Source organism: Ranitomeya imitator, chromosome 7 (genome assembly GCF_032444005.1).
Source record: "Ranitomeya imitator isolate aRanImi1 chromosome 7, aRanImi1.pri, whole genome shotgun sequence".
NCBI lineage: Eukaryota > Metazoa > Chordata > Amphibia > Anura > Dendrobatidae > Ranitomeya > Ranitomeya imitator.
The window spans coordinates 13,791,758-13,863,846 of record NC_091288.1 but is presented as its reverse complement, the minus strand read 5'-3'; the positions used below and the strand labels follow the sequence as shown (position 1 = coordinate 13,863,846).

The following is a 72,089-nucleotide window of genomic DNA, read 5'->3' as shown; positions in this document are numbered from 1 at the left end:
ACTTTTTGTATTGAAGAACTGAAATAAATTCACTTTTGGATGATATTCTAATTTTGTGAGAAGCACTTGTAAGAGAAAAATGTTTTACAATAGGATTATTCTCTTGTGTATCCTCTGGGAAGTGATACACGGTGCGGCCTTTCTGTTTGCCTGGCGTGGTGCTGGTGTTATTTAATCAGCTGCCTGGCACTCCTCCATGCCCGCACTAATTTAGGAGCGTAAGTTGGAAGGTTTAGAGCTGTTGACAGCAGGGTTCCCTGCATCGCTTTTGGCAGAATTATCCACTGGTCACGGCTGCAATCTGTGCATTGTATCAATACTGCTCTGCTTCTTATATGCTGCAGCACTTACTAAGGAAAAATCATGCTGCATGTAAAGCGTACCTGTACTTTCAGGCAGCTGTTCAGAATAAGCTATCCTGTTGGCCCTCTCCAGGTTCTCTCTCTACTTTTCAATTGTCTCTGTGCTACTGTGTGTAGACTAGCTGCAATAATGTCTATCATACACAGCAAAAAGAAGCATGAGTGTTTCCTGCTCTCCGTTCTCCATGTAGCACATGTTCAGAATCAGCAGTAGCAGCATAGACAACATTATATAGAAGTACAGAGCAGTGTAGCTGTGAATCCTGCACTGGGAGGAGCCATAACACAAACCAGCAAGCAGCAGCATGAAGGATATTATACAGCAATACTGAACAGTATAGCTGTGAATCCAGCACTGGAAGGAGCCATAATACAAATCAGCAAGCAGCAGCATGGAAAATATTATACAGCAATGCTGAGCAGTGTAGCTGTGAATCCAGCACTGAAAGGAGCCATAATACAAATCAGCAAGCAGCAGCATGGAAAATATTATACAGTAATACTGAGCATTGTTGCTGTGAATCCAGCACTGGATTTAGCTATAACACTATGTAGCAAGCAGCAGCATGGATGATATTATACAGCATTGTTGAACAGTGTAGCTGTGAATCCAGCTATGGGATGAGCTATAACACTAGCAAGCAGCAGCATGAAAAATATTATACAGTTGTACTGATTAGTGTAGCTGTGAATCCAGCACTGGAGTGAGCTATAACACTAACAAGCAAGCAACAGCAGTATGGAGGATATTCTACAGTAATACTGTGCAGTATAGCTGTGAATTTCAGCACTGGATTGAGCTACAACACTAACTAGCAAGCAGCTAGTACTGAGCAGTTCATCTGTGAATCCAGCACCATAGTGATTTAAAGCACCTACTAGAAAGCAGCAGCATGATTGGTTTTGGTGCTTCTTTCTGTTCTTCCCTCCTCCTTTCTTCAAAGATTTCAATAGGTAGCAGATTGTGGGTCCTCGTGGGCAGAGTCCTCTCTCCTCCTCCACTCGTTTTGTCCAAGATTATTGTACTAGTTTATTTTTTTATGTATACCCCTTTTCACATGTAAAGCGTCATAAAAAAAGGAAGAAAGTAGAAAGAAAGAAGAAGAATTAGCAGCAATCTTTGTCCCCCCTCCTGTGACCTGGCGGTCCATCATTTCTTGACCAAGTCAGACAAGTAGAAGTGGCTCATAAGTGAAGAAAGAAGCAGATGCCTATGTCAAGATGTTTTTTATAAGTTGTCTAAAAAGCCTTTGTACTTTTTTTATATTATGTGAAGTTTGTTGTAACACCCGTGACCAGTTAATGGGATCGTGTCACCGAACTTCACCTCCACCGCAGCAGAGTCATCCAGAAATAGGCACAGATTCACCCCTAAACCTTTATCTCATGAATATCCTAAAGACAAGAGCTCCGTGTCTGGTTACTACAGTTCCATGCACTTCAGTACAGGGGGGCTGAGGAGCCATAGGGGTGCGGCGATAGCAGGGGGCGACTTGGATGTGTGCACCATGGGGTGAGACCATGGGTTAGCCCGCCCCGGCCATCTTTCCTGGTGTGGGCCATCTCAGCTTCTGCACCTGTTTTCCGGCATTTTCTCCATTGCGTCTCCCATAAGCCCCCTCTATCCACAGGTTGAAAGCTGCCCCCTCCCACTACAACCATTATTAGTGTTTGTGGAAAGTCCCAGCTGCTGTGATCCCCCGGCACGGTCAGCGAGAGAATCATCGGTCTCCCAGCCTGTGATAACACGCCGGACCCCAGCGCACTACAATTACCCTCTCCTCGCACATTCATCTCCGTCCACTACACATTCTCCACCTCCATTTACTTGCTGTCAATGAATAGATACATTTTTGTCTGCATCAAGAGCTGTGGCGTAAAGATCGCGGTCACAGAGGGTGCGACCGACCCCCAACCAAGGACGCACAGTCAGCTGAAATGTATTGTGGAGCAGAGACCCACTGACTCCCTGCACCGCAATACAGAGTGCCAGCCAATCAGAGGCCAGCACCCGATGTCAGTGCAGCGCCCCAGGGTCCTGGTCATTGCAGTAATGTCATTTCCCTCTAGGGGGAGAGACATTACGTTTGAAGGCAATAAAGGAGATCTCTTTACCAGGTATCACAAACACACAACACATTTCATACTCCAGTCCACCAGGGGGAGCTATGCTCCTATTTATTAGGGCACTCTTCACAATTAGGTAAAACTGGTGGTCTGGAAAGGAAATGAGGCAGAAGCTGGCTGAGCTCCGCCCAGGTAGCTGGTCCCTGACAGGGGTGGGATCCTGTCAGAGGCCTGGACACAAGGTCATGGAGCTGCGCCTGCCCCACGTGCGGCAGCATCCTAAGAAAGAAACACGAACAGCGAACTGTATTGTGTAGAGTGAGAAGAAGTCATAGCAAGAGGAGAGGAAACCAGAAGGAGTTCTGTCCTGCACAGGCTGCCTCATTCTGAGGTGCAGGATCCGGTAGCCGGAACACCGAGGGAGCAACAGTCCTTTAAGCCTTGCTCCAGAGACCGGCAGGACAGCTAATTTCAAGTTACTGATCCGCCCTATACCCAGGAGGCACGGTGGCAACTTGTGGGGGCTGGGGCGTGCTAGAGTCCCTTTAAAAAGCCTCAGGCCACCAGTCATACGGGTTTGTCCTATCCATCTGGGGGACAGAGAGAGAGACACAACATCTAGAACATCTATAACAGTTGTGAGGACCTTACGAGAGGCTCAGCAGGGAGGTACTACAACACCCAGGCGCTAGAGGAAGGCTACTGATTTCCACCTGGATAAGGGGACTCTGGATTTGCCTCCAAACCGGCCGCACTCTGTCTGCCCTGTGATCTGTGCTCTGGACTGTGGACGCTGAAGCCTTCAGTAAAAGGTAAAGAGACTGCAACCTTGTGTCCTCGTTCTTCTCTGCGCCTCTCACCATCCACCATCTACACACCGGGAAGCCCTGGGGATATACTTCGCCTGTGGGAAGGTATACTATCTAGCTGCCCTAACATCACCCCAGCGTCGGTCACCCTGACCGAATACCACAGGTGGCATCACGAACATTTCCCCTTTAAAGACCTTTCCCTTTTATTAACGGACCTCCCGAGGGCCACGGACCGGGTCAGCTACCGTGACATCCCACTTGAGAACCACCGGTACCGAGTTCCCCTAGCCCTTGGGGGCGCTCCACCAGCGTTCAAGTCACTTTCTGTCGTTTGCGTGCTGAAGTCAGCTGCCATCTTCTGCGCCGGCCACAGAGGATGCCGCACGTTCTGGGAATGTGGGACGATAAGAATTATTATTATTATTTTTTTAGATTTGTTGGCCCAGAACAAGGACATTATAACTGAAAAAGGCCCAAGATTGGGGACATTATACCAGGAAGGGAACCAGGATGGGGGACATTATATCAGGAAGGGGTCCAGGATGCTGACATTATGCCAGGAAGAGGTCCAGGATGGAGAGATTACACCAGGAAGGGAACCAAGATGGAGCCATTATACCAGGATTGGAGATTACTACTGGAAGGGGCCCAGGATGGAGACATTATACCAGGAAGGAATCCAGGATGGAGACATTATATTAGGAAAGGGAGATATTATACCAGGATTGGGGATATTATATTAGGAAGGGGCCCATGATGGAGACATTATACTGGGAAGGGGGATATTATATTGGGAAGGGGGATATTATATTGGGAAGGGGCCCATGATGGAGACATTAAACCAGGATTGGGGACATTATACCGGGAAGGGGCACAGGATGGAAACATTACACTAGGAAAGGGAATCAAGATGGAGAAATTTAGTTCTAGGTTTCCAGCTTCTGAATTTAAACCATAATGTTCTTATTCACTGACAGCAAGAAGAGATCTTGAAGTGTGTGAGCAGATGTCGATTTGCATATTTTAAGAAAAAAAGAAGCATTAAATCTGTAGTCAACGAAAATAAAACAAATTATTGTCTGATACGGGGATGAGGCCATAAATGGAGACTATGGTGCGAATCCCCACAAGTTGTGGCCACATACACAGTGATTTGGAGTCCACGTGCTTCACCTGAACGTGCCCCTTCCAGAAGTAATGTCCCTCATCCTGGTGAAATGTCTCCGCAGGTAATAGTGCATGCCCTGCGCTATATAGTTACATATAAGAAGGACCTGAGGACTAATGTGTTTATTTAAGGAGGAAATGCTCATCAGGTGATGGTGACCTCATCTGCAAGTTAAAACAAATGCAATAATCCTTGTGCGAGGACCCAGCGGCATATACGACTTCCAGGAGGAGAATCTGAACTGGGAAGTGTCCAAAACATACAATTAAACACTTTACCTTACACTTAATAACCGTGTAGGACATAATACCGCCTTAATTATCCCGTACACACAGAAGCTGCTGCAACCTGATGGTTGTACAACAGTCCAGAGACACAATGATAACAGCTGTGATCGACCAGGACAGATATTTTGTATCATGACCTTCTGGTTATAACATATATAATGCTGCAGTGTGTCCTACAACGCTAGTGCTGCTGCTGCACCTCTTCCCGTGACTTCTAATGGAGCATATGGCCCGAATCTGACCATTGGTTTTAGCTCAGCCGTCTCCTAATATTCACTGTTGTTCTGTTTTCTATGCTTTATACTGCAGCTCTGCTCCAATAACCTTCTGCTTTGTCCCTCACTATGCTTTACACTGAAGCACTGCTCAGATAGTGTCACTCGCTATGCTTTATACTGCAGCTCTGCTCCAATAACCTTCTGCTTTGTCCCTCACTATGCTTTACACTGAAGCACTGCTCAGATAGTGTCACTCGCTATGCTTTATACTGCAGCTCTGCTCCAATAGCCTTCTGCTTTGTCCCTCACTATGCTTTACACTGAAGCACTGCTCAGATAGTGTCACTCGCTATGCTTTATACTGCAGCTCTGCTCCAATAACCTTCTGCTATGACCCTCACTATACTTTACACTGATGCACTGCTCAGATAGTGTCACTCGCTATGCTTTATACTGCAGCTCTGCTCCAATAAACTTCTGCTTTGTTCCTCACTATACTTTACGCTGAAGCACTGCTCAGATAGTGTCATTCGCTATGCTTTATACTGCAGCTCTGCTCCAATAACCTTCTGCTTTGTTCCTCACTATACTTTTCGCTGAAGCACTGCTCAGATAGTGTCACTCGCTATGCTTTATACTGCAGCTCTGCTCCAATAAACTTCTGCTTTGTCCCTCACTATACTTTACGCTGAAGCACTGCTCAGATAGTGTCACTCGCTATGCTTTATACTGCAGCTCTGCTCCAATAACCTTCTGCTTTGTTCCTCACTATACTTTACACGGAAGCACTGCTCAGATAGTGTCACTTTCTATGCTTTATACTGCAGCTCTGCTCCAATAAACTTCTGCTTTGTCCCTCACTATACTTTACACTGAAGCACTGCTCAGATAGTGTCAGTCGCTATGCTTTATACTGCAGCTCTGCTCCAATGACCTTCTGCTTTGTCCCTCACTATACTTTACGCTGAAGCACTGCTCAGATAGTGTCAATCGCTATGCTTTATACTGCAGCTCTGCTCCAATAACCTTCTGCTTTGTCCCTCACTATGCTTTATACTGAAGCACTGCTCAGATAGTGTCAATCGCTATGCTTTATACTGCAGCTCTGCTCCAATAACCTTCTGCTTTGTCCCTCACTATACTTTACGCTGAAGCACTGCTCAGATAGTGTCACTCGCTATGTTTTCCACTGGAGCTTTGCTCCAATAAAGGCCTGCTATGAGGAATGACTTTGGCTTAGGGCGCAGTCATACAGCCGTATAAATCGGACAGGGGTCGAATAGCCGTGCGTGGACTGGCCGGTGGCTCTCCGGACCCGAGCAGGACAGTTCATGGATTTCTATGAGACTTTCACGCTTGGGTCGGGAGAGCCGCCGGCCAGTCCGTGCACTGCGTTCCGATTATCCGGTCATCTGACTGCGTCCTTAGCTGCAGGCAGTGTCTGAACCAGTCTGCAATCCACGCTCCGTCTCCATGGTCAGGATAATGGGCCAATTCTGCTGCGGTGTCCCCACTATGCTTTACACTGCAGCTCTGCTCCTGCTGATTGGCTGCTGGGTTTTAGCAGATGCTCACAACAGTCCGAGAAATCATAGCCCTGTTCAGACTGTCCTGACTATTGCTGGAGGCGATTTGGCACTGTGACGTCAAGGCTCCCAATTATTGTTTTATAACATTATTTGTATTATTTCACCATGTAAAATGTACAACGAGTAGAAAATGGCAACAAATAAGACAAATCAATGTCACTGATGTCTGAAAGTATTTGGTCCGTAGGGACTTTACGGCCCCTATAGGCTCCAGACCACAGATTAGGGGGGACGAGCCCACCAAAGAGGTCGGTTGCTTCAGTAACCCCCATAGAGCGCTGCACTTGCAGAAACCCTCACCCCCATTTTTCTCATAATTAGGGGTCTGACCCTCATCAGTTAAAATGGTTTATCCACAGGAAATGTCTGAGATGGAAAATCCCTTAAAAAAAAAAAAAAGTGAAGTCATGGGGAACCTGCACTTTAAATCCTTCGGGAATGGAGTTCTTCTGTGCGGCACTCCTTGGATGTTGGGATGAAGGCTTCGCCTACATGTTGGCCCTAACACCCCGGGGAGGAAGCGCAAAGTCTCCCTTTGTACGTCTGATGGTAGGAGCTTGAGTCAGAGCGCTCTGCAAACACTGACACACACGGCTCTGCGCCGCTGCTTGTCCAGGACGATGTTCAGACAGGTGGCATGAGACGAGAACACGACAGGTTTCGCTCACATCGCTGGGATGGGTTCGTCCTACACAGCGCGGCGCTGCCAAGACTCCAACAATAGAGAAATCCGATACAAAGTGTCCTGGCGGAGATAGCGGCACCGCTCCATAGGACGATAGCGGCTCTGTGCACACAACACCGCGGGCCACATCACTGACACATCCATAGCCAGATGGTTTGGTGTAAAGGAATCTGCCTGTGAAACCCCCCGAATCCCCGCTCCCTATTATATCACCGTTCATCAGGGAACTAAACCCGACACATGGAGCCGAAATGTTACAGGATAGAAGAACTCCTAATCCCCCAGTGTTACTACACCTTTATTTACAAAGAAGATGTCAGCCGGATAATATGTACAGTATTCTCCCCCAGCCGAGGCAGGCGCCCCAACGAACGTTACATATAGGGTTCACTAACATTTCTATACTGTGTACATACATGACATCACTAATCCTCCACTAAAGCTGCATTACATCCTGTACGGTATACTCCAGTGCTGCACTCACTATTCTGCTGGTGCAGTCACTGTGTACATACATTACATCACTGATCCTGAGTTACCTCCTGTATTATCCTCCAGAGCTGCACTCACTATTCTTCTGGTGCAGTCACTGTGTACATACATTACATTACTGATCCTGAGTTACATCCTGTATTATACTCCAGAGCTGCATTCACTATTCTGCTGGTGCAGTCACTGTGTACATACATTACATTACTGATCCTGAGTTACCTCCTGTATTATACCCCAGAGCTGCACTCACTATTCTGCTGGTGCAGTCACTGTGTACATACATTACATTACTGATCCTGAGTTACATCCTGTATTATACTCCAGAGCTGCGCTCACTATTCTGCTGGTGCAGTCACTGTGTACATACATTACATTACTGATCCTGAGTTACATCCTGTATTATACTCCAGAGCTGCACTCACTATTCTGCTGATGCAGTCACTGTGTACATACATTACATTACTGATCCTGAGTTACATCCTGTATTATACCCCAGAGCTGCACTCACTATTCTGCTGGTGCAGTCACTGTGCACATACATTACATTACTAATCCTGAGTTACATCCTGTATTATACTCCAGAGCTGCACTCACTATTCTGCTGGTGCAGTCACTGTGTACATACATTACATTACTAATCCTGAGTTACATCCTGTATTATACTCCAGAGCTGCACTCACTATTCTGCTGGTGCAGTCACTGTGTACATACATTACATTACTAATCCTGAGCTACTTCAGGTTTCTTGGTGGTGTGTGAACATGATCATACAGACTTGTTCACTGTGCAAGTAGCCCATGTGTTCCTGTTTCCATAATTGTTCTCTTGTGTCTACAAGACTGGGGAGTTCCACCACTCCTCTTGGGCTATCTGCATAAAAGCGGTTCTACCCTGTATGCACACATGGATTTTTCCTCTCTGAACCCTGTTCACACAGGTTATATACAGATGATCAGGTTTTTAAATACATCAGATAGGGATTGCATACATTAGTTAGGACTGCTCTGATAAGGGTATACCGTGAAGATTGGTAGAGCAGCTTAGTATACATTTTTTGCAAAAAACGTATCAACCAAATACCCTGTTTTTTACATCTTTTACTAGCACTTGCGGATTACTGCAACATTTTTTCAAACTGAGTGTTTTTGGTTTTACTATTCTCTTTTGTGTCTTCAGGTTTCTTGGTGGTGTGTGAACATGATCATACAGACTTGTTCACTGTGCAAGTAGCCCATGTGTTCCTGTTTCCATAATTGTTCTCTTGTGTCTACAAGACTGGGGAGTTCCACCACTCCTCTTGGGCTATCTGCACAAAAGCGGTTCTACCCTGTATGCACACATGGATTTTTCCTCTCTGAACCCTGTTCACACAGGTTATATACAGATGATCAGGTTTTTAAATACATCAGATAGGGATTGCATACATTAGTTAGGACTGCTCTGATAAGGGTATACCGTGAAGATTGGTAGAGCAGCTTAGTATACATTTTTTGCAAAAAACGTATCAACCAAATACCCTGTTTTTTACATCTTTTACTAGCACTTGCGGATTACTGCAACATTTTTTCAAACTGAGTGTTTTTGGTTTTACTATTCTCTTTTGTGTCTTCAGGTTTCTTGGTGGTGTGTGAACATGATCATACAGACTTGTTCACTGTGCAAGTAGCCCATGTGTTCCTGTTTCCATAATTGTTCTCTTGTGTCTACAAGACTGGGGAGTTCCACCACTCCTCTTGGGCTATCTGCACAAAAGCGGTTCTACCCTGTATGCACACATGGATTTTTCCTCTCTGAACCCTGTTCACACAGGTTATATACAGATGATCAGGTTTTTAAATACATCAGATAGGGATTGCATACACTAGTTAGGACTGCTCTGATAAGGGTATACCGTGAAGATTGGTAGAGCAGCTTAGTATACATTTTTTGCAAAAAACGTATCAACCAAATACCCTGTTTTTTACATCTTTTACTAGCACTTGCGGATTACTGCAACATTTTTTCAAACTGAGTGTTTTTGGTTTTACTATTCTCTTTTGTGTCTTCAGGTTTCTTGGTGGTGTGTGAACATGATCATACAGACTTGTTCACTGTGCAAGTAGCCCATGTGTTCCTGTTTCCATAATTGTTCTCTTGTGTCTACAAGACTGGGGAGTTCCATCACTCCTCTTGGGCTATCTGCACAAAAGCTGTTCTACCCTGTATGCACACATGGATTTTTCCTCTCTGAACCCTGTTCACACAGGTTATATACAGATGATCAGGTTTTTAAATACATCAGATAGGGATTGCATACATTAGTTAGGACTGCTCTGATAAGGGTATACCGTGAAGATTGGTAGAGCAGCTTAGTATACATTTTTTGCAAAAAACGTATCAACCAAATACCCTGTTTTTTACATCTTTTACTAGCACTTGCGGATTACTGCAACATTTTTTCAAACTGAGTGTTTTTGGTTTTACTATTCTCTTTTGTGTCTTCAGGTTTCTTGGTGGTGTGTGAACATGATCATACAGACTTGTTCACTGTGCAAGTAGCCCATGTGTTCCTGTTTCCATAATTGTTCTCTTGTGTCTACAAGACTGGGGAGTTCCACCACTCCTCTTGGGCTATCTGCACAAAAGCGGTTCTACCCTGTATGCACACATGGATTTTTCCTCTCTGAACCCTGTTCACACAGGTTATATACAGATGATCAGGTTTTTAAATACATCAGATAGGGATTGCATACATTAGTTAGGACTGCTCTGATAAGGGTATACCGTGAAGATTGGTAGAGCAGCTTAGTATACATTTTTTGCAAAAAACGTATCAACCAAATACCCTGTTTTTTACATCTTTTACTAGCACTTGCGGATTACTGCAACATTTTTTCAAACTGAGTGTTTTTGGTTTTACTATTCTCTTTTGTGTCTTCAGGTTTCTTGGTGGTGTGTGAACATGATCATACAGACTTGTTCACTGTGCAAGTAGCCCATGTGTTCCTGTTTCCATAATTGTTCTCTTGTGTCTACAAGACTGGGGAGTTCCACCACTCCTCTTGGGCTATCTGCACAAAAGCGGTTCTACCCTGTATGCACACATGGATTTTTCCTCTCTGAACCCTGTTCACACAGGTTATATACAGATGATCAGGTTTTTAAATACATCAGATAGGGATTGCATACATTAGTTAGGACTGCTCTGATAAGGGTATACCGTGAAGATTGGTAGAGCAGCTTAGTATACATTTTTTGCAAAAAACGTATCAACCAAATACCCTGTTTTTTACATCTTTTAAAAGCACTTGCGGATTACTGCAACATTTTTTCAAACTGAGTGTTTTTGGTTTTACTATTCTCTTTTGTGTCTTCAGGTTTCTTGGTGGTGTGTGAACATGATCATACAGACTTGTTCACTGTGCAAGTAGCCCATGTGTTCCTGTTTCCATAATTGTTCTCTTGTGTCTACAAGACTGGGGAGTTCCACCACTCCTCTTGGGCTATCTGCACAAAAGCGGTTCTACCCTGTATGCACACATGGATTTTTCCTCTCTGAACCCTGTTCACACAGGTTATATACAGATGATCAGGTTTTTAAATACATCAGATAGGGATTGCATACATTAGTTAGGACTGCTCTGATAAGGGTATACCGTGAAGATTGGTAGAGCAGCTTAGTATACATTTTTTGCAAAAAACGTATCAACCAAATACCCTGTTTTTTACATCTTTTACTAGCACTTGCGGATTACTGCAACATTTTTTCAAACTGAGTGTTTTTGGTTTTACTATTCTCTTTTGTGTCTTCAGGTTTCTTGGTGGTGTGTGAACATGATCATACAGACTTGTTCACTGTGCAAGTAGCCCATGTGTTCCTGTTTCCATAATTGTTCTCTTGTGTCTACAAGACTGGGGAGTTCCACCACTCCTCTTGGGCTATCTGCACAAAAGCGGTTCTACCCTGTATGCACACATGGATTTTTCCTCTCTGAACCCTGTTCACACAGGTTATATACAGATGATCAGGTTTTTAAATACATCAGATAGGGATTGCATACATTAGTTAGGACTGCTCTGATAAGGGTATACCGTGAAGATTGGTAGAGCAGCTTAGTATACATTTTTTGCAAAAAACGTATCAACCAAATACCCTGTTTTTTACATCTTTTACTAGCACTTGCGGATTACTGCAACATTTTTTCAAACTGAGTGTTTTTGGTTTTACTATTCTCTTTTGTGTCTTCAGGTTTCTTGGTGGTGTGTGAACATGATCATACAGACTTGTTCACTGTGCAAGTAGCCCATGTGTTCCTGTTTCCATAATTGTTCTCTTGTGTCTACAAGACTGGGGAGTTCCATCACTCCTCTTGGGCTATCTGCACAAAAGCTGTTCTACCCTGTATGCACACATGGATTTTTCCTCTCTGAACCCTGTTCACACAGGTTATATACAGATGATCAGGTTTTTAAATACATCAGATAGGGATTGCATACATTAGTTAGGACTGCTCTGATAAGGGTATACCGTGAAGATTGGTAGAGCAGCTTAGTATACATTTTTTGCAAAAAACGTATCAACCAAATACCCTGTTTTTTACATCTTTTACTAGCACTTGCGGATTACTGCAACATTTTTTCAAACTGAGTGTTTTTGGTTTTACTATTCTCTTTTGTGTCTTCAGGTTTCTTGGTGGTGTGTGAACATGATCATACAGACTTGTTCACTGTGCAAGTAGCCCATGTGTTCCTGTTTCCATAATTGTTCTCTTGTGTCTACAAGACTGGGGAGTTCCACCACTCCTCTTGGGCTATCTGCACAAAAGCGGTTCTACCCTGTATGCACACATGGATTTTTCCTCTCTGAACCCTGTTCACACAGGTTATATACAGATGATCAGGTTTTTAAATACATCAGATAGGGATTGCATACATTAGTTAGGACTGCTCTGATAAGGGTATACCGTGAAGATTGGTAGAGCAGCTTAGTATACATTTTTTGCAAAAAACGTATCAACCAAATACCCTGTTTTTTACATCTTTTACTAGCACTTGCGGATTACTGCAACATTTTTTCAAACTGAGTGTTTTTGGTTTTACTATTCTCTTTTGTGTCTTCAGGTTTCTTGGTGGTGTGTGAACATGATCATACAGACTTGTTCACTGTGCAAGTAGCCCATGTGTTCCTGTTTCCATAATTGTTCTCTTGTGTCTACAAGACTGGGGAGTTCCACCACTCCTCTTGGGCTATCTGCACAAAAGCGGTTCTACCCTGTATGCACACATGGATTTTTCCTCTCTGAACCCTGTTCACACAGGTTATATACAGATGATCAGGTTTTTAAATACATCAGATAGGGATTGCATACATTAGTTAGGACTGCTCTGATAAGGGTATACTCCAGAGCTGCACTCGCTATTCTGCTGGTGCAGTCACTGTGTACATACATTACATTACTGATCCTGAGTTACATCCTGTATTATACTCCAGAGCTGCACTCGCTATTCTGCTGGTGCAGTCACTGGCTACACACATTACATTCCTGATTCTGTATTACTCCAGAGCTCCTGATGAGGACATCTTCCCTACTGAATGGAGCAGAGGAGGTCAGCCATACGCACCTCCACTCCACTCATTTTCTCTTGGACTACTGGAGAAAGGTGGGTCCTGTCCTCCACTATTTAGGTCAGTCCCACAGACATTGACTGTTCATTTTGGGCTCTGCAGAGCCTCGTTTTTGGTATTGCTGAGCTCCTTAGCGGTTGGATGCTAAGTGACCATTACGTTATCCCCAACCCTATATATATGGGATAAATCACAGCCTTGGAATAATCCCCTTAAAGTGCCGATGTCAGCAGGATTGTGCTCAGTGACTACAGACAGTGTCAGGTCGGCGCTGTTATACTGATTACATTGATACCTGGTGATGAAATCCGTCTTGTGGTTGTTGTGTAATCAGTAATTGTAATTTTCAGTTAATGAGATTCTGGTGCTCAGGGGCGGGGCACTGGGCAGCCTGTGGGCGGGGCTTTATGTGGTGCTTTGCTTACATATTAACATAGTAACATAGTAACATAGTTAGTAAGGCCGAAAAAAGACATTTGTCCATCCAGTTCAGCCTATATTCCATTATAATAAATACCCAGATCTACGTCCTTCTACAGAACCTAATAATTGTATGATACAATATTGTGCTGCTCCAGGAAGACATCCAGGCCTCTCTTGAACCCCTCGACTGAGTTCGCCATCACCACCTCCTCAGGCAAGCAATTCCAGATTCTCACTGCCCTAACAGTAAAGAATCCTCTTCTATGTTGGTGGAAAAACCTTCTCTCCTCCAGACGCAAAGAATGCCCCCTTGTGCCCGTCACCTTCCTTGGTATAAACAGATCCTCAGCGAGATATTTGTATTGTCCCCTTATATACTTATACATGGTTATTAGATCGCCCCTCAGTCGTCTTTTTTCTAGACTAAATAATCCTAATTTCGCTAATCTATCTGGGTATTGTAGTTCTCCCATCCCCTTTATTAATTTTGTTGCCCTCCTTTGTACTCTCTCTAGTTCCATTATATCCTTCCTGAGCACCGGTGCCCAAAACTGGACACAGTACTCCATGTGCGGTCTAACTAGGGATTTGTACAGAGGCAGTATAATGCTCTCATCATGTGTATCCAGACCTCTTTTAATGCACCCCATGATCCTGTTTGCCTTGGCAGCTGCTGCCTGGCACTGGCTGCTCCAGGTAAGTTTATCATTAACTAGGATCCCCAAGTCCTTCTCCCTGTCAGATTTACCCAGTGGTTTCCCGTTCAGTGTGTAATGGTGATATTGATTCCTTCTTCCCATGTGTATAACCTTACATTTATCATTGTTAAACCTCATCTGCCACCTTTCAGCCCAAGTTTCCAACTTATCCAGATCCATCTGTAGCAGAATACTATCTTCTCTTGTATTAACTGCTTTACATAGTTTTGTATGATCTGCAAATATCGATATTTTACTGTGTAAACCTTCTACCAGATCATTAATGAATATGTTGAAGAGAACAGGTCCCAATACTGACCCCTGCGGTACCCCACTGGTCACAGCGACCCAGTTAGAGACTATACCATTTATAACCACCCTCTGCTTTCTATCACTAAGCCAGTTACTAACCCATTTACACACATTTTCCCCCAGACCAAGCATTCTCATTTTGTGTACCAACCTCTTGTGCGGCACGGTATCAAACGCTTTGGAAAAATCGAGATATACCACGTCCAATGACTCACCGTGGTCCAGCCTATAGCTTACCTCTTCATAAAAACTGATTAGATTGGTTTGACAGGAGCGATTTCTCATAAACCCATGCTGATATGGAGTTAAACAGTTATTCTCATTGAGATAATCCACTGATCTCTCACAGACCCGCCCCCTATTTTACATACTGCATATACAAGGGCGGTGCAATAGTCATGAACACATCAGACTATATGAAGGAAGCAAACAGACAACTTATGGACACACACTACTACAAAAAATTGGAGTCGGATCCTACACAGGATTATTACACGGAACTAAACAATTGGTATCTTGTCTGCCCGACGAATCCATAAGAACCAATGACCTGATACCAGAACGTCCAAGAACAGGGACATTCTACATGCTCCCAAAATCCACAAATCTGGAAACCCAGGAAGACCAATTATCTCATGTGTGGGCACCTTACTGAGCAGGTATCTGGATGGGTAGAGGGTATTCTTAAACCCCTGGTAAAGGATACACCCAGCTTCATTCAGGACACAACTGACCTATTGAATAAACTATCAGCAATAGGTCCTCTACCAGAAGGAACCATCCTGGCCACCATGGATGTGGAATCTCTGTACTCCAATATCCCACACCAGGATGGATTACATGCCTGCAAATTCTTCCTGGAAAACAGGGACTGATGTAAATTCTGTGGTGAAATTTATCAAATTCATCCTCACCCACAATTACTTTGAGTTTGACAAGAAGATCTATCTACAGGAGACTGGCACAGCAATGGGAAGTAAAATGGCCCCACACTATGCAAATCTTTTCATGGCCAAGCTTGAAAGCGACTTTTTGTCCTCATGTCCCATCAGGCCTCTGGCCTACTACCGCTACATTGATGACGTTTTAATCATCTGGACGGAGTCTGAGCCACAGCTAAAGACGTTCCATGAACAGTTTAATCAATTTCATCCTACCATCAACTTGACACTCCACTACTACTGCACTGAAATTAACTTGTTGGACACCATCATTAAGCTGCAGAACAATAAAATAGAGACATCCCTGTATCAGAAGCCAATCGACCGCCCAACATACCTTAAATGGGACAGTTTCCACCCAAAACACATAAAAAACTCTATTGTCTACAGCCAAGCCATCAGATACAATCGTATATGTTCCAACCCCATGGACAGGGATGAACACCTTGGTCGCCTCAGAAAGACCTTTTTGAATCAGGGCGACCATCCAAGAACAATTGAAAATCAGATCACAAGATCCACCAGAATATCAAGGAATCACCTGCTACATTACAAAACTAAAGAAGAAAATAACCGGGTGCCTCTAGTAGTCACCTACAATCCAAATCTGGAGGTGCTAAGGGGAGCTGCACGGAAATTACAACCTTTACTGCAAAAAGATGCCCGCTTACAATCCATTTTTCCAGACCCCCCACTACTGTGTTTTAGGCAGCCCCCAAATCTAAGAAGCATCATTGTCAAGAGCTCCCTGTTCTCTCCAACAACTGCAGGTACCTTTCCTTGCAACCAGAAAAAATGTAAAACCCGTCCATTTATAATGACCACGGACAAGATAAAGATCCCCAATTCACATCAGGACTACAAGATCCCAGGTACTTTCAGCTGCGACACTTCTAATGTGGTGTACCTAATTATTTGTACTAAATGTCCAACTGGGGGTCTGTATGTGGGGGAGACAGGGCAGAAACTGAGAACAAGGATGAACTCTCATGGCCATACAATAAGAGAAAAAAGAATGGATCTACCTGTGGCCATACATTTCTGTCTCCCAAATCATAACATTATGGACATGAAATTACTTGTGTTAAAGGGGAAATTCAAATCCCAGAGAGAAAGGAGAATCTGGGAATATAAACTGATGACGGCCATTGACAGTCTCAGTACAGGAATGAATGTGTCGCATGGATTTATGTCTTTTTACATCAACTAAGGAACTTGTCCCTCAGACTATGAGGGGTCATCACAACAGAGACCCTAATCACAGGACAATAAAACATTCCTTATCTAAGAACTGGCCCAATATTTATGGACATAACTTTATCACTCATGGTAATTCTGCTTCATGTCACCTGTCTTATCCATCCATGGTTTTCCCTTTTTTTTTTTCTATGCTATGTTGTGCATAAATATGTGATTCTTCAGAATTTCTTTTAGTCTTTGCCTGATGAAGAGACCTGTGTAGTCTCAAAAGCTGCAATTTGTTACCATCTTTTCAGTTAGCCATTAAAAGGTATCAACCACTGAGGACTCTCAATTCTAAATATTTTTCTATCTACTGGCTAACACGGTACCAAGATATATATCTTTCTTGTATGCATATACTATGGTGAGTTTAGAAAAAAAAAATTTTTACATTGAGCAAAATGGCAGCGGCACATTATTATGCTTATAATATTGCTGGATAAAAATAAAAAATTATAAAAATTGCTTTCATCAAAATGATGCCTGTTTAGGCAGGTGTGGAATAGCATTTATCGCGTTCTGATAGATTCTACTGTGCAAGCGCCTCCGCCGGTGCCATTTTGCCAGAGAAAAGAAAATTTGGCTGTAGTAAAATGGCGCCAGCGCCGAGCATATATTGGAACAGGATAAATGCTACTGCACATGCTCCTCCGCTGCCGTCATTTTGATGATTTTTTTAAAATCTGCCAATATTATGTGCATAATGCTTCACATGATGCTGTGCTGCTCCCACACGATGCTGTGCTGCACCCACACGATGCTGTGCTGCACCCACACGATAATGTACTGCTCCCACACGATTCTGTGCTGTTCCCACACGATGCTGTGCTGCGCCAACACGATGCTGTGCTGCTCCCACACGATGCTGTGCTGTGCCCACACGATGCTGTGCTGCGCCAACACGATGCTGTGCTGCTCCCACACAATGCTGTGCTGTGCCCACACAATGCTGTGCTGCGCCAACACGATGCTGTGCTGCTCCCACACGATGCTGTGCTGTGCCCACACGATGCTGTGCTGCGCCAACACGATGCTGTGCTGCTCCCACACAATGCTGTGCTGTGCCCACACAATGCTGTGCTGCACCCACACGATGCTGTGGTGCACCCACACGATAATGTACTGCTCCCACACGATACTGTGCTGCGCCCACACAATGCTGTGCTGCGCCAACACGATGCTGTGCTGCTCCCACACGATGCTGTGCTGTGCCCACACGATGCTGTGCTGCGCCAACACGATGCTGTGCTGCTCCCACACAATGCTGTGCTGTGCCCACACAATGCTGTGCTGCGCCAACACGATGCTGTGCTGCTCCCACACGATGCTGTGCTGTGCCCACACGATGCTGTGCTGCGCCAACACGATGCTGTGCTGCTCCCACACGATGCTGTGCTGTGCCCACACGATTCTGTGCTGCGACAACACGATGCTGTGCTGCGCCCACACGATGCTGTGCTGCTTCCACACGATGCTGTGCTGCTCCCACACGATGCTGTACTGCGCCCACACGATGCTGTGCTGCGACAACACGATGTTGTGCTGCTCCCACACGATACTGTGCTGCACCCACACGATGCTGTGCTGCACCCACACGATGCTGTGCTGCGCCCCCACGATACTGTGCTACGCCCACACGATACTGCGCTACGCCCACAAGATGCTGTGCTGCGCCCACACGATGCTGTGCTGCGCCCACACGATACTGTGCTACGCCTACACGATACTGTGCTACGCCCACAAGATGCTGTGCTGCGCCCACAAGATGCTGTGCTGCGCCCACAAGATGCTGTGCTGCGCCCACACGATGCTGTGCTGCGCCAACACGATGCTGTGCTGCACCCACATGACCCTGTGCTGCTCCCTCACGATACTGTGCTACGCCCACAAGATGCTGTGCTGCGCCAACACGATGCTGTGCTGCGCCCACATGATGCTGTGTTGCACCCACACGATGCTGTGCTGTGCCCACACAATGCTTTGCTGCACCCACACGATGCGGTGCTGCAACATTTTGCTCAATGTAATTTTTTTTCTAAATCCACCACAGTATATGCATTATGTACAATAGGGGGCGGGCCTGTGAAGGATCAGTAATCTGTCATCATAAGCCCATACAGCTGAATATGTGAGCAGAACCCCACATAAAGCCCCGCCCACAAAAATCTCATTAGCTCCAAACTGAAAATACTGATTAAACAACAACCACAAGACGGACTTCATCACCAGGTATCAGTGTAATCAGTATAACGGCGCCGACCTGACTCTGTCTGTAGTTACTGAGCACAATCCTGCTGACAGGGGAGCTTTAAATGGGTTTTCTCACCTTTTTATAGGTATCTTTGTAAAGTGCTGATAAAAAGAAGCAATTTTAAAGTTTCTCTCTTATTAAAAATCCTGTCTGTTCTTAAGAAAGAAGGGATCATTATTTTTTTACAGCTTGTTACCTAGGTTACCCGCCACTTTTGCAGTCTATCAGGGGTGGCCAGTTTCCTGGGCAAGGAGTGCAGCACTTGTTATGAAGCGGGCTGGATCCCATGGTCACCGCCGCTGTCCTCCTCCAATGGCGCTCCTGCCGCAGCGTCTGCGTGTACTCGGCTGTGACTACACATGCACAGAAGACGTGAGGACGCCGTGCGCTGGAGACTTACAAGCTTCCATCTGTTGGTGTATATGTTACTCTAGTGCTCTGCACCCTCCAGGCCCGGGGGCCGCACTCGCCTCCTGGTTCCCTCTATATTCGGATTCTGACCCATTTGTTCCCGACACAAAGGCTGCCGATTCGGGAGGAGCGCGGACATTTCCTTCTTCCTGAGGACAAGTGACGTTTAGTGTGATAAAAGATGTCGCTGGCGTCCCTCCCTGCCAGCGGTGCCCAGTTCTCACGCTGGGAGGATGGGTGTCACAGGGCGACGATGGCGACACAAGACAATAACCTCATAACACAACCATTACATAGGAAGAAGCTTCTAGAACAAGTCAAAGGACGATGGTGACACCGGTATATGGGGGAGGGGGGTCCGCCGACAGGAACATATAAAGTTATTTGCCTGCTCTAACGGAGACAGTTATAGAGTTTCCTTTTTTTCTTTAGGACGGGACTTACAGTGACTCCGGCTCGGCTGCAGAGTCCATTGGATTCTGCGGTAATCTGAAGTCCTATAACTTCCTGATCACTGGGGGTCTGACCACTGGGACCCCCAGCAATCACTGCTGCTCCATTCTTTTTTATGGGATTGCCAAAGACCTATAAAACTCAGCTCGGTCATCTCTGGGGTCCCATTAAATAGAATGGAGCAGCAGAGCGCATGATCAACCGCTGCTCCATTCACCGGGGGGCCCTTTAGATCCATAATTATTGGGATCAGTGGGGATCCCAGAGGTTGGACCCCAGTTAGTTGAGACAACCCCCATTAACCCCTTTCTGACATATGACGTACTATCCCGTCGAGGTGGTATGGGCCCGTATGATCACCGACGGGATAGTACGTCATCACCGATTAGCCGCGCTCACAGGGGGAACGCGGCCGATCGGGGCCGGGTGTCAGCTGACTATTGCAGCTGACATCCGGCACTATGTGCAGTCACATTTTAAAAAATTTATTTATTTCCATTTTCCCATTAGAGATAGGCCGGGATCACACACAGTGAGATACGGCCGAGTCTCGCACGTTAAAACCAAGCTCTGGCGCCGACACTCCAGAGCGGAGCGTGCGGCTGCATAGCAATACATGGAGCAGCAGGCTCCGCTCCGGGTGCCGGTGCCAGACTTTGATTTTAATTTGCGAGACTCAGCCGTATCTCACTGTGTGTGACTCCGGCCTTAGGGTTGGGGTTGGGGCTAAAGTTAGGGTTAGGGTTGGGGCTAAAGTTAGGGTTTGGATTACATTTACGGTTGGGATTAGGGTTGGGATTAGGGTTAGGGGTGTGGTTAGGATTAGGGTTTCAGTTAGAATTGGGGGGTTTCCACTGTTTAGGCACATCAGGGGCTCTCCAAACGCGACATGGCATCTTATCTCAATTCCAGCCAATTCTGCGTTGAAAAAGTAAAACAGTGCTCCTTCCCTTCCGAGCTCTCCCGTGCGCCCAAACAGGGTTTTACCCCAACATATGGGGTATCAGCATACTTTTGGGGTCCAATTTCTCCTGTTACCCTTGGGAAAATACAAAACTGGGGGGTCTTCTTTCCAAAATGGTGTCAATTGTGGGGGGTTTCAATGTTTAGGCACATCAAGGGCTCTCCAAACGCAACATGGTGTCCCATCTTAATTCCAGTCAATTTTGCTTTGAAAAGTCAAACGGCGCTCCATCCCTTCCGAGCTCTGTCATGCGCCCAAACAGTGGTTTACCCCCACATGTGGGGTATCAGCGTACTCAGGACAAATTGTACAACAACTTTTGGGGTCCAATTTCTTCTGTTACCTTTGGTAATATAAAACAAATTGGAGCTAAAGTAAATTTTTTGTGACAAAAGTTAAATGTTCTTTTTTTTTTTAAACATTCCAAAAATTCTTGTGAAACACCTGAAGGGTTAACAAACGTCTTGAATGTGGTTTTGAGAACCTTGAGGGGTGCAGTTTTTAGAATGGTGTCACACTTCATTATTTTCTATCATATAGACCCCTCAAAGTGAATTCAAATGTGATGTGGTCCCTAAAAAAAAATGGTGTTGTAAAAATGAGAAATTGCTGGTCAACTTTTAACCCTTATAACTCCCTAACAAAAAAATTGCCATCCACCCATGACTATTAACATGTTCAATGCCGCTCAATCTCTAACAGAGGCATTTAAAGGGAACCTGTCACCTGAATTTAGCAGGACAGGTTTGCAGTCATATGGGCGGAGTTTTCGGGTGTTTGATTCACCCTTTCCTTACCCGCTGACTGCATGCTGGCCGCAATATTGGGTTGAAGTTCATGCTGTGTCCTCCGAAGTACACACCTGCGCAAGGCGCAAGATTGCCTTGCGCAGGCCTGTGCTTCGGAGGACACAGCATGAACTTCAACCCAATATTTCGGCCAGCATGCAGCCAGCGGGTAAGGAAAGGGTGAATCAAACACCCGAAAACCCCGCCCATATGACCGCAAACCTGTCGCGCCAAATTCAGGTGACAGGTTCCCTTTTAAGTTTTTTTGGTCGATGCAACATTGCAATAAAATGCAATAACGGGCGATGAAAGCATTGTATCTATCCTATAATTGTATCAATAAAACATCAGTTCGGCGTGCAAAAAATAAACCCTCATCCTGACCACAAAAATTGGCGCTTTTAAAAAAAAAACCAAAAAAAAAACAACTTTGGCATGTTTTTTTCACCACGTAAATAAAAAATAACCTATACGTTTGGTATCTACGAACTTGTAATGATCTGGGGAATCATAATGGCAGGTCAGTTTTAGCATTTAGAGGACATGGTTAAAAATAAAAAAAAAATAAAAAAAAAAATTGTGGAATTGCACTTTTTTTTGCAATTTCACCAAACTTAGAATTTTTTTCCAGTTTTTCAGTACATTTAATGGTAAAATCAATGGTGTCATTCAAAAGTACAACTCGTCACGCAAAAAACAAGCCCTCACATGGCCATATTGATGTAAAAGTAAAAAAAAAAAAAAGTTATGGCTCTGGGAAGAAGGGGAGCGAACAACAGAAATGGCCATTAAGGGGTTAAAGAACTCTAAATGGAGAATCCCTGTGTTGTGCTTGGTCTCTACAATAGCTGCACCCAGAATGGAGAGAATCTCATTACTACAAATAAGAATTGTAACAAAGCAAGAGAAAAACATTTACAAAGAAACATCATAGTTTCCAAAACAAGTTCTGCTGCGCGGACTTCAGGGTTGGACGCCTCGTCTTCTAGAGATGCATCACTGCAAGACAGACGGATAAATTAGCGGTGTGCGCAGATCAATGGACAGGTGCCTGGAACATGGAGGATCTGAGACCTGCCCACCCAGCGAGCGTTCCCTGCCAGGTGCACGGCCGCCGATTATCATCCTGGAGAAAAAAGGCGCAAGGCGGCGGGGGAATCATCACCAGCTTCTTTGAAGGAGTTAATTGCTGTTTGATGTGTCTCTGACATCGCACCCATCCCTATGACAAGGCCCGAGCCACGAACATCAACTTGGAACAAAGGTGAGAATATAAAACGAGGTATGGAGTGATCATTGTGGAAGAAAAACGTGTTGCGTTCCAATTCTTCCTCAACACCTCTGCTTGCTGTCAGTGGATGGAAACATGATGGATGCTCTGATCAGAGTCAGATTATCAGAAGGGGACCGAGTTTCTCGGCTGGAGAACATAGGGCGGTCTGCACCTGCGCTAACGGGAAGATTCGGAATCCTCCATCAGTACAAGACAAAACAAATGGCATGGAGGGTAAAATCCAGAATGGATTTTAACATTAATCCTATGTGCACACGTTGCGGATTAGGCTTAGGAATTTCTGGTGCGGATTGTCCTCTCCTGGCAGAAAACGCACCTGCGGACTTGTCGTGTTTTTTGTGCGGTTCCGCATCGGTTTTTGTACGTTTTTACTGCGGTTTTCTTGCGGATTTGCTGCGGTTTTTGCCCCTGCGGTTTTCTATAATGGAAAGGGTACAAAAACGCTGCAGATTCACAAAAAAGAAGTGACATGCTACTTCTTTTAATGCACGTTTTTTTTTTCTCATTGATTTAGATTGTACTGTAAATCAATTGCGGGTCTGCAGCGTTTCTGCACCTCAAAAAACGCTGCGGATCCGCAGAGAATCCGCAACGTGTGCACATACCCTGTCACTCTCCGCACGGAGAAACGTTACTCCTTAGATCCTTGTCAGACGCCTCTCACACTTTGCACTGACGAGGGGCAGTAGCCCTGAAACACAGTGTCTGCAAATTGAGGTTTTGGCTTTTATCCCAAGTCATGTGACCAGGCTCGTTAGAGTCCATATTGACTTTTAGGATTGCTACTTCCTATAGGTGGCGCTAGAGTTCAAAGTCCTCCAGCCTTATTTTTCTCCTGTAGGGCTGAGCACTTGTAGGCAAATAATTGCTAACTACCTACCTGTGCTGCCCTGCGGCGATCTCGCTCAGCGCAGTCACAGATTGCTCCTTCCGGCCATTCTCCTGCTTCCTGTGACGTCCGGCAGACAGGGCAGTTCCATGTCTTCCATTCTTGTGTCTTGGTGATTGACAGTCGTCTCCCCACCGCGTCTGAAAAGTCTGTGTTGTTACTTACTAGTAAAATCATGGACATCTGAATGAGGCCTATGTCCGCTCTATTACATTTTATCTACTGGGCAAGACAAGTACACGAGGGTCAAAAATAAGGACACTTCCAAACCAAAGTTTATTTCACAACTTTTCACAAGATAATAATTTACAATATAATAACAGTATAATATATTACACATAGAACACAATCAGAGTGTATTATATACAATGTATCACATCTCGTCCTCTCTGTAATGTACAGATCGGGATCTGATTGTCCAGTGGCGATTATAACATGTAGCACAGGTACAGTGGGGGAAATAAGTATTTGATCCCTTGCTGATTTTGTAAGTTTGCCCCCACTGACAAAGACTTGAACAGTCTATAATTTTAAAGGTAGGTTAATTTTAACATTGAGAGATAGAATATCAAAAATTAAATCCAGAAAATCACATTGTATAAATTAGATACATTTATTTGCATTTTGCAGTGAGAAATAAGTATTTGATCCCCTACCAACCATTAAGGCTATGTGCACACGTATTCTGGTCTACTGCAGATTTTTCCGCAGCAGATTTGATAAATCCGCAGTGTAAAACCACTGCGGATTTAACGCGTTTTTTCTGCGGATTTCACTGCGGTTTTACAACTGCGGATTTCTATTGGAGCAGTCGTAAAATCGCTGCGGAATCCGCAGAAAGAAGTGACATGCTGCGGAATGTAAACCGCTGCGTTTTTGCATGTTTTTTTCTGCAGCATGTGTACAGCGATTTTGGTTTCCCATAAGTTTACATTGAACTGTAAACGCAGTTCCGCAGCAAAATCCGCATCGTGTGCACATACCCTAAGAGTTCTGGTGCCTACAGACCAGTTAGATTCTCCTAATCAACTCATTACCTGCATTAATCACATTTATAAAAGACTCCTGTCCACAGACTCAATTAATCAGTCAGACTCTAACCTCTACAACATGGGCAAGACCAAAGAGCTTTCTAAGGATGTCAGGGTCAAGATCATGGAACTGCACAAAGCTGGAATGGGCTACGAAAACCATAAGTTAGACGCTGGGTGAGAAGGAGACAACTGTTGGTGCAATAGTAAGAAAATGGAAGAAATACAAAATGACTGTCAATCGACATCGATCTGGGGGACCCTGCAAAATCTCACCTCGTGGGGTATCCTTGATCATGAGGAAGGTGAGAGATCAGCCTAAAACTACACGGGGGAACTTGTTAATGATCTCAAGGCACCAAGAAAACCATTCGTGACACATTACACCGTAAAGGTTTAAAATCCTGTAGTGCCCGCAAGGTCCCCCTGCTCAAGAAGACACATGTGCGGCCCGTCTGAAGTTTACCAATGAACACCTGGATGATTCTATGAGTGATTGGGAGAATGTGCTGTCGTCAGATGAGACAAAAGTTGAGGTCTTTGGCATTAACTCAACTTTCCATGTTTGGAGAAAGAGAAATGCTGCCTATGACCCAAAGAACACCATCCCCACTGTCAAGCATGGAGGGGGAAGCATTATGTTTTGGGGTGTTTTTTTGCTAAGGGCACAGGACTACTTCACTGCATCAATGGGAGAATGGATGGAGCCATGTCTTGTGTGCCAGAGCGATCAAATACTTATTTCTCACTGCAAAATGCAAATAGATGTATGTAAGTTATAATATGTGATTTTTCTGGATTTTATTTTAGATATTCTATCTCTCAATGTTAATATTAACCTACCCTTAAAATTATAGACTGTTCATGTCTTTGTCAGTGGGAAAACTTACGAAATCAGCAAGGGATCAAATACTTCTTTCCCCCGCTGTATATTGTCCGTATGTATACAGGAGGGGGGGGGATCTAGGTGACGACAGGACGGGATTATAATACTCTTGCTCCGGCACATGTGCCCTGGGCAGTGTACTTAGCAAACTTTACTTTTTTAGACCATGAAATATTAATCCTGCTAATGAGGACATGAATTATTGCGCAGCGTTAGGCTTCCTGCTCTGAAGTCTGTGTCCCGGGGACTTCACTGACACTAATTGTCCTTTAATTCCAGATGGTCAGCACAGGCACATTGGCCTTAGAGGGACACCTCAACGTATAATCGCCATTTAATGTGCACTTAAATGCAAACTATTGTTCTAAGTTATCAGCCACAGAAAGGTGAACTTGTAGTATTCTCCAATGAGATAACTGTCGAGATCCTATGCCCCCCATGATCATTACTTTATGCCACAGTCCCCCAGTGCTGAGACCCCCAAACATCTTCTTTCCTTTGGCTGCGGTGGATCATGCAGGTGCAGTAAAGACATTCAGCAACTGACAACTACTTGTGTCAAACATGTGGTCTGAGATGTTGTCGATTTTTTTTTTTTTTTTTTTTTCTTACTGCTGAGCAGGGGGCAACAATGTGCAGAAACCCACCGCCTCCCCAGAAAAAGAGAAGATTAAAGGGGTTGTCCACTACTTGGATCAGTGTTTCCCAAACTCCAGTCCGTGCGGCTCCTCAACAGGTGAAGCTTTCAGGATTTCCTTAGTACTGCGCCAGTTATGGATTTATTATCAATGCATTAGAAATTGCCAAGAGTTCTCTCATCTGTTACATCCTAAGGAGACCCTGAAAACATGATCTGTGGAGGAGCCGTGAAGACCGGAGTTTGGGAAACACCGACTGATGACCAATCTGTGGGATCGGTAGTCAATATTGGATTACTCGGGGTCAAACAACCGACGCCTTCAGCAATCGGCTTTTTTTTTGCAGTGGAGGACAGATGTGCGCAGTGTAGTGGGCATTCCTGGGTCCTGCCGCTCAGACTAGATTTACTACAATAGGAGATGAACTGCAGTACCTGAGAACGGCCACTACACAGAGCATGGAGCTGTGGTGCTTTGGGGCAGTACACTATAGCTCTGGACGCTGCTGGCGCTATATGCACAAAAACACTCAGTGGTGGGGTTGCAATGTGTCGGACCCCCCACCAGGCTATTAATATAAAAAATATTGGATAACCCCTTTAAATCTGTGCTTCAACCTGAGACAAATTGTCTGCATCAAAGTTACAAAAGTTTTCTTTATAATTAAGGAAGTTTGTTTGATTCATTGTCATTAAAACTGTTCATTATTAACACTTTATTACAATCCAATAAATTATTGGTGATAAATGTATGATTGCTAGTGGTCTGGCTGCGTAGACCCCCACCAATCCAGAGAATAGATGTCCCAGATCCCCTGTATGAAGGGATCAGTAATGATCGTCAGTGGTCACATATACTCACTAAAAAGGAGACTTTAGGACCCCCTGTTCTTGTAATGGTTGGGGTCCTAGCAGTTGGTTCCCCAGGGATCATACAGGGAGTTCATGAGCTTTGGTCAGGCGATTTATATTGTTTACAGGACAATCCCTTTAATAAGAATAACAGGTGAATTGTATACTGCACTAAGCGGCCTATTACCATAAAGTGTTCAGAAACCAAAAATGTGATCAAGTGTGTTTTCCAACTTTATATAAATGAAACATAATTATTCTGCGACTTTTTAATATACTTTGGGATAATTTTTCAGGGTCTCTGCTTGCTGTCATTGAATGAAAGCATTTTTGTTTACTTGCAGAAGATACAAACTTCTAATCAACTGTATGTAAAGCGCTGTGGAATTAATGGCACTACTATATAGGTGAGTAAAATAAATAAAACTGTGGATTTTAAAGATAAATACTTGGATTTCTGCTGTGGATTTCCAGTGTGACGTACCAAGGATCTGCACGTGGATGGACCGGAAGGAGGATGCCCCTTGTGAAGGAGAATACCTGCCTGACATGTCTGCCATGTAAACTTACCTGGACACTTCTCATAGCCAGGGCTTTCCTAGAATTGTTTCCAATCTGAACAATCCCCTGTGAGCTTTGCCCTTCACTGATACATTGTAGCAAACTATCAGAATGGTTGGAAAATGTGTGTTGTGGCTCATAATAAATTGTCTAGAATCCCAACATTTGTAGCAAACAAGTATTAGATCTGTATTCAGCCTCTGACTGTAAACAGCAATGTTCGCTTTCAGTGACAGCAAGCAGAGGGCTTGAACATGGCGAGGAATTAAACAAAAAAGTGAAATCGAATTTTGTAGAAATTTTCAATCTCTATTTGTACAAACCTGAAGGTGGGTGTTCGTGTGTCAATCAATTTTTTTGTGTACAATTTTAACAAAAAATTGCACCACAAAATTCTTCAAAAATGACGGGGTGAATCTAAGAAAGTAATATTGACTCCACGTCAGACAGTTGTCTGCACTGCCATAAGCCTGAGATGATAACGCAGAGACCACCGCCGGAGGCTAGGCAAGTCGTGACTTTCCAATTCGGACTACAAGTCTCAGCACGCCCCTCGCCGAACAACAGCTGGGAAGTCACATGCTATCCGGTAGAATAAATAAAACCGTCACCTATAGACAAACATTATTCTGCGGAAGTATTCGTGGTATGTGGCTCAGACGATGTGTCATCGCGGCCTTCAGGACGATGCTAGAATGTATCCAGGAGTCCGCGGGGGATTCTAGCAGGTGTGAAGGTTTTTATTTAATCTCAGGTTTACATGTAATGAGCTCGAAGTATCCGCAGAACGTTCTAGCTGTCAGCCGGAATAATTGTATATTAGAGCGTATGCGCCAGGTGATGGCTGCCGCTGTTAACCCTTTCTTGCGCTCTGCTAATGTACCCATCACTTTGGGTCCCTAGTAATGGGGGTCCGGGTGTCAAAACCACAATGCAGAACCTATGCGATGCTGGATTTGTATGAAACTAGTAAAACACGGCTGCTTTCCTACAGAAACAGCGCCACTCTTGTCCATAGGTTGTTTTTGGTATTGCAGCTTTAGTAAATAAGGATGAACTGCAATAGCAGATTCTTCATTGTGTTTCGAAAAGAAAGCCGCCATATTTTTCAAATCTTACGAAATCCCTTTAAGATAAATCCTTAAAGGGGGTTTCTACTTCAATTTTTTTTTAAATTACCATAGAGTAAGGATGTATATAAAAGAAACAAGCCAAGCTTAACACCAAAACCCCAGAATCTGACCCCCACAACCACCGGTGACCTGACTTCTGAGTGCACTGTGTGGTCCGGTGGCTGTGGATCTGGATGTCATCACTTCTGGTGGAGACGGGCTGACCAGCAGTGCTGGAGCGGGGCCTCATTCCTGCAGAAAGGCTTGCTTCTTAATTCCTGCAGAAAGGCTTGTTTCTTAATTCCTGCAGAAAGGCTTGTTCCTTAATTCCTGCAGAAAGGCTTGTTCCTTAATTCCTGCAGAAAGGCTTGTTTCTTAATTCCTGCAGAAAGGCTTGTTTCTTAATTCCTGCAGAAAGTCTTGTTTCTTAATTCCTGCAGAAAGGCTTGTTTCTTAATTCTTGCAGAAAGGCTTGTTTCTTTCTTTTATCCCTGCACTACGGTGACTTAAAAAACATTTTGTTTTCACACTTCAGACATTCACGCTCCAAGAACAGACCGTGAGCCTCCTGGCGTGAACTCGACAGCCTCATATATGTCTGTAAAGTGGTTAAATTCCGCAGCAAACCTGCACCTTTCCCACAATAAGTCTGTGGTGGCATTTACAGAAATGCTTGTGGAGTTTTCTCTTTGGAAATTCAAAGCTCTCGTAGAAACGTTCATGCGTGCAAATTTTCTGCTGCAGATCTGATGCGAATCAGCATCTGTCACAGCTCCCAGGTATTAATCCTGCGGGGAGAGCTGCACACAGCAGCAAAGAAGCTGAGCTAAACGCCGGGTACTAAACTGGTAACCAACAGGACCTTAGACATGTGACAAAGTGGGAGGAGGTCAGGGGGCAGAGCCAGCGCAGGGGATAAACACTGGAGAATTACCAAACAAGCAAAGATCAGAACCAGGAGATCACAAGGTACCAAAAGGGAGAGACGGGATTGTCCGAAGCAAAGCCGGAGGTCAGAAATCCAGAATAGCAAACAGTAACGCACGGAGAGCAAGATAAAAAACACAATGCAAACCGAGCACACACTCCAGGGGTCAAGCACACAGGCTAAGGCTATGTGCACACGCTGCGGATTGTGCTGCGGGTCTGCAGCGGTTTCTCATGCCTTTACAGTACAATGTAAACCTATGAGAAATGCAATCCGCAGTGCACATGCTGCGGAAAGGCAGCGGTTTACATTCCACAGCATGACAATTCTTTGTGTGGAATCCGCAGCGGTTTTACACCTGCTCCATAATAGAAAACCGCAGGTGTAAAACCGCAGTGGAATCCGCACAAAAACCACGATAAACCCGCAGGAAAACCGCAGTGTTTTTGGCCTGTGGATTTATGAAATCCACTGCGGAAAAACCTGCAGTGGACCATTTCTATGTGTGCACATAGCCTAAAGAAGAATGTATAGCTGACAGAGAAACCCAGCTAGGAGTGAGTACAAATACCCCTCCCATCTTGAAAGAGAGGCCAACAACATTAACCCTGAGAGAACAGGACATTAACCATGTCCTAACCATGACACATCTAAATCTCTGACATACTCCACATGTTACATGTAGATTTGTCTCTGACTTTGATGGTGATTTGCTGTGGATTTCGTTTTTTGTGCTTTAAAAATCTGTAGAATAAATTGTATTTTCAAATTGTGGTAAAATCTCAAGCAATTTGCTGGTACTGTGAAATACTGCAGATTTATCTAAACAAGGCCAGAGAGGAAATCAGCATTGTATCTGCCCAGGAGCATGTCTTCCCCCAGCTTTCCCAGGATCGTGCATGATCAATCCCCCCCAGTTTTACAATGACATATTTATACCTCAAATTTCACATTATTGGTGATCAGCTGCCTGGATTCCCAGGAATAGACATAACTTAACACAGCTGAAAGCTACTGTCTCCCTCAGTAACGGATTACTAATTAAAAAGAAGAAAAAACCCTATTTGAAATCATCTTTTCGAGGTATGTACATTGTGTAATTTCCTTGTTATTCCTCCTGGAAATGCAGGAATAAATTGCCCATTGGACAATTCCATAAATCTCGTCTATATAGTCTGACACTTATCGATGATTGGACCGTATCAGAATCTGCGGGGAGTCGTCCTACTAATTACCAAATAGCCATTTATTTAATTATTTCCAGGAGGGATAACACAGGAACAGCACAATGCAGAATTTTAAGAAAAGATGCTCCAGTGTTGTCATTCATGGAGAATGCAGGCATTGTCTAAAACAGGGGAAGGGATTGGTTCCATTTAAGTCTTTGGTCAGATTAAGGGTTCGTGCCCATTATACCAGTTGTATCGATCCATAATACGGCGTCCATGAAGTGTTTTGGGTCCCACTTTACCTCTGTTATCCATATGTATCCAGCAGAAAAACTGCTGTTGTATGGAAGTATAGTGTGCCTTGTGACATGTGGAGCCACCATATGGCGTTGCATATTACGGATCTGTGCAGCCATACAGTATCGTTGCACACGGCTCTGCCATGAGACCTCAAGCAATGATGGATCCATTCACAAACATTGACGATCTAGGCAGTAATCCCGTCATGGTGGAGTATGGCCTGTCCGTCCTATTCGGGTGGTTTTCGGCACACAGTGGCGGTGTGATATTTCGTCTCTACTTGCATACGCTCACCCACTCCGTGATCTGACACTCCTCGCACACCACATAACAGCACCAGTGGAATTTGCAGTTACACCTCTCACTGCGCGTTTGCCGCAGGATGTTGTGGCCGCGGCCGCAGCACAGGCTCTCGCAGTTGTCCATTCCCGGGCTGGTTTTGTTGCATATCCGCCCCTGCGTCCCCGCTGAGTCCAAATGGAGTTCCTGCTCGCAAAAATCCGGGGACTTCTCAAAATAGACCAAGTCTGTGATCCCGGCCCGTCTCCTGTATGGAGCGTGAGTCTGGTCCAGCTGACCCAGCTGTCCGTTATTCCGGTTGTGAGGCCGGATCAGGGTGGCTAATGCAAACCTCTCCTTCAAGAGAGAGCCAATCATCCGAAATTCAGGGGTCACCTGCCAGCAGGTCTTCAGCTGGCAGCTGCCGGAGGTGCCGTGACACTTACACTTCCTCTTCATGTTCTCCATCACCACCTGGGAAATGAGCACAAGAAATCAGTTACACGAAATCCTAGAATTCTGCACTGTCCACGCCGGGTACCACGAGGATAAGACCCCACAAACACCTTCTACTTCTCACAGCTGGGGGCTTGTTACAATTGTATCCAGTCTAGAAAATGGTCTGTGAGCCAAACTCATCAAAGCGCAAACCTCCCTCCTGCCCTGATAGATACAATGTATCAGTCTATTGTTCAGACTTCTGCTGAAAGAGATGTTCTATGCCGGATACAATTGTAGCAAACGCTCAGCTGTGAACAATGAACGTTCTATGATGATCAGAATGTGTTTTAGGCCGGGGTCACACTGGCGTTTTGCATCCGATGCGAGAACATCGGATGCGATATGCTAATGACCCTCGGCTCCTGCTCGCAGTCATGCGTCTGTGCTCCGATTCTCTCGTACAGGGAGGATCGGAGCACAGCTGCGGAGGAGGCGGAGAAATTAATTTCTCCATCTCCTCCATTGCTGGGGTCCACTTATAACGCACATCACTCGGATGATATCCGAGTGGTGTGCGCTGTCTCACTCACACCCAAGAGTTTTCCTCGGTCCGAGACAATCGCAGCATGCTGTGATTGTCTCGGACCGAGGAAAACGGCCGACAAAAAGTCGACTGGTGGGAGCTGCCCCATATGGTAATATTGGTCCGAGTGCAATGCGTATTACGGTCTAGTGTGACCCCGGCCTTACACTGAGATTCTTTACGACTCTTTTGCTGTTTTCATCCGTTCAAGCCTCCGTTCCACTGCCTGCATTACTCTCTTGTTGCAGAGGCAAAACTAGAAGAGCGCACAGTTCAGACCAGTGGCGCCACTATGCCGAACTGTCAGTCTCCATAACTACACCGCCCCCAGCAAGCAGGAATCTGGGGCCTGGGATCAGTGTGCACCAAGACGTAGCTGGAGAAAGCCCCTTCAAGAGATATAGAAACCTTAAGGCTATGTGAACCTGAAGACCCACCTCTTCCGACAAGCCTACAACCTGCAGTAACCACCGATCGACCAAACCGCTGCATGACCAGCTCTACCCTCACCTACTGTATCCTCACCCATCCCTTGTAGATTGTGAGCCCTCGCGGGCAGGGTCCTCTCTCCTCCTGTACCAGTTATGACTTGTATTGTTTAAGATTATTGTACTTGTTTTTATTATATATACACCTCCTCACATGTAAAGCGCCATGGAATAAATGGCGCTATAACAATAAATGATAATAATATGTGCACACGTTGCGGATTAGCCTCAGGAATTTTTTGTGCGGATTCTGCATCTCTTGCCAGAAAACACAGGTGCGGATTTGTCGCGTTTTTTTGTGCGGATTTTGTGCGGATTTAGGGTATGTGCCCACGCTGCGGATTTTCCTGCGGATTTTTCCGCAGCGGATTTGGAAAATCTGCAGTGCAAAACCACTGCTGTTTTCACTGCGGATTTTCTTGCGGTTTCTTCTGCGGATTCTTCTGCGGGTTTTCACCCACACTTTCCTATTGGTGCTGGTTGAAACCCGCTGCGGAATCCGCACAAACAATTGACATGCTGCGGAAAATAATCCACAGCGTTTCCGCGCGTCTTTTTCCGCAGCATGTGCACAGCGTTTTTTTTTCCCATAGGTTTACATTGTACTGTAAACTTTGGGAAAACTGATGCGGATCCGCAGCGGCCAAATCCACTGCGTGTGCACACAGCCTTACTGCGTTTTTACCCCTGCGGTTTTCTATAATGGAATGGGTACAAAAACGCTGCAGGTCCGCAAAAAAGAAGTGACATGCTCCTTCTTTTAATCCACAGCATTTCCACATGGAATTTTCTGCACCATTAGCACAGCGGGTTTTTTTGCCATTGATTTACATTGTACTGTAAATCACTTGCGGATCTGCAGCGTTTCTGCACCGCAAAAAACGCTGCGGATCCGCAGGAAATCCGCAACGTGTGCACATAGCCTTGGGGCTATAGAAACCTTAAGAGACATTTTTTTTTTACTTAAATACATTTATTTTGGATTAACAATCATTTTTGCAATTCAAATGTTTGCACCTCTTGACTTTAACAAGCTCTTTGTTTCACTGTACATTGTTAACTGAGAATCTGTCCGAGAGCTTGTTCTGATAGGAGAGATTATAACTCAAAATTTAGAGCGAAAGTTGAGCTGAACTTTAATGTAGTCACAAATCATTGGAGACTGAGGTCAGAAAAAGAGTTGCAAGCGATAACCAGAATCAATGAATGCAGATTTTTATTGAAAATCAAGTTCAAAAGTTTGTTTTGGCCCAAAATTCATGCATTTAAAGGGAACCTGTCAAAGTCACTGCCCCGATGCAATGCTAGATAGGGCAGTGTAAAATACTATGGAAGACACCCATTCGCACCGACCACCGTGCCATTATTTGGGTTTTATTGAAGAGAGAATTAGGCTGGTCAGTGAAGTGCACCCATACGTCCACCCATGCACTTGAAGTTCGCGGCTCCTCCATGCTTCTCCCTGCAGCGCCTCTGTCTCTGCTGTCAATCAAGAAGTGGAGACGGCGCTGGCAGGAAGAGGCCGAGAGGAGCGGAGGACTGCAAGTGCACCCATACTCCCACCAGTACCAGCCTAATTTGCATATCATTAAAATATCAGCTAATTAGATGGTGCAGGAAAAGCAAGCGGAGATCTTGAAAGTGATGAGGAGTCAAAACAGATTTCAATAGAAAGTTGAGGAGCTTTATTACTCCATGACCAGGGGCTTCAGTCACTGTAAACTAGAAACCCCCTTGAAGCCGGATCCTGTTGCAGCTTTTCAGGGGTTAACAATATTTTTTTTTTTTTTTTTTGCTACGACTGTCAATATGAGACTTGGTGAATAAAAGGAAGGCTTAAAGATTTATGGAAACAAGCCTGGAGCAAATTGGTATGAAAGCTTAAAGCTCTCCTGACAAGTTGTTTTCTGAAAAGTGGTACTCGCCCCGCAGGTGACGGCGGGGGTCACAGGTAGGGCAGGCAGCCGAGGGGTTAAGGGTCAGACGGGAGTTATGCTGCGAGTCGCTTGCTCTGGGGCACGGCGAGCGTCTGGTGTCATGTACATGTAATATGACAATGGATGCACCGCCAGGAACCGTGTCCGCCATGTCGGTCCTATTCTTAAAGGGGAGATGCTGCCTACATCTTTATACTACAGTATTCTGAGACACTGTCATTTTCTAGTTGTAGACTTTCTAATCTATTTCCTGTACAATGACTGATAACACCTCTATATACAGTAGACAACACAGGATCCACCATTCACAATAGGTGATATCACAGCTCACCTCCTCCTCCTGTACAATGACTGATAACACCTCTATATACAGTAGATAACACAGGATCCACCATTCACAATAGGTGATATCACAGCTCACCTCCTCCTCCTGTACAATGACTGATAACACCTCCTATATACAGTAGATAACACAGGATCCACCATTCACAATAGGTGATATCACAGCTCACCTCCTCCTCCTGTACAATGACTGATAACACCTCTATATACAGTAGACAACACAGGATCCACCATACACAATAGGTGATATCACAGCTCACCTCCTCCTCCTGTACAATGACTGATAACACCTCTATATACAGTAGACAACACAGGATCCACCATACACAATAGGTGATGTCACAGCTACCCTCCTCCTCCTGTATAATGACTGATAACACCTCTATATACAGTAGATAACACAGGATTTACCATTCACTATAGGTGATGTCACAGCTCACCTCCTCCTCCTGTACAATGACTGATAACTCCTCTATACACAGTAGATAACACAGGATCCACCATTCACAATAGGTGATGTCACAGCTCACCTCCTCCTCCTGTACAATGACTGATAGCACCTCAATATACAGTAGATAACACAGGATCCACCATTCACAACAGGTGATGTCACAGCTCACCTCCTCCTCCTGTACAATGACTGATAACACCTCTATATACAGTAGATAACACAGGATCCACCATTCACAATAGGTGATGTCACAGCTCCCCTCCTCCTGTACAATGTCTGATAACATCTCTATATACAGTAGATATCACAGGATCCACCATTCACAATAGGTGATGTCACAGCTCACCTCCTCCTCCTGTACAATGACTGATAACACCTCTATATACAGTAAATAACACGGGATCCACCATTCACAATAGGTGATGTCACAGCTCACCTCCTCCTGTACAATGACTGATAACATCTCTATATACAGTAGATAACTCAGGATTCACCATTCACAATAGGTGATGTCACAGCTCACCTCCTCCTCCTGTGCAATGACTGATAACATCTCTATATACAGTATATACAGTTGTGCTCAAAAGTTTACATACCCCTGCAGAATTTTTGCTTTCTTGGCCTTTTTTTCAGAGAATATGAATGATAACACCAAAACTTTTTCTCCCCTCATGGTTAGTGGTTGGGTGAAGCCATTTATTGTTAAACTACTGTTTTCTCTTTTTAAATCATAATGACAACCCAAAACATTCAAGTGACCTTGATCAAAAGTTCACATACCCTCTATGAGATTTCTAAGAATTGCTACTTACAGGTGGTGTCCTGCTTAGTTGTCCATTCTTCCAGTGCATCTAAGATACAAAGGTGGCAAAAAGAGCAACTTCAGTTTATGACTGAAGTTCTGTGCAGACCAATGTGTCTCCATGGTGACAGACTACAGTGAACCCTGTGTAGTCGGACCCTACAGCCATGTTTTCTGTCCTCCTATCTATAAGGCCATGTTCACACACGGACCGCTGTTATTCCACTGGGCCGTTCACATGAGTGTTTTCCACACTATACCGTAGTCTCTTCCGACCAGATGAAATCCTGTTTGTTTTTTTGGATGGACCTCTGATTATTTTTTAGACGCTCGTGTGAACTTCGCCTAATACGGACAGAAATGCTGCGGATCCTGGAGAATCCTCTGTGGATCCCACTGAAAGTCGAGCTGTGAGTTTCCCTGCATGGATAATGGCATGTTGTGTGGATTTCAGGATCCACAGCAATTTCTGGTGAGGATTTTCTCTGCAACTTTCACCTCTTCCAATGTAGAAAGGTGAAATCCACCATGAATTCTGCTGCAAACACTGAAAATCCTCCGTGTACAGAGTTCACTCGGAATAAATGTATATAAAGGGTCAGACTATGCAGGGCGTTTTATCATCTGGAACCATCGATGCACATAGATCTGCATAGTTGCTATGTACACAAAACGGGACGACAATTTTAATCCTATTCTTTTTTTTTAAAGTTGTATACATTTTTTTTATTTTAGATGCTTTGGAACAATAAATATACTTTAGTTGTGAAAGTTGCATGTCCTGTATGAACCTGCCAGTGGATCCAGGTAAATCTGGGTGAAAAAGCCAATCTGGAACTGGCAGATAAGTTTCGCCATAGGGGTCTTGGCCGCCATGTGGACACTGCTGCCCTGCTACTGCCATGCGGACCCCCGGCCTACAGCTCCCGGCCCTCATTGTATGAATGGAGCAGTCTCCGCTATGGTCCGCGAGCTCGGTGACACGTGATGACATCATTACACTGACAGCATGATGTCATCCCTCACTGGCACCGGGCCTCCATACTGGGGGGCTTTGTACTGACTGTGGCCCCTATAACTTTGCTGCTGGTCGCACCACTATGCACCTGTGTGAGAACATTTGGGATGCTTTTATGTTCCCTCCGGCCTCTCGGCATGGCCCCATTGTGCGGCGGTAATGCTGGGTCGATCACAGCTGAGATTTTTTACCAGGAACTTGTACAGGTGATTTGTGTCATTATAGAAGATGATCATTAACATCAAACACAGCGAAGAGAACAAGAGAGGAGCCAAGATCAGAGGCGAATACTCCCCACCCAATGCCGGGGCCCAGGACCGCTACCAAGATGACAGGAGGGGATAATCTGCAGAGCAGCTCGGCCTCAGAAGGGCCTGGATCTGAGAGATGCCGCATCCACAGACACAACAGACTGCAGCTCCAGGGACAAGCAGCACCGTCTGCTCCGAGGCTGGGGAGCGGGTCCCAGAACACTACGGCTATGTGCACACGTTCAGGAAATCCGCATGCGTTTTTTTGCGAGTTTTTTTCCGGACATTTCCCAATGCATTAGACAGTGGGAAATCCGCAAAAAAACACGCAAAATTAATGAACATGTTCATTATTTTTCTGCAATGCGTTTTTAGTGCGGAAAAACGCACATCATGTGCACAAAAATTGCGGATTCCATTATAAATGATGGGTTGCTTAATGTATGCAGATTATTTGCGGTTTTATAGCGTTTTTATAGCGCAAAAACGCAAAAAAAAAACGCAAATAATCTGCAACGTGTGCACATAGCCTACAACTTCCAGCATCACCAAATATGATTGCAATACTAATCTAGTGTACTCTATACATGGAGCACTACAACTCCCAGCATAACCAAATATGATCACAATACAAATCTAGTATACTCTATACATGGAGCACAACAACTCCCAGCATCACTGACTGCTGAACACAAACACAATACAATTCTATTATACTGTAAACACACTGCACTACAACTCCCAGCATCACCAATTATGATTACAATACAAATCTAGTATACTCTATACATGGAGCACAACAACTCCCAGCATCACAATACAATTCTATTATACGCTAAACATATTGCACTATAAATCCCAGCATCACCAAATATGCTTACAATACAATTCTAGTATACTGTTATACTACATACATAGAGTACTACAACTCCCAGCATCTCTTAACTTCTGCACATGATCATAATACAATTCCATCATACGCTATACATATTGCACTACAACTCCCAGCATCACCAAATATGATTACAATACAATTCTAGTATACTCTATTCATGGAGCACTACAACTCCCAGTATCACTGACCGCTGAACATGTTCACAATACAATTCTATTTACACTATCCATAGAATACTACAACTGCTAACATGATCCGACCACAGGACACGATAGTAATACAATTGTGTGACTCTCTATACAGTAATTCCATAGCATTTATTTTCCAGGGATCAGAGTTCCTCTTCATATTGATGATTTTAGTTTTCTGCAGCCACCACTAGAGGGAGCTCACTGCATACTCCATAATAAACCTGTATGCAGTGAGCTCCCCCTAGTGGTGGCAGTAGGCAGTCACAATGTTAAAACTTCTCTAAACAGCAGCTCAGTTCTTGTTATATTATAAGAATAACTGCACAATCTAAAATGACCTGGATCTACGAGATTTACTTTAAGAATGTGATTAGATGTGTATGATCAAAGGAAGGTCTACCTCCCATCCCATCAGCAGGTACCTCAGGTAACTCACCTGCCGGCCCACCCTGTTGTTGTGCAGCCTCATCCGGGCATGAATGTCCCTGTACAACTCCCGAGAATCCAAGAACTCCCTGGAGAAGCGTTCTCCGTACTCCACATCCGGACTGCATCCTCCCCACTCCCAGGAGTCCTGGGGCCCGGGTGCCTCCGCCGGGATGTTCTCCATGACCCCATGTACCATGCCCTTCCCCCGGTTCATGGCTTCCATCTGAAGTCTGTGGAGTTTAGCTCTGAAGGCTTCCTCGTCTCCTCTCCTCTTCTCATCGCAGCCGCACGATTTCAGCTTACCCATGGAGCAAGCATTGGAGACGGCGTGCACCACTCCGGCGGCCGCAATGGCGTAAGCGTAGGCGCTTTCTCTGAAGCCTGGAGAAGAAAGAGGGACAAGTGTAAACTGGACGCAATATTAGCAGAGCGCTGCTGCATATCAAATCCGCACGGACGGGCTGCCGAAATACATAGGGATATTTCTATTCACTGGCAGCAAGCAGAGAAATTGAAAATGGCGAGGAATTGAAACAGCCACATCTAAGAGCTGCTATCAGAAGCCACATGTAATTAAAGGGCTAGTGCAGCGCCCCATGGTCTTGGTCATTGCAGTAATATCATTCTCCGAGTACCCCACTGCCCTACGGGGGCGATTCACTAGTCCCCCCTGCTACATTAAAGGCAACTCACTGTGTGCATGAGGTTTCGGCTACCAGCGTCTTAGATCCTCTGAGAATATAGGATTCAGAATACTGAAATTATACATGCCGATTCACTTTCACAACATTTCCTGAATGAATTTCGACCCTACAATATACATTTATCAGCCGTCCGGTCCTGCTGAAATTAGAGAGGTGTGAATGCACCCTTAAGGTTGCAAAACTCTGTCCCTTTTTTGTTTTAAATAAAACATTCTGATCTTTACTCGCCTTCCTCCAGCCCAATTCTAAGTCTCCACCACAGAGCTGACGTCCCATCCACAGGGCTGCACCTGATCACTAAGCTCAGCGATGGACCCGGGGAGGGTGAAAAAAGTAAAAAAAATTTTTTTTTTTTACAGAAGACTCCTTTAACTGCTGCTTTCACACATTAGTGCTCAGTCCACAATACCCAACCCAGCCACAGAATATATCACAGTCTGAGAACGGACTGCATACTATGAATGCACCCTTTGGTGATATTTTCTTATTTAAAGGATTATTCTCAACATCTAAAGGGGTTATCTAGAGATGCTCACTTCCACGTCAGAAGCGAGTGATGCCGATGATGTTATGATGTCGCACACTAGCCAAAACACAAGCATGAAACCTACTAGTCACGTACAGTCAGAGTCGCAACTTCCACGGTCGCAGGGGTCGCAGCTGCGATGGGGCTGGAGGGCTTAGGGGCCCGCTGTGGCAGGCACTGCCAGGATGTGTGACCAGCAGTAGCGAGCAGGTGAGGGGGGGGGCCCAGAGGAGCATGGTGGCAGGCAGTGCCAGGACGTGTGACCAGCAGTAGCCAGCAAGTGATGGGGGGCCTGAAGCAGCATGGTGGCAGGCAGTGCCACTGTATGTGACCAGCAGTAGCCAGCAGGTGAGGGGGGAAGGAGCAGCATGGTGGCAGGCAGTGCCAGGATGTGTGACCAGCAGTAGCCAGCAGGTGAAGGGGGGCCCGGAGGAGCAGGGTGGAAGGCAGTGCCACTGAATGTGACCAGCAGGTGAGGGGGGGGGGGTGTCCGGAGCAGCATGGTGGCAGGCAGTGCCACTGTATGTGACCAGCAGTAGCCAGCAGGTGAGGGGGGCCCAGAGCAGCATGGTGGCAGGCAGTGCCATTGCATGTGACTAGCAGTAGCCAGCAGGTGGGGGGGCCTGGAGCAGCATGGTGGCAGGCAGTGCCACTGTATGTGACCAGCAGTAGCCAGCAGGTGAGGGGGGCCCAGAGCAGCATGGTGGCAGGCAGTGCCATTGCATGTGGCTAGCAGTAGCCAGCAGGTGGGGGGGCCTGGAGCAGCATGGTGGCAGGCAGTGCCACTGTATGTGGCCAGCAGTAACCAGCAGGTGAGGGGGGCCTGAAGCATCATGGTGGCAGGCAGTGCCAGGTGTGTGACCTTTGTTTCTGTATAATTTGAATATTTTTTGCTTTAAATACTGTATTTGTTAACTATGCCTATATTTATTAAATATTGCACTATAAAACATTGCAACAAAACGATAGTGTGCGAAATGAATAGGGAAACAGTGAATTTAGGTGGAAAGTATTTTGGCATGGGGGGGCCCCATTTGAAAGTTCGCATCTGGGCCCATAACTTTGTAGTTTCGCCGCTGCGTACAGGCTATCATTAGCGCTCAATTCTGTTGTGGCAGTGTGCAGAACTGGGCAGCACTGGATAGCCTCCAAAGGGGCCTACTGGGATCCCCACAAATCCTGAAAATGGGGCTGTGAAATGCCCCATCAGAATGTAGCGGTGCCCACCCCATGGTCAGGGAGTAGACAGCACGCCCACCGCTCTACATCCAATGCCCTTAGCCGCCTGCACCATTCTCACTCTCTTTGCACAAGTTGCGCCATTTCCACTCACTCCAGCTAATCTGCGTCGTTCTTTCCTCCATCTTCCCGATTTCAGCAGCACTGAGATGATGGTTATTACAGGCCGGGTGCTAATAACGGGGCCAGATCTCCGTAAACGGTTTAATTAGTGAATGAGCCCGGGGTGTTAATAAGTTTACATGTGAATTCCTTCCCGTGACGTTATATTAACAGCTGTCAGTGGTCCTCAGATCTGCAGCTGCAGGCCGGGTCTGAGATGTTATCAGGAGGCGTTCGTGTTGGAGCAGATCGTCACCAGCGCGCCTCCATGTTGTATGTCCACGTTTCTGCTCCTATAATATAGTCTCTGGTGCTCAGAACGTGTGTTTTTTCTCCTCGGGTTTGGCGGCTCCTTATAAGACATTCTTTACATTAATCCTCTTTATCGACTCTTCTGTTTACCAACGTTCCTGCGAAAAGTGATTGGAGCGAGAGCCAAGACCGTCCTTCCTCGTGCTCCTCCACAGAACCGGCCCGGACATGTCTCCCCTATGCAACCAACACATAACCCCCCACCTCCGGCTCCGCCATCCAAACTCCACCTAAACTGAGGGTGAACCTGCCTCGGCTCAAAACCAACCACATATCCCAACTTGTCGCAATTCATCCAAACACCTTCTGTCTCCTGCAAAGAAAAAAGAATCCCGGCGTGTAAAGAAAATAAGGAGATTGTGGAATTTCTGCACATTCGTGTCTGACGGCAGGTCACGTCCGGGGGTAGCATCCCATATTACATGGGGGCACCTTTATCGGAAGGGTCTTTACTTCCCAGAGTGAGAAATACCAGCTCAGCGGATGAAGAAAGCTGCACTGTGATGGTGGCTCATAGCAAGCAAAGAGTTAACGTAAATCTGCCCCTATGTTGTAGTATATACAGTGGGGCAAAAAAGTATTTAGTCAGTCAGCAATAGTGCAAGTTCCACCACTTAAAAAGATGAGAGGCGTCTGTAATTTACATCATAGGTAGACCTCAACTATGGGAGACAAACTGAGAAAAAAAAATCCAGAAAATCACATTGTCTGTTTTTTTAACATTTTATTTGCATATTATGGTGGAAAATAAGTATTTGGTCAGAAACAAAATTTCATCTCAATACTTTGTAATATATCCTTTGTTGGCAATGACAGAGGTCAAACGTTTTCTGTAAGTCTTCACAAGGTTGCCACACACTGTTGTTGGTATGTTGGCCCATTCCTCTAGAGCAGTGATGTTTTTGGCTTTTCGCTTGGCAACACGGACTTTCAACTCCCTCCAAAGGTTTTCTATAGGGTTGAGATCTGGAGACTGGCTAGGCCACTCCAGGACCTTGAAATGCTTCTTACGAAGCCACTCCTTCTTTGCCCTGGCGGTGTGCTTTGGATCATTGTCATGTTGAAAGACCCAGCCACGTTTCATCTTCAATGCCCTTGCTGATGGAAGGAGGTTTGCACTCAAAATCTCACGATACATGGCTCCATTCATTCTTTCATGTACCCGGATCAGTCGTCCTGGCCCCTTTGCAGAGAAACAGCCCCAAAGCATGATGTTTCCACCACCATGCTTTACAGTAGGTATGGTGTTTGATGGATGCAACTCAGTATTCTTTTTCCTCCAAACACCACAAGTTGTGTTTCTACCAAACAGTTCCAGTTTGGTTTCATCAGACCATAGGACATAGGACCAAAACTCCTCTGGATCATCCAAATGCTCTCTAGCAAACTTCAGACGGGCCCGGACATGTACTGGATTAAGGAGTGGGACACGTCTGGCACTGCAGGATCTGAGTCCATGGTGGCGTAGTGTGTTACTTATGGTAGGCCTTGTTACATTGGTCCCAGCTCTCTGCAGTTCATTCACTAGGTCCCCCCGCGTGGTTCTGGGATTTTTGCTCACCGTTCTTGTGATCATTCTGACCCCACGGGGTGGGATTTTGCGTGGAGCCCAGATCGAGGGAGATTATCAGTGGTCTTGTATGTCTTCCATTTTCTAATTATTGCTCCCACTGTTGATTTCTTCACTCCAAGCTGGTTGGCTATTGCAGATTCAGTCTTCCCAGCCTGGTGCAGGGCTACAATTTTGTTTCTGGTGTCCTTTGACAGCTCTTTGGTCTTCACCACAGTGGAGTTTGGAGTCAGACTGTTTGAGGGTGTGCACAGGTGTCTTTTTATACTGATAACAAGTTTAAACAGGTGCCATTACTACAGGTAATGAGTGGAGGAAAGAGGAGACTCTTAAAGAAGAAGTTACAGGTCTGTGAGAGCCAGAAATCTTGATTGTTTGTTTCTGACCAAATACTTATTTTCCACCATAATATGCAAAAAAAATGATAAAAAAAACAGACAATGTGATTTTCTGGATTTTTTTTTTCTCAGTTTGTCTCCCATAGTTGAGGTCTACCTATGATGTAAATTACAGACGCCTCTCATCTTTTTAAGTGGTGGAACTTGCACTATTGCTGACTGACTAAATACTTTTTTGCCCCACTGTAAATAGACTGATATAAAAGGGTTATCTCCAAAGAACGGGGGTTCACTGGGGGGCCGACCACTGGGAACTTCCCGTCTGATTGGAGTGGAGGATGAGCACTGCACCATTGCTCCATTCATTGTCTATGGGACTTCTGCAGGTTGCCCCACACGACCCTCCACTATTTTCGACAGTCCCATAAACAATGAATGGGGCAGAGTTGCATGTAATTGACCTCCGCTCCTTTCAGAAGGGCCCTGTCTTTCATTCTCAGGATCATTGGGGGTCCCAGAGGATGGACCCCAACCGGTCAAGTCAATATGGCATCACGATATACAAGGGAAATCAGTGCGGGAGGGAAGCGAGGAGGAGGAGGGTGTGCGGGAGTGATCGACTGGGTGCAAAAGTCTTACATGTCCTCAAATTCTTACTCGATGCCCCTGATCTCCAGGTGAGCGCCAACATGACACTGATAGCGCTGCATCCTATGGTAGAGCAGGAAGCCATAAGACTCCATCCCTTACGCTGCAGCCCATGTGCGCCATAGAGCAATGATGTCGCCTGTGCCGTCCAGCTCTATGTGCAGTGCGGGGCCAATAGGAATTGGACTGACTGAGTATAAAATGTATTTATTTTTTCCATGGGGGATGGCATACAGGTGCCATCATTCCTTCTGTGCCAGTCGTGACTTGTATTGTTCAAGATCACTGTACTTCTTTTTTATTATACAACCTAAGAGGTGGATACAAGGTATCCACACACACACCACTAAAGAGAGAGGTATACTGAAAATATTGTACTGAAAATGTTAAACTTTATTCAAAAGATTACAATACAAACTATAAAATATCATGAATCACAGGTATTATGAAACATGCACTAGAGATACAAAAGAGGAAAAGTTACTAAAGTAAGAAACGAGTGGCAAAGTGGAGTAGTAACAGGCTATAAGTAAGTATGTCACAGATCTACCATGAGGAAGTGTCCTGACCCTTAAAATGCAAACCAGGGTAATAAGGTGCATACAGTGCAAGAATATTAGTATCCAACAAGACTTCCGTATAATAAAGAGATTCCAAACCTACTCATTGTAGTATAACGCTCATCCACGATGCCACAAACGCCCCGACGCGCGTTTAGCGAATGTGCTTTCTCAAGGGGAGGGGGCATGTTTCATAATACCTGTGATTCATGATATTTTATATTTTGTATCATATTTATTTGAATATAATTTAATATTTTCAGTACAATATTTTCAGTATACCTCTCTCTTTAGTGGTGTGTGTGGATATCTTGTATCCACCTCTTAGGTTGTATGTAATTTTTACACACCCCATTTCTTGATTACAATGGGATCAAATGTTATTTTGACTTGAGGGTCCCTGTTTAAACTTTGATATGTTTTTGAATGTTTCTGTAGTTCTTTTTTTTATTATGTATAACCCTCCTCACATGTAAAGCACCATGAAATAAATGGTGCTATAATAATAAATAATAATAATTACTTTTAAATTGGGCACCAAGAAGTTACTTATACCTTCTTCAGGGGGCACTCATGGGGGCATTATTTGTTTTACTGTGACAATCATGGGTTATTATTTTTGTTTCCGGGGCCAGCAGTACTTACTTTGTCTCCGCTCTACTGATGGAAGTATCCCTTCTAGGGGTATAAGAAAAAAAGGGGTTTGGTATGGTGCTAGCCAGTGGAAAAAATAATGCTCTCAGTGTGAAAAACAAGATAATCTCGTAGTTATGAGACCTTTCCATGGCTAACAGAAATAAAATACATGAAGTTACCGCGCAGCTTTCGGGACTTCTTAGGTCCCTTCTTCAGGCACGGTGTAATAATGTTGATGAAGAAACAGCTTGAGTGGTCTGTAACGACCAGGCGACCATTGCGAGGGGCCGGAGAGCTGATCTCCTACACGGAGCGTGGAGGATTGACTTTCTTCTGTGTGTATAAATATCTGAGCCACAAATTATTCAGCAGTGGCCACACGCACCGCTGGGCTGATGGTGAGAAGTGGGAAAACGGGATTAAATATTGACGAGACCTTGTCACTTCTGATTTGGGCTGATGACCTCCCCGGCACATTCTGTACAGAACCCGTCGTCCCCAGAGGGGCAGAGAGCCATTACCGAGGACTCCCGGCATCTATCTGCCGCTAAGTGTGAGCACGCGGATAAAGCCGAACGGTGTCTGTGTTCACACCTCTCTGCCTCTCCTCCGCTGACCCCCTCAGATATCTGCACTCCATCTCCAGTAATCCCATGTTAGGCGAATGACGGATGTCATTTTTAAAGGCAAATACTGCCTAATGTCAGAAGAGACATTTAAAAGGATATTTCCATCTCCTGAAGTAGTGACGCACTTGTCAACCGCTCCTTAGAGGGGCATTCTCCTGGGCCAGAAGTGGACAAGCAGTGGTGTAACTTGAAGCTCAGGGGCTGCAATACAAAAGCTCCAATGGGTCCCCAATTAGGGCAAGTCTTTAATATTATTGGTCTTTTCATATAGGCCAAAGATACTTTTTGGGCCCCTTAGGCTCCAGAGCCCGGGTGCAACTGTAACCCCTGCACCTATTGTAGTTACGCCACGGTGGGTGAGACTTAGAGATCCCTTTCCCTCCCCAACACTAATACTGTTGGTTCATATTTCGGTGATGTAACTGTAATAAGCGCAAAAGACCCTTGATCGTGCAGGTCAGACCCCCACTGATCTCACCTTGATGGCCGATCCTAGCATAAGAGTCATCCCTTTCACATTGTGCATAAGTCACTATGTTTGGGTGATAGTTGAGCCGTGATCAGTGACTCTAGTCTGATTCCATTGTCTATTGGAGTCTATGGTAACCTGTGCGTCAGGTCCAATGCTTTACACTGCAGCTCTGCTTGTTATAATTGGTTACATGGAAGTCAGTGTATTATAAACTGCATGAAACAAAACCATCAGATAGTAATGTGGGAGGTTGGGGCTAGCCTCGATACGTGGGGGAAGCTGATTTACTCCGTGCAGGCAATTGGCTCTCAGAAGTCAGGGAGGTGCGTGCTGCTGAGTTAGAAGAAGCAGAAAAAAGTATTTCAGGAAGGGAGGGAGCTGATCGTCTGGGGTTGGCTAGTAAATGATGTGGGAGTTCAGGGTCTTGGGGGGCTTCTGTTCATTTCAGATGTTTTCACTAGAATGTAGCAATCTGAAGTCATTGCATCCGCGGGTTTATATCACAAGTCGCCGTCTTCCCGTGAACCAGGCGCTAAATTATATTTGTAAAACAACTTTTATGGAGTTGGCAAAAGAGTAAAACTTTCCATGTTGGAGCTTCACTGTAAGCGGGAAAGAAGGGGCCTGATTTACAGAAGCTGCAAAAAAGATTTGTATGAAAAGCAACAATTTGTCCGAAAGTCGAGATGACAAAAACTAACATCCAAAGAAAGCGCTGAAAAGATCCTACACCCAGAGTTCTCATCCTACAGCAGAGTTCTAATTATATATATATATATATATATATATATATATATATATATATATATATACAGTACAGACCAAAAGTTTGGACACACCTCATTTAAAGATTTTTCTGTACTTTCATGACTATGAAAATTGTACATTCCCGGTTCCCGGTGACTACCTCTTGAAGCTCATCAAGAGAATGCCAAGAGTGTGCAAAGCAGTCATCAAAGCAAAAGGTGGCTACTTTGAAGAACCTAGAATATAAAACATAATTTCAGTTGTTTCACACTTTTTTGTTAAGTATATAATTCCACATGTGTTAATTCATAGTTTTGATGCCCTCAGTGTGAATGTACAACTTTCATAGTCCTGAAAATACAGAAAAATCTTTAAATGAGAAGGTGTGTCCAAACTTTTGGTCTGTACTATATATATATATATATATATATATATATATATATATATATATATATATATATATATATACATATCCAAAAGTTTTGGCAGCCTTGAAATTGTTCCAGAAAATTTAAGTATTTCTCCCAGAAAATGATTGCAATTACACATATTTTCTTATACATGTTTGATCCCTATAACCATCCACAAGCTTGCACCTCTCAGCTGGAATTTTGGAATCTTCTTTCGCTGATTGCTCCAGGTCTTTCATATGTGAAGGCGACTTCTCCCAACAGCAATAGATCTCTCCACGGGTGATCATTGAGATTTAGATCCGGACTCATTGCTTCCACTTCAGACTCTCCAGTGCTTTGTTTCCATCCATTTCTGGTGGCTTCTTGGAAGTATGTTTGAGGCCATTGTTCTACTGAGTTACCCATGACCTAGGACATACATCCAGCTTTCTGACATTGGACACTACGTTGCCACCCAAACTCCTTTGGTAATCTTCAGATTTCATGATGCCTTACACACAGTCAATGCATAAAGTGCCAGGGGCAGCAAAACAACCCCAAAAGATCTTTGAGCCTCCATCATGTTTGACTGTAGGTACTGTGTTCTTTTCTTTATAGGCCTCATTACATTTTCGGTAAACAGGAGAATGATGTGCTTTAGCAAAAAGCTCTATATTGGTCTCATTTCTCCACAAGACACTTTCTCAGAAGGATTTTTGCTTAGTGACGTACATTTTGGCAAACTGCAGACTATCTTTTTAATGTCTCTGTGTCAGCAGTGGGCTCCTCCTGGGCCTCCTGATGTAGCATTTCATTTAATTCACATGTGGGCGGATAGTTTGCGCTGCCACTGATGCACCTGAGCCTGCAGGACAGCTTGAAATTCTTTGGAACTTGATTAGGGCTGCTTATCCTCCATCCGGACTATTCTGCATTGCAAGCTCTCATCAATTTTTATTGGCTGTCCACATCCAGGGAGATGAGCTACAGTGCCATGGGTTATAAACTTCTTCAAAATTTTGGTTCTCAATTCCTCAGACAGTTCTCTTCTCCTCTTTCTGTGTATATATATATATATATATACACACACACACACAGACACACACATGCACGCACATGTACACACACACACACACACCAGTCAAGTGAACCCAGAAATCACTGATCATTATGAGAGTAAGAACAACTAATAGACTGGATACAAAACCTGAGTCTCATTGACCAAGAATGGAGTGACAACTGGGGCATGGCGTAATGACATGTATTGTGTATGTGTATTAAACACTTTTGGCGCCTAGTTATCTATTTATCTATTTTTTTCAAAAAACAAAAGAAGTCTGAAAAATTATCAAAAAAACATGCAACTTGTCACAAATTGCGCAACATTTTAGATAAGTGCACCATGCACTATAAATAAATAATTATGCCCATTTCTGTGCCTTTTCCAATAAAGTGGCATGGCTTTGCAGAAAGGGGAGTGACTCAGCAGAAAGGCACTGTGTCTTAACATGTTACTTTGTGCTCCAAAAATGTGCCCAAATTTTGGCGCACATTGCTGGTACAGAATAAGGCTGTCATCATACTCATTAGATGGCTAGCGGACAAATGAAGTTTTAGCCAATCATCCGGCTGTCAGCCATCTCGGCCGTCTCTCCTACACACATGAGCTCTCATTCGTCTGAACATTCCTGTGTTCCCTATGAGAAAGTCGCCGGCTGACATTTCTGGGGGCAACTTATCTCCGTGAAAGCTATGCGATCAGCAGTCCGAAATTGGACATGTGCAGCTACCCTTTCTCCAATTGGCCAGACCCTTTGATTGGTCAAATGTGTATGGTCAAATAATAGGTGATGTATACAAAGACTAAGTGGTCAAAGATGCCCCCGATTTATCAAACTGCATGAGATACTGTGATAAACTTGACGCATTTTAAGCCTAGTCTAAGTTTCTGGCGGTCATATATGATACGTTCATTTATACATAATTCCCATAGGACGTGTAATTTGGCGCTATGCTGCAGCTGACCATGTGGTGCTCACCTCTGCTGAACACGGCGCTCTCATACGGGATCTTATTCTTGGTCTCCAGACTTGAGCAATTCCATCGGTTATCCCGAAACTGGTGCTGGCACTCGTGGATGGCGATCTGTATGCCTTGTATGGCTGACGCTGCCACATCCGGATGCCGCATGCAGACGTCCATCTGTCGACGCGTCAAGCCCGGTAACGTCAGGCACACCGTATTGGCGTTCAGCACCGGTTCTGGCGGTATCTTCAGGCCCAGAATTTCATTGGTCAATGATCTGAAAAGATAAAAAAAAAAATTGCAGGAGAAGCGGGCTAAGAATACAGCACTGCCACAATTATGAGTTTACATAGCTGCGCTGAGCGAGCGCTGTGATTGACAGGCCATGGCGGTAAGCACGCCCGTCTCACTTGACAGTATTAAACGCAAACACCTGGTGGTAAGAATCGAGCCATTGTGTACAAGTCACTATTGATGGCTGAACAAATGAGGAGCTACAGGGACCTGAATGAGGTCACATGAAACGCGTCGTGTCTTTATTTCACCGTCCGTGAGCTTAGCTCCTACTTACCTGGAATGTTTAGTCAATCTCCTATCAATCCTGCCGCTTTACCTGTCCCTGCCTGACATTGTGCAGACATCTCTGGCTTTTATCTGCACAAGCCCCAAGGTGTGTTCTTCTCAAGTGCTGCCTCTGCGCCATTAAAATAATTATGTCTCTTTCAGAGGGGATTCTCGGATTGACGGATGTTTGACACGTTATGGTGAAAAGATGCAGGTGCCGGTAGAAAAGACAGCAGAGATGTGCCTCCCGGAAAATCGCCAGGAATGATGCCATACTTCACATACTTTTCAGCTTCTCTGTGACTGATTGTGAAAAATCACACAAATGTTTCCCTAAAATAACACAGAATGGCAGCATCAGCGTTAATGAGCTCTGTCGCTGTGAACGTGCAACCTGCTTCCCTAACATTCCTCGTCCTCTTCTGTTAAAATGTAAAAAATTGTGTTCAGCCATTGGGTAGCGGGTGACAACTATTCTGGCTGCCCAAACAGCTCCATATAGGTTGTCACCCCGTATTCGTAGGCTCCTGAATAGCAAAGGATCATTGTATTACTGCGCCATTATATGCCATGTGTCCTGATTTATTTATTTTTTGGTCCCAGCAAATTTGTGGTGTCCCATTTGTACAAACCCTGTCTCCAAATGGGCATTTCCAACAGGATTGGGGCAGTCTCTGCTGGGAACATGGGCGAGACTAAAGTGGTTCTAAGTAGAGTTGAACAAATTTGTTTGGATTCGGTCGCCAAATCTGAATTTGCCATATTCGTGCCGAATGTATGTTTGATAATCGGTTCCGAACATATTTGGTAAGTTCTACTTCCATTGACACTAATGACGTTCGGCTGTGTTCAATGAATTTTGCAAAAACCATATTCGCTGCTAATCGTATTCGGACCCAAATCCGAACAAATTCGCTCAACTCTAGTTCTAAGCTGCCAACACCAATGTTAGTGGCTGTGCTAGGCAGATTGTCTACTGACCTAGTGTATCTAAGCCTTCCAGTGTGATGCTGGCTACTTATCCCTTGTATCTAAGCCTTCATGTATGATGCTGCCTACTGATGCAGTGTATCTAAGCCTTCATGTGTGATACTGTCTAATGATCCAGCCTATCGAAGCCTTTCAGGTGTGATACAGTAAAATGTATTTAACCCCTTAATGACCGCCAATACGTCTTTTAACTGACCTGAGATATAAGAGAATAGCCTCCCCATACAGGTGACAATCCAGTAGCTGATGGCTGTCCACTATAACTGACAACTTGCTGCATCAGCCACGATCAGTGTTTGCACACCGTCCACATCTGTTTAACCCCTTAGATGCTGCTGTCAATAGTGACTACATCATTATAAATGGTTAAGGAGTCTGGGGGCTTCCTCTTTATCCCAATTGGTGCCCTCAGATCATGATTGTGTGGTCCTGATGTTTGCGATGACCAAATAGAGGCCTTAGAGTCTGACGGCTGTTGTAACCTGTTCAGAAGTTACCGACATTTAGGTGGTAAAAATACACATTTTTCATTCCTGTCATGCCACTTTCCTTTAATTCCGGTAAAGCACCTGAAGGGTTAATAAACTACCTGACAGCAGTTTTTGATATGTCAGGGGGTGCTGTTTTTAAAATCGTATCACGTTTGAGGGTTTCCTAATATACGAGACCCCTAAAGTCACTTCAAACCTGGATAGGTCCCTAAAAAAATAAATGTTTTCAATTTCCTTGAAAAAATGAAAAATTGCTCCTACATTTTCAAACCTCCTAAAATGCTAACAAAATAAAATAACGTTTTACAAATGGTGCTGATGTAAAGCCGACAAGTGGGAAATGTTATTTATTAATGGTTTGCTGTAGTATGACTATCTGGATTAAAGGGATAATCATTCAAAGTTTGAAAATTGCTAATTTTTTAACATTTTTCTCAAATTTTTTATATTTTTTATAAATAAACACAAAATATATTGACCTAAATTTACCATTATCATAAAGTATAATGTGTCACGAAAAAACAGTCTCAAAATCACTGGGATTTGTTGAAGTATTGCAGAGTTATTATCACAGAAAGTGACACTGGTCAGATTTCAAAAATTTGGCTCCGTCACATGTTTGATACTTTCTGAACAGCAAATATATCTAAATGGATCATATCTAATGCTATGTAACCTTGTGAAATGATACTGAACAGATGTAGATATATGTCATAGTCTCGTCAGCTGAGTGTTACATATAAGTGTAACAAGCTTATGACTTATTTTAGAGTAACATGCGGTGACATGTAAAAGTTTGGACACCCCTGGTCAAAATTACTGTTCTGGTGAACAGTTAAGCAAGTTGAAGATGAAATGATCTCTAAAAGGACTAAAGTTAAAGATGACATTTCCTTTGTATTTTAGACAAAATATATATATTTCCATCTTTTACATTTGAAAAATTACAAAAATGAAAATGGGCCACCAATGCTAAAAGTTTTGGCACCCCTGGGGATTTGTGTGCACAGATAACTTAGACCAAGGTTTCAGCCATTAATTAGCCTGTTAGTGTTATGAATTGTTGACTATCATCGATAGGAAAGGCCAGATGATGCAAATTTCCCAGCTTTATAAAAACCCAGCCTCATCTAACCTTGTGCCAAAAACAGCAGCCATTGGTTGTTTTAAGCAGCTGCTGAGCACTCTGAAAATGAAAATGGTGGAGGCCACAAAGCAGGAGAAGGCTATAAGAAGATCACAAATTGTTTTCAAGTTGTCCTTTCCTCAGTTCAAAAAGTAATTAAGAAATGACAGTCACCAAAAACACTGGAGGTCAAGATAAGGTCTGGAAGACCAAGCAAAATGTAAGTGAGAGCTGCTCTTAGGATTGCTAGAGAGGAAAATTAGAAAGATTTAGCAGACTCTGGAGTTGGGGTACTTTGTTCTACTGCTCAGAGACACCTGCATAAAAATTGCCTTCATAGAAGAGTCATCAGCAGAAAACCTCTCCTGCATCCTCACCATAAAATTCAGTGCCAGAAGTATGCAAAACGGGCACAGAATTTCCGAAAAAGAACACCTCACCAACAATTAACCATGGGGGGATCAATCATGCTTTCGGGTAGTGTTGCAGCTAATGACACAGGGAACATTTCACAGGTAGATGGAAGAATGGATTCAATGACCTTTCAACAAATTCTTGATGCAAACATAACACCATTTGTAAAAAAAGCTGAAGTGAAAAGAGGAAGAAGATGGCTTCTACAGATGGAGGATCCTAAACACACGTCACAATCCACAATAGGTGACCTCAAAAGGTGCAAGATGAAGGTTTCACAATGGCCCTCACAGTTCCCTCATCTGAACATTATTGAAAATCTGTGGCGAGAGCTCAAAATAGCAGAGGAAGCACGACGCCCCAGGAATCTCACAGAACTAGAGGAATTCTCAAAGGAAGAATGGAGGAAAATCCCTCAAGAAATGAAAGTCTCTTGTCTGGATACAAAAAAAACATTTACAAGCTGTGATACTTGCAAAAGGGGGTGATACTAGGTACAACCATGCAGGGTTTTGCATCTGTCCAGTTTCCTTTATGTAATTTTTTAAAAATGACAATTTTCAATTTTCAGTTTGCCTAAAATACAAAGGAAATGTGTCATCTTTAACGTTAACCCTTTTAGGATTTACATTTCTCTTTTGTTATTTCACTTTCTACCGGTATCTGGTGTGACCGCCCATCGCCTCCAAAACAGCAGCAAAACATCAATTCTTCTTTACACAGTTGCACAAAGTCATGGATATTGTGCGATTACAGTCAGTGAGAAGAGTAACCAATTATAAGAAACAGGTGACAGTGATCATCATTTTCTTATAGGCTGAAACACAGTCATTAACTAAAACAGATACAGTTGAGTAGGAGGCTTAGAACTGGTGAGGAAAAGCCAAACCCTGCTACAAAGTTGAGGTTGTGGAAAACTATTCATGTCACAGGTAGTCATACTGCATCTGCCAGGTCTCTCCCAGGCAAAGGTTTCAAAGCAAACTGGAGTTTCATGATATACTATTCAAGCTCTTTTGAAGAAGCACCGATAAATGGACAACATTGAGAACTGTAGATACAGTGGTTGGCAAAAAGAAACTTAGTGCAGCAGATGAGACACATCATGTTACTTCCTTTCGAAATCAGAAGGTATCCAGCAAAGCCATCAGCTCAGAACTGGCAGCAACCAGTGGGACCAGCAGCACCCATCTACTGTTCAGAAAAAGACCTAAACCTTCCACATAGAAACAAGGACAAGCGATTTAGCAATGCATAAAAATAATAATCTGTGCTGCAGGTATCCCGTATAAAAGATCCAAGTCCAGACAGAAAGTATATGTGTTATTCCTTTACTCAATCAACACGTTTCAAAGTACTACAGACTTCTTCATCCGGACAAGAAAAGCATAGCTCACAATACAATACAGTTACATTTATAGTTACAGTAAAGTTCAAATGTTGGCGCCTAATAGACACATGATGTTGTCCATCATGTGTCTATTAGGCGCCAACATTTGAACTTTATGCAATGATTTATGATGTGTCAAAATTCATCACAGTTCATTAGGAATTTTTTTTTCCAAGTTGGTAGTATAGACTTGACATATAGAAAAATAATATACAAACTATTGTCGTCTAAACTATATTCTTTTATACTGATTCCTAGGTGATGAAGAGAAAAAAATAAAAAAAAAAAGCAGAAAAAATGCGCTTGATTGTAAAAAAAAAATAATATAGATAGATTTAGTGAATTTGAACTTGGGACATGAATATGTTTCATTCTTTATCTTGTATTGCAGTGAACTCAGAGCGGCATGTTAGACAACCCTGGCACAAAAACTTCACTAAAAAGCTTCACCAAGTGCCCAGGATTGCGGAGCGGCGTTGGAAGAAAACACATTCGCAACATGACCTAACCGATTTATGACAAGCAGCACTCGCATTCAAATCAGCCCTCACCTCTGTTAAAAAGGCTACTTCACAACCCTCGTATCTTCCTTATCCTACAACCCCAAACAGTTATTCAACACTTAACTCCCTCCTCCGCCCATCACCGCCCTCTCCGACCTCCCTCATCTCTGCTGAGGACTTTGCCACACACTTCAAAAATAAGATCAACCAAACAAGGCAAGTCTTTTTTGTCCGACCACCACAACCTTTTTGTATACCAGACCAATGCCCTTCCCCCATAACCTCCCTCTCCAACATCACTGAAGGAGAGCTAACTCCTCTCCAAATCACACCTCACCACTTGTGCACTTGACCCCATCCCATCTCCTCCCCAACCTCGCCACCACACTTATCCTGTCCCTAACCCATCTCTTCAACCTATCACTAATTTCTGGCACCTTCCCTTCTGCTTTCTTACATGTTACAATCACGCCTATCCTTAAAAAGCCATCCCTTGACCCAACCGCTATGTCCAGCTATTGCCCAATATCGCTGCTCCCATTCGCTTCCAAAGTACTGCTACATACTTAGGCAGTTAACTGGTTCATGCAGCTTTACATGAACACCTGAGCCTTACACTATGGCTGGTCCGAATAACTATAGAAATTGTTACCATCCACCTCTCGTGTCTCCCCTTTTCCTCATAGTTTGTAAGCTTGCGAGCAGGGCCCTCATTCCTCCTGGTATCTGTTTTGAACTGTATTTCTGTTATGCTGTAATGTCTATTGTCTGTACAAGTCCCCTCTATAATTTGTAAAACGCTGCGGAATATGTTGCCGCTATATAAGTAAAAATTATTATTATTATTATTATTAAATTCCTTGAGCAGCACGTCCACGCTGAACTTTCCTCCCACCTCTCATCTAACTTGCTCTTTGACAATCTACAATCTGGCCTCCATTCTCATCATTCCACTGAAACTGCCCTGACCAAAATTTCTAACGACCTACTTACCCAAAGCTAACAGACAATTCTCATTGCTCCTCCTTCAAGATCTGTCCTCTGTCTTCGGCACAGTTGACCACTGCCTCCTACTACAGATCCTCTCCTCCTTTGGCATCAAAGACCTCGCCCTATCCTGGATCTCCTTGTACCTCTCCAACCGCACAAATAGCGTCTCCCACTCCCACATCCTGCCCTCTCTCTGTTGGAGTTCCTCAAGTCTGTTTCCTGGCACCCTACTCTTCTCCATCTGTATCCTTGGCCTGGGACAACTCATAACGTCCCATGGCTACACCTACTACCTATACACTGATGACACTCCGATCTACCTCTCTGGCCCAGATGTCACCTCTCTGCTGTCCAGACTCCCAGAGTATCTATCAGCCATAGCCTGCTTCTTTTCTTGCTTCCTCAAGCTCAATATGGACAAATCTGAACTCATTATCGTTCCTCCATCTACCTGATCTATCTATCATAATAAATAACACCACACTTTACCCTGTACCGGAAATCTGGTGCCTCAGACTAATCCTTGACTCTGCCCTGTGCTCCAAACCACACATCCAAGCTCTCTTCACCACCTGTCGCCTCCAGCTCAAAAATAATTTTCATAATCCGTCCTTTCTTCAACCCTCAACCTACTAAAATGCGTGTGCATGCCCTCATCATCTCCCGCCTTGACTACTGCAACATCCTCCTCTGTGGCCTACCTGCTAACACTCTTGCACCTCTCCAGTCCATCCTTAACTCTGCTCCTTGACTAATTCATCTCTCTTCTCGAATACAGTACTCCGGTGGCATATCACCTCCCCTTCCATGACATCAGTGAATCAAACCACCATTCTTTTCCTATTCCTTATTCACCACATTCGGATCCTTCAGATGGAACTTGAAAACCCATCTCTTCAAGCAGGCTTACAACTTGCAATGACCATGCTGCCATCTCAGCACCATCGGAGCTGCTGACCCCTCCCCCCCCCTGACCTACTGTCTCCTTCCCCACCATCCTGTAGTATGTAAGCCCTCGAGGGCAGGGTCCTCGCCCCTCTGTATCAGTCTGTCATTGTTAGTCTGCTTACTGTAAGTGATATCTGTATTTTGTATGTGACCCCGTCTCATGTACAGCACCATGGAATTAATGGTGCTATATAAATAAATAATAACAATATTACAGTATAACATAACATGATGGGTGATACTGTCTGATCTGTCAGTGTATCTTACTCTTTCATGTGTATTGCTGTAATAAGTTTACTCAAACTCACTATAAATGATAATGTCATAGATGTATCCAAGAATATCAAGTGTGACATTGTGTGATCAGATAATCTATCCTATATAATACTGCAACAAGCATTGTATATAATGGGGCATAATTAAAAGGCTACAATTAGTCATATGATGTAGCTAAGGCTAGGGACACAAGGCGACATTTGTCACATGGCACTGAAATCGCAGTGACACATTGCAACATTGGATGTCACGATTTCCTATGGTGTTGAGTTGCGATCTGTGACGTGCTGCCACTGAGACATGGTTTCCAAATGTGTTGGATTTTCTGTTGTTGGTCGCAAGTTACAAGCAACACACTTGTCATAGACTTCAGTGCAGATTGTCTGCGACTTATTTGCAACTCAGCGGTTTTCTTTACAGCAAAATCAGAGCTCTAAAGTAGTCGCAGGAAAGGAAGTCGCAGTCGAGCTGCACAAATGTTTTTGTTGCATGAATTCTGTGAGTTGCTGGTCGCAATGTAGCCCTAACCTAAGTCTAACAATGTAAGAGTGTGACAGGTGTATCTAAGCTCATTATATAATATTATAAGATGTATCCAAGCCAATTAAATGTGATACTGTCTGCTCGGCCGCTGTATCAAAGCTTATGATTACTCATAGTGTAATAATAGTTCTATCATGTATGATACAAATCCTGTGTATCTAATCATGCGTGACACTTTCCTATGGTGTATCTAAGGACATGATGACAGAGGAGGAATCTGCAGCACATGACCTGACATACTCTTTACACTTGGCTGCAGTTTACACCATGAGCAGCATTCTCAGTTTACAGGGGTACACGGGATAAGTTTGTACCCCCGGCCTAGTTTGCTGTTTTATTGTATTCATGGCCCTTAGATCAAAGTGAGGCCATTCCCCCAGCAGATGAAACAAGAATCCAGCCAAAAATAGCCAGTGATCCCTCCACGTCCTGTGTTCCCCTGATCAAAGCAAAGTCTCTGATACATTTCCCGTCCGCAATCTACTTGTGACATATTTTATTTACGTGTGCTTGTGCCCTCGCCCTTCACAACAAGCCACAAGTTCACATTTCCAAAGTCGATTTCCATTGTGAGCAGCGAGCACGTGGATAGGGGGAGCCCTGCGGTCGCACTGGGCACGATGAAAGGAGGCGCAGCCTTGTGGTTCAGGAGCTCCACTTTGAAGTGGGTTATGTGTGCGAGTCCTACACGTTCCTGTGCAACCTTCTCCCAAACCAGTTATGATTGCTTGACCCCCCCGCCCCCCGTCATTTATCGCTTTTACTGCCAAAGGGGTTTCAAAGTTAATTAGAAAGTGCTTATTTCTAGAAACAGTGTAAGGCTGGGACCACATGACATCCGAGAACATCTGTCCAATTATACTAATCGCACTATGATCAGAGTTCGATCAAAGTTTGATCAGAGTGGGATCTGATTTTCTTGGATGTGCAAAATTAAAAAAAAAGTTCTCGATCTTCCCCATTCTGTCAGTCCGTGAAAATTGGACTTCACTAAGGCTTCTTTCACACTAGCGTCGGAATCTCCCCGTCGCAATGCGTCGGGGAGAGATTCCGACGCTAGCGTTTGCTGCATTGCACAATGGAGGCAGCGGATGCATTTTTCCGGCGCATCCGCTGCCCCATTGTAAGGTGCGGGGAGGTGGGGGCGGAGTTCCGGCCGCGCATGCGCGGTCGGAAAAAGCGGTCCGTCAGGAGAAAAAAACGTTACATGTAGCGTCTTTTTCTCCCGACGGTCCGCCAAAGCACGACGCATCCGTCGCAAGACGGATGCGAAGTGTGGCAATCCGGCGCAAATGCGTCGTCAATAGAAGTCTATGGGGAAAAAACGCATCCTGCAAGCACTTTTGCAGGATGCGTTTTTTCTGCAAAACGACGCATTGTGACGGATTTAAAAAACGCTAGTGTTAAAGTACCCTAAGATGTCATCCGAGTGCAGTGCAATTTTTTTTTCCCAGGGACCCATAGGCGTGAATGGCCGAGTACGATCGAATCAAATGCAACTCATGTATGCTGCAACTTTTTTCCTTGGACCAACTCGGTCCGGGGAAAATACGGACATGTGCACAGACTCATATACAGTGGGGAAAAGAAGTATTTCATACACTGATGATTTTGCAAGTTTTCCCACCTACAAAGAATGGAGAGGTCTGTAATTGTTATTGTAGGTACATCAATTCAACTGTGAGAGACTGAATCTTGAAAAAAAATCCAGAAAATCTCATTGTATGATTTTTATTTAATTTGCATTTTATTGCATAAAATAAGTATTTGATGTAATAGAAAAACAGAACTTAATATTTGGTCCAGAAACATTATTTTGCAATTACAGAGGTCAGACATTTCCTCTAGTTCTTGACCAGGTTTGCACACACTGCAGCAGGGATTTTGGCCCCGTCCTCCATACAGATCTTCTCCAGATCTTTCAGGTTTCGGAGCTGTTGCTGGGCAACATTGAGTTTCAGCTTCTTCCAAAGATTTCCTATTGGGTTCAGATCTGGATTCTGGCTAGGCCACTCCATGACCTTTAAAATGCTTCCTATGGAGCCGCTCCTTAGTTGCCCTGGCTGTGTGTTTCGGGTCATTGTCATGCTGGAAGACCCAGCCACGACCCATCTTCAATGCTCTTACTGAGGGAAGGAGGTTGTTGGTCATAATCTCCTGATACATGACCCCATCCATCCTCCCTTCAATACGGTGCAGTCATCCTGTCCCCTTTGCAGAAAAGCACCTCAAAGTATAATGTTTCCCCCACCATGCTTCACGGTTGGAACAATGTTCTTGGGGTTGTACTCATCCTTCTTCCTCCAAACACTGCGAGTGGAGTTGATACCAAAAAGTTCTACTTTGGTCTCATCTGACCACATGACCTTCTCCCATGCCTCTCTGCATCATCCAGATGGTCATTGGTGAACTTCAGATGGGCCTGGACCTGTGCTGGTGTGAGCAGGGGGACCTTGCGTGCCCAGCAGGATTTTAATCCATGATGGTGTAGTGTGTTACTAATGGTAATGTTTGAGCATATAGTCCCAGCTCTCTTTGGGTCATTGACCAGTTCCTCCCGTGTAGTTCTGGGCTGATTCCTGACCTTTCTCAGAATCATCTTTACCCCATGATGCGAGATCTTGCATGGAGCCCCAGACAGAGGAAGATTTATAATCATCTTGTGGTTCTTCCATTTTAGAATACTTGTGCCATCAGTTGTTGCCTTCTCACCAAGCTGCTGCTTTCCTATTGTCTTGTAGCCCATCCCAGCCTTGTGTAGGTCTACAATTTTGTCCCCGGTGTCCTTAGACAGCTGTTTGGTCTCAGCCATGGTGGAGAGGTTGGAATGGGATTGAGTGTGTGGACAGGTGTCTGTTATACAAGTAATGAGTTCAAACAGGAGCAATTAATGCAGGTAATGAGTGCCGAGTAGAGGCTTCTTAAAAGCTGACAGGTCTGTGAGAGCCAGACTTCTTGCTGGATGGTCGGTGATCAAATACTTATTTCATGCAATAAAATGCAAATTAATTATGTAAAAATCCTACAATGTGATTTTCTGGTGATTTTTTTTTAAATTCTCTCTCTCCATTCTTTGTAGATGGGAAAACTTGCAAAATCGGCAGAATTTCAAATACTTATTTTTCCCACCATAATAACATGGGGACGAGTGCTATCTGTTAAAAGTATGGATAACATTTGTGCGATTTTTATGGGCATGTCCATGAGCACTTTGTGACATGGTGCAATTTTGTGATCACTTTGTGACACAGAGTTTAGTTTAGTGATCACTTTGTTACACGGGGTTTAGTTTAGTGATCACTTTGTGAGACAGGGTTTAGTTTAGTGATCACTTTGTGAAACAGGGTTTAGTTTAGTGATCACTTTGTGAAACAGGGTTTTGTTTAGTGATCACTTTGTGAAACAGGGTTTAGTTTAGTGATCACTTTGTGAAACAGGGTTTAGTTTAGTGATCACTTTGTGAAACAGGGTTTACTTTAGTGATCACTCTGTTACACAGGGTTTAGTTTAGTGATCACTTTGTTACACAGGGTTTAGTTTAGTGATCACTTTGTGACACAGAGTTTAGTTTAGTGATCACTTTGCGACACAATGTTTAGTTTAGTGATCACTTTGTTACACAGGGTTTAGTTTAGTGATCACTTTGTGACACATGGTTTAGTTTAGTGATCACTTTGTGACACAGAGTTTAGTTTAGTGATCACTTTGTGACACAGGGTTTAGTTTAGTGATCACTTTGTGACACAGGGTTTAGTTTAGTGATCACTTTGTGAAACAGGGTTTAGTTTAGTGATCACTTTGTGACACAGAGTTTAGTTTAGTGATCACTTTGTGACACAGGGTTTAGTTTAGTGATCACTTTGTGACACAGGGTTTAGTTTAATGATCACTTTGTGACACAGAGTTTAGTTTAGTGATCACTTTGTGACACAGGGTTTAGTTTAGTGATCACTTTGTGAAACAGGGTTTAGTTTAGTGATCACTTTATGAGACAGGGTTTAGTTTAGTGATCACTCTGTTACACAGGGTTTAGTTTAGTGATCACTCTGTTACACAGGGTTTAGTTTAGTGATCACTTTGTTACACAGGGTTTAGTTTGGTGATCACTTTGTGACACAGGGTTTAGTTTAGTGATCACTTTGCGACACAGGGTTTAGTTTAGTGATCACTTTGTGACACAGGGTTTAGTTTAGTGATCACTTTGTTACACAGGGTTTAGTTTAGTGATCACTTTGTTACACAGGGTTTAGTTTACCAATCACTTTGTTACACAGGGTTTAGTTTAGTGATCACTGTTACACAGGGTTTAGTTTAGTGATCACTTTGTTACACAGGGTTTAGTTTAGTGATCACTTTGTTACACAGGGTTTAGTTTAGTGATCACTTTGTGACACAGAGTTTAGTTTAGTGATCACTTTGTGACACAGGGTTTAGTTTAGTGATGACTTTGTGACACAGGGTTTAGTTTAGTAATCACTTTGTGACACAGGGTTTAGTTTAGTGATCACTTTGTGAAACAGGGTTTAGTTTAGTGATCACTTTGTGACACAGGGTTTAGTTTAGCAATCACTTTGTTACACAGGGTTTAGTTTAGTGATCACTGTTACACAGGGTTTAGTTTAGTGATCACTTTGTTACACAGGGTTTAGTTTAGTGATCACTTTGTGACACAGGGTTTAGTTTAGTGATCACTGTTACACAGGGTTTAGTTAGTGATCACTTTGTTACACAGGGTTTAGTTTAGTGATCACTTTGTTACACAGGGTTTAGTTTGGTGATCACTTTGTGACACAGGGTTTAGTTTAGTGATCACTTTGTGACACAGGGTTTAGTTTAGTGATCACTTTGTGACACAAGGTTTAGTTTAGTGATCACTTTGTTACACAGGGTTTAGTTTAGTGATCACTTTGTTACACAGGGTTTAGTTTAGTGATCACTTTGTTACACAGGGTTTCATTTCATTTGCTTTACAAAAAGCACCCTATAGCTAAGCATCCAAAGAATACCCTGTAATTAGTGGGAATACTGTAGCAGCACTGTTTAATTTAATTCTTAATATTATCTTTCTCTAGGAAAGATGGGTGACAACCATTTTGGACACCATTATAGCTCCCATGGGGCTTATCATCCAGATTTCTTACAGTCCGCAAACTAAATCTGCTCAGTTATTCAGGGACAATTTCACATAGAACTTATTTATATCTACAAGATGAAGGCCCATAGACATTGCAGCATTATGTGGGCGCTATATGGTGATATTATATGTGCACTGCATGGCTCCATATGGCCCTAATATGTTTTTTCTCGATTAGGCTATTATATGGGACTTTAAAGTGGAACAATATGGCCCTAATAAGTGTTCACTGTATGGTGCTAACATGTAGGGACATTTTGGCGATATGAGATGTTCACTTTATAGTTCTATTATGTGAGCACTATATGGTTTAATTATGTGCTCATTGTATGATGCTACACTGTTATATAGCTACTATATATATACTATATATATATAGCTACTGCAGTGATATAATGAAAAGCTAGGCAGTATAAGACACTATCATGAGTGTTATGCGGATACTGTATCGTGCAATTTTGTGTCCAATGTATGATACTATTCTTTGGACACTACATCGTGCTCATACTATGGTTCTTCTATGTAAAGCTATTATTTAGGCATTATACGGCCCTATGAAGTGTTCAATGTATGGTGCTATTATGTAGGCACTATGTGGCCACCTCATGTGTTCCCCTTATTGTGCTACTATGTTGGAACTATACGGTGCTACTTTGTTTTCACTTTATGATGCTATTAATTAGTCCTAATATGCAGGTACTATATGGCGTTATTATGTTTTCATTATATGGCAGTAATACGTGGGTATTTTGTGCCATTACTATACATTCATGATACGCTGGCAATATGTGGGTGCTGTATGGCACTATGTGTGACCACTATTTGGTGGTTTTATTTTGGTGCAGTGAAATTACAGTGGAAATACGTTTTAGTGACTTTGTAGTGGTGAACTGGATCTAATCCAAGATCCTTAGGAAACTCCATTTTTCTGCCCCTTCTACTACGTTGTGGCTTCCTTGGGGACCTTGATATTAGGGGGATCCATCATGATACTGAGCTGTGTTGGCTCACGCTAGTAAATGCATAATAAAGCCAAGTTGTGATACATAAAGTGACAATTTCTCCTCATTGCTAGGTGATTCAATAATGTCTGCCCCTCCCCCTCTATAGACACAAGTCATTAACAGGGTCCCGACGGCTTTTGTCTGCTATTCATGTGTCAGACAAAATATTTTGTTTAGCAAAAATCTTTCATTTATTTTAAAGGAATTTCATATCTAGGGCTGTTTCCACGTGTCTTAAAGGGACGGCTCCCATTGGAAGAGTTTCACTTTCATTACAAACATCAATAATTTGAGTACAGAAAAGATTATGCTCAGCTACTTCTTTGCCAGGACAGACAAAGGCCTGTAGAAATCTCTGGGGCACGTCTACCAAAAAAGGGAAATCATGAGCTATCATAGTGACCGCAAAATAATGCCATGCGGTGCTTACATAATTTTGCAATACAATGCTAATACGGTATAACAGCACCCAGTGAACACATTACGGCGTTATACAGTGCCTATGTAATACCACTGTACAGAGCCGCCTGGTTGTACCATTCAGCGCCCACATTATACTGCCATATAGTGATTACATTATAGAACCATACTATATAGTGGTACTTTAAGGGGTTTTATCAGGTTTGAAAGTTATTCCCTATTCGCCGGATTGTGGATAACTTTCTTATAGCTAGGGGTCCGACTGCTGGGACCCCCAGCGATGCCGAGAACCCGAGATCTGTCGATCATGCGCACGTCCGCTCCATCCATTCTGATTGGAGTGCCAAGGACCAACTGAGCGCAGCGCTGTGCTATTTCCAGCAGTCCCATGCAATGCACGTGATCAACCTCTGCTCCATTCACATCAGTTCTCTGGATCAGTGGAGGTTTCAGCAGTTAAACCCCCAGGGAGCGGGAAGTTATCCTATACTTCAGTGATAACTTTCAAACTTGAGAATAACTCTTTAAGGATTTCATAATATATGACTGCACAAAGCCGTGTCATACCATGAATGAAATACTTCCATAAAGTGCACTCCGTCTATAATAGTACCATATAATGAACACAAAGCAGTGACTATACTGTTCATAAATAATACCGCCAGACAGTACCAAATAATGCAATAAAGCTACATGATGCGCATTTAGCAGCTCGTTCTATCTCAGCTTCCTGTATCCCTGCGAGTCATCGTATGCAGTAATACACACAGTTATATGAGTGGCTTGGATTGCCATCCAGGATTCCAGGAGAGTTGGGTGCCGAGATGTAGTGGCAGCCATACTGGATAACTCGCAGGGTTATAGCGGCAGTCTGTGTCGAGATCATCCTAGAAACCGAGAAACGACTGTAGAAACTGGTTATGGCGGCAGTTTTTGGTTGTATATTATAAGACGACAGTTTTACAACCTTTAGTAATTGAGTTGTTCCCCGGTACGACCGGATCATCCACATTGCCCACAACACATTACCTAAAACCTTTCTCTTTAATATCATAGGTTTCGCTGTACTCAGGGCAAATACTGGCGAGAACCTGTTGTCAGCGACCAGTGTTCATTGGGCCGGGTCATATGCAGCAATTGGCCGACATGTCTATATTACTTACTGTAGGGCCTGCTTTATCAAAACTGTCTTTATTGGCCATAGCAACCAATCGTAGCACAGATTTCATTTCTCAAGCGCAGTTTGACAAATGAAAGTTGAGCCCTGATTGGTTGCCGTGGGCAACATGTCTAAATTACTTACTGTAGGCCCTGCTTTATCAAAGTTGTTTTTATTGCCCATAGCAACCTATCACAATGCAGATTTCATTTCTCAAGAGCAGTTTGAAAAATGAAAGTTGAGCCCTGATTGGTTGCCATAGGCTGCCATGTCTCAATTACTTACTGTAGGCCCTGCTTTATCAACACTGCCTTTATTGCCCACAGAAACCAATCATAGCACAGCTTTCATTTCTCCAGCACAGTTAAACAAATGAAAGCTGAGCCTTGATTGGTTGCCATGGGCAACAAAGACAATTGCCCTGTAAGGTCTTGTTCATACACCGAGCATTTTGGATGTTTTTTTTTCCATCTAGTTATGTAGAAAGAGGAAAAAAACAATGGTTTAGAGTAGCAGCAAAATGAATGAGGATTCTAAAACCTGATCGTACGTGCATTTTGTTTTTTAATCATAAATGCAGCATGTCAATTCTTTCAGTGTTTTTATAGCTTTTTTTATCCATTGAGATCAGTGGAAAAAAAACACATTAGTTTGTGGACAATAAAATGGATCAAATCCACACAAATTAATGCGGATTTGACGCTACGTTTCTCTGGCAATTGTCGGTGTTTTTCCTGCCTGTCAGCATACCCTTATCAGGTCCTGTATCTTTCTGGGAAAGCTGAGTGACCATCAATATGGCTGCCTGAGTCTCCATAGGGCACTGTTCACACTCAGCATTTCCGGTGTGTTATTTTTCGCAGGAAGCAAGCAGCGGTAAATCTGCACTGAGCTTCATACTCACGTAGCGTCCCCAACGCCGCAGTGATATCCGCAGCCACGATTATTATTGTGAAGGAGGATTGGGGAAGACGCACATGTCACCTCCATCAGCGCCATACACCGAGATGTGGCGCACCTCAGACCCTCACCGCCTGCCGATCTGCGCTGCGGATTATATTTGGCAGCACGTGTGTCAGATTTTAAGAAAGCTCAAGATTGTCTGCAAGCGAATACTCAAGGAAAAAACCCTATGCTTTAATGCACCGTGTGAAAGTTAGCCTAAATTATGATTTTTTTTATACTGAGAACAATTTGTTTTCTCATTTGTCTCAATAAGGAAAAAAAAAGGAATAAAAATGCTAAAATAACGGACATGTCGCAATTTTTAAAAATACATTTACAGCAAGTTAAAGGAAAAAAAAACATGAGAAAAATGTTAAAAATGTAATTCCTTTTCTGCCACTACTTTGAAATGCTATGGGGGTTTTCTCTCCTCAAATAACAAAAGGGAAAAATGCGTCAATGATTCTACCTGTGAAGTAGCCCAGGGGGCACCACTCAGCTTTCTGAGTCTCCTGCAGGGTGTGAGTCAGGAAAGATTTATGAAGAATCTGGGAAAGCTGGGTGATAAAATACAAAGTGTGACACTTACAACTCCCACCTCCTTGTCACCCTGCTTAGAGTATAGTCACTCTGGGCGGCAGACAATATGGCAGCACTTTATAGCCTTTTTACCCAGCTTTCCCATGCAAGTGAATGGAAAATCTGCCACTTGTCAGACCCAGCTTTTCCAGAAATGGATATAACTATGGAGGAACTGAATGCAAATTTTCTTTTAACCACTAGAATGATTGAAGGTGTAAAGCACCAGCTGGCGCACGAGCGGTTAATGTTGGAAATGTCATCGAAATGGGCGTATAATTCCTCCCTCCACCGCTCGCATTAATGTGATTTAATCACTTGACTTTCCTGTACTTGCTGTAATACAATTATATTTACTCCATAGAGGCGAATGGGTAAATCGTGACTCCCTCGCCTCCCATCCTACAGAGCATATAGGAACCACACAGGGGTCTATTATCTGCTGCACAGGGTCCGGCTCTGCCCCTTGGGGGGCATAATAACCACATTATATTGGAATGGAACAGAATTGTTACATTTGCATCCAATCAAAATTGCGCCAATATTTTATTAATCCAAATTTTTTGAATCCCTTTTTTAAATTATTGAATTTAAGAAATAAAAAATGAAATACTTGTCGCCTTATCTGGAAACATGACATTATATGTCACCGTGTAGATGGCGATAGATGGAGAGGACGCAGAGCAGAATTCACTACATTCTTCTCCACCAGTGAGACATGTGGACAATTAGTGGTTTGGACGCAGCAAGGTATCTGCCACGCTTTGAAGACAGTGGAAGAGCTTAGATCAGCAAATCATCATGATTATTATGGTGAGAAAACGAAATAATCCGACCTATTCGCCATCTATTTATGATTTGGCGTGGAAAACTGAATAAATCGATTTAAAAGGGAATCATGGCAAGGCGAATATAAATATCCACAGATGAATGTTCCAATATCAGAATGTCTGTTTGCGTCAGAATGGGGAATATTTTACTGTTTATTACTTTTTAGGACAGTTACAATGACCATGAAACGCATCCAATAAACAATGTGACAAGATAACTTCACATTAGCAATTTTACATGGGACTGCAGGTAGACCCAGAGTCCTAATGTTGCACCCAAAGAGTTAGGTGATTAACTCCTGCCTCACTAGGTTACTTAGCAAGGCCACAACAAGCAGAGATCAGTGACTCATGATGATTTCACAGTGTGCTATTTACTGTTTTACACAGGACTGCAAGTAAATCTCCTGCATTATCATTACTTTGAGAGTCTTAAAAAATGTTCTCCCATTTCTAATAAACTCAGCTTTGCAAAATGTATATCACAGAAGAGCCAGATGTGGAAGAGCAGCGATTAATAATAATTTCGCATTGACACTGTTACATGGGACTGCAGGTACATTTACTGCATTATATCAACTTAGAGTCATCAAAATGGCCAAATGATTCACCCCGAATGACAAACTCAGGTATGTTACATCTACGTCACTATGAACCAGTGCTGCGTGACTCAAGATGATGTCATATGGTATGGTATCCTTTACATAGGACTGCGGGCAATCCTACTGCATTATCTCAACTCAGAGAGTCATCAAAAAGTGAAGAATTAATTTAACTGTCAGTTCTGTTACATCTACGTCACTATGAAGCAGATCTGAGTGACTCATGATAATATTACAAAGTTGTAATCTCCTTTGCATAGGACTGCTGAGACACCTACTGCCTCAACTCAACTCAGGGAGTTATCAAACAGTAAAGAGCTGACCACAAACTCAGTTCTGTTACAGTCAAACCAAGTTCACACGCTCAGTATTTAGTCAGTATTTTACATCAGTATTTGTAGCCAAAACCAGGAGTGGGTGATAAATGCAGAAGTGGTGCAGATGTTTCTATTATACTTTCCCTCTGACTGTACCTCTCCTGGTTTTGGCGAGAAATACTGATGTAAAATACTGACCAAATACTGAATGTGTGAACGTGGCCTGAAGCAGAGCTGAGTGTCTCATGATTTCCCGGTGTGTTATAGTCTCTTTTACATAGGACTGCTGATACACCTACTACATCAACTCAACTCCGCTAGTTATCAAACAGTAAAGCACTAACCAGGGCTTTTACATTTGTCACTATGAAGCAGGGTTGTGTCCCATGATTTCCCAATGTGTTATAGTCTTTTTTTTTTTTTTGCATAGGACTGCAGGTAAACTTACTGCATTATCTTCGCTCAGATACCCAATCAGTGCAGAACTAATGACAAACTCATCTCTGCTGCTTTACCTCTGCATGGAGAGCAGGAGTCCCACCAGGATAGAGATGATGCCAGGAAGGTGCCAGGGTGCCATGATGCCTGTCTGTCCAGCGCCTGGGATGCTCCCGTCACCCTTTACCCGTTCCTTCCCTGCTTCCTAATTTCATGGATGTGCAACTCTCCAAGGTTCATCTTTCTTTTTCCGCTGGAGAGAAGTTTTCCTGATGGAGGAGACCTGACAACTTTAGGATCGGTCTTTTCCAGAGTTCAGGATCAGCGATGCCTGGAGCTCCTTCCCAATCCCATCCTCTTCTATCTCTGTCCTGTCCTATAATCCTCAGTGTTCCTCCGGGCAGTCTCCGCGGTCTCTTCTGTCTAGAAGTTTAGGATTTGGGCTGTTGGCTGCAGGGAGCTGTCACACACCACTCTGCTCTCTCCTGCTGAGAGCCGCTTCCCCTGTGACTCTCCACCTCTTTAAATTCCCCTCTCCACAGTGACAGTCACACACTCCCCCTGTCTCTGTCCTTCCCTCCCTACTATCATCTGGTGACAGGAGCAAGTATTCCGCTGGCCACACAACTTATCCCGCTTCATGATGCCCATTACTTACAAAGGAGTCCGTTACCGGGCAATTCCCTCTAAACTAACGCACAGGCTCCGGGAGATGCGGCTCTTCTCTCTGCTTCTGACAACCAATGTTCCCACCGATTCAGCTCTCATGTGAGTTGTCAGCCAGATTTCGCAGATTCCCAATTGACAATCCTAATTTTTTTTAGGCGCCGTTCCCACCATGAGTATTTGGTGAGTTTTGATGTTGCAGATTCTCTGCACCCATTAAGTAAAATAGATTATTTGTGTAATAAAACTCACCAAAAACTACTACATTCGCTAAGGCTACGTGCACACGTTGCAGATTTTCTGGGGACCGGCAGCGTTTTTTTCCGCGCAGATTCACTGCAAGTGATTTACAGTACAATGTAAATCAATGGGAAAATAAAAACGCTGTGCTAATGGTGCGGAACATTCCACACGGGATCCATAGCGGATTAAAAAAACGGACCATGTCAATTCTTTGTGCGTTTCTGCACCCATTCCATTAGAGGAAAACGCAGGGGTAAAAACCCATGAAATCCGCACAGAATCCGCAGTAAAAACGAACAAATCCGCATAAAAACACACCGATTCTGACCTGTGTTTTCTGCCAAGAGATGCAGAATCCGCATTGAGAATTCCACAGGCAACGTGTGCACATAGCCTTATAGTGATCTGGTAATAAAAGAGTTTGCCATTCTGGAGTCTGGGAAAGCTGGCTGACACCAATAGTTACACCATTCCAGCTCTCACAAGGGTTGTCAACCAGCTTTCATAGACATTTGGCAAATCTGCTATATTTCGGCAGTAAAATGGCAGTGTAGCGTATGCTACTTGGTAAGCAATCGCCTAAATGTAGCTGACAACTATTATTTCCAATGTTACAACTCTCAGAGAGGTTGTCAACCAGTTTTCACAGAATCCCAGTTGCCAAATGTGCTTTGTTAGGCAGTAAAATGGCAGGGCGCTACTTTATAACTTATGGGTTTGCCATTCAAGAGTCTGACAACCAATATCACTGCTCTCGTAAGGGTTGTCGCACAGACTTCATAGATAATGCTGCTTTGTTAGACTCCATTCACACCTCCATGTGTCATGATCCGTGATGCACAGAGCGGCCGCAGGTCTCCTGACCCAAAGTCATCCGTTTCGTATTGATATATCGGGGGTCAGGTGTGGATCGGAAGACCCCCGGCCATTCCATGTATCGCAGTCTGTACCCGGACCATGACACACGGAGGTGTGAATCCTGCCTAAAGCAGCAACATTGTAGCACAGGATCTGACACCCCATAAACCAACATTCCTGCCATTACAATTCTCATAGAGGTTGTCGCAGTCTTCCTAGATTCTC

General features: G+C 43.9%; 1 protein-coding gene across 1 annotated transcript; it reads right to left on the bottom strand.

Annotated features, from left to right (window-relative positions):
- Positions 1 to 29,507: 29,507 nt before the first annotated feature.
- Positions 29,508 to 70,318, bottom strand: WNT10A (Wnt family member 10A). The gene is made up of 4 exons (XM_069732744.1): positions 70,175 to 70,318; positions 50,449 to 50,711; positions 39,542 to 39,915; positions 29,508 to 32,180 (listed from the first exon to the last, which is right to left on the bottom strand). The coding sequence occupies exons 1-4, from the start codon at positions 70,237 to 70,239 to the stop codon at positions 31,704 to 31,706; spliced, it is 1,179 nt and encodes a 392-aa protein (XP_069588845.1). The 5' UTR covers positions 70,240 to 70,318; the 3' UTR covers positions 29,508 to 31,703.
- Between the last annotated feature and the right edge of the window lie 1,771 nt (positions 70,319 to 72,089).

Coding starts and splice junctions, on each gene's coding strand:
- WNT10A (XM_069732744.1), bottom strand. CDS start 70,239: ATGGCACCCTGGCACCTTCCTGGCATCATCTCTATCCTGGTGGGACTC. Junction 39,916..50,448: donor GAGCGCCGTGTTCAGCAGAG/GTGAGCACCACA, acceptor TTTCTTCTCCAG/GCTTCAGAGAAAGCGCCTAC. Junction 32,181..39,541: donor ACAACAGGGTGGGCCGGCAG/GTGAGTTACCTG, acceptor CTCATTTCCCAG/GTGGTGATGGAGAACATGAA.